The following is a 72,089-nucleotide window of genomic DNA, read 5'->3' as shown; positions in this document are numbered from 1 at the left end:
AAGAGTAGTCAATACTGGTGAAGAAACATCTGCAATTTAACATTTTTATTGATACATAGCTCATTTAGATTATACTTCCTGCTGTAATTTACCCTTCTCAGTTTTCTGAGGGCATGGATAGCATCAGTCTAAGGTATATATTGTTAGATCAAAAATAGGAAATCAAATGGCAGTACTTGTGAGAATGTGCTAAACAGTCTCAGACCAGGTAAACAGAAGGACTATGGTTGCTTAAAATAAATCCCAAATTCACTAATTCTCTGGAATCTCAGTTAGATTTTTTTTTTTTTTTACCAATAAAGCTGATCTCTTAAGGTGGTTTTCTGTTTATTAGAAATTCCCTTGATGTTCCTACAAAGGTCAGACAAGTACATCTATTTCTAGACCACTTAACAGACTGTATCACCTTAAATACTCCCACACTACAGACCATCATATAACGCTCACTTGCGTTATGATGATATTTTTATCATTTTGCTTCTCAGACCCTTGATAGTTATCCATAGCAGTTTAATTTCAAATAATTCTTTTATAATTCCCATGGTTACAAGCTTTTTGCATTTTGCATTTTCTTTGACTGTTGAGTCCATGGTTTCTATGGTATCTTCGGCATCTGAGATTCTTTCTTCTATCTCTTGTATTCTGTTGTTGATATTTGCATCTGTGGCCCCTGATTTCTTCCCAAGGTTTTCTATCTTCAAAGTTGTCTCCTTTGTGATTTCTTAACTGTTTCTATTTCTGTTTTTAGATACTGGATGGTTTTGCTCAGCTCCTTCACTTGCTTGTTTGTGTTTTCCTGTAATTCTTTAAGAGATGTTTGTGTTTCCTCTTTCATGACCTCAGCCTGTTGACCAACATTCTCCTGTATTTCTTTAAGTGATTTTTGTATTTCCTCCTTACTGGCTTCTATCTTTTGACCTGTATTCTCCTGAATTTCTTTTGATGATTTGTGTGTTTCCCTTGTAAGGGCTTCTAACTTTTGATCCATTTTCTCCTGAATTTCTTTAAGAGATTTATATATGTCCTTCATGTGTTCCTGTAACAGATTCATGACCAGTGATCTTAAATCCAAATCTTGTTTTTCTGGTGTATTGGGGTTTCCAGGACTTGGGTTCAGATGCTGCCATATTGCCTTGATTTCTGTCAGCAATGTTCCGGCGTTTGCTTTTTGCCATCTAATTCTCACTGGTGTTAGTTGGTCTTGTTGTCAATGGCTGGCATTTCAACCTCCTTTGAGCATGTAAGGCTATTTCCACAACACTGGATTACTGGGTTTCCCTTGGCACAGATTGCTGATGTACTGCCCTCCTCTTGGTTGATGTTGGAGCCCTGGTGTATCCTGCCCCAAGCAATGTTATACTTGGGTTTCCTTTGTTGACCAAACGAGGTACTGCCCCGCTGCTCTGTCAGGGAGTGAAGATGGCAGCAGGGATCCCGCAGGGAATAGACCCCAAGACTGGCTGATACACAGATGAACCCGTACTCTGCCCAGGTCCAGGGCACCAGTGGCAGACACCAGCTCATTAGTCCATGTCCACAGAGGTCTTAGAGGCAGAATATCTCAGTACCTGGGGTCACCTGTACCATCCAACTGGGCACAAAGATGGCGGCTGCAGACCTCTCCACAGGGCACCAGACCTGCACCTGGCTGGCACACAGATGAACCGCTGCTCTGCCCAGGTCCTGGGCGCAGGCGGCAGCCTGCAGCTCAGCGGTCTGCATACCCAGTGGTTCTACACATGGGATATCTCAGTACCTGGGGTCACCTGTCCTGTCCTACTGGGAGCTAGAATGGTGGCTGCCGATTTCTCCACAGGGCAGAGTACCCATGCTAGCTAGTACAAAGACAAACAGATGCTCTGTCCAGGTCCTGGATGCTAGCCATTTTTACTCCATAGTGATCTGATAGGAGGCATGGGATTATTTTGATCTTCCTATATTTGTTGAGGTCTGTCTTGTGACCAATTACATGGTCGATTTTGGAGATGGTACCATGAGGTTCTGAGAAAAAGGTATATTCTTTTGCTTTAGGATGAAATGTTATATATATATATATATATATAATCTAATTGGTCCAAAGCTTCAATTAGTTTCACTGTGTCCCTGTTTAGTTTTTGTTTTCCTGATGGGTCCATTGAGGAGAGTTCAGTGTTGATGTCACCCACAATCATTGTGTTAGGTAAAATGTGTGCTTTGAGCTTTAGTAAAGTTTCTTTTACGAATGAGGGTGCCCTTGCATTTGGAGCATAGAGGATTGATAGTTCTTCTTGATGTATTTTTCCTTTGACCAGCAAGAAGTGTCCTTCTGTGTCTGTTTTAATGACTTTAGGTTGAAAGTCAATTTTGTCTGATATTAGAGTGGCTATTCTGGCTTGTTTCCTGAGACCATTTGCTTGTAAAATTGTCTTCCAGCCTTTTACTCTAAGGTAGTGTTTGTCTTTGACACTGAGGTGTTTACCCTACAGAGAGGTCAGCAGCTTCTATCTTTTTCCCCAGTCAGATGGGACAGGCATCACCGGGTACTGAGATATCCCAAGTCTAAGACCTCTGGGGACTCAGACCACTGAGCTGCTAGCATCCAGAACCTCATGGTACCATCTCCAAAATCGACCATGTAATTGGTCACAAGACAGACCTCAACAAATATAGGAAGATCAAAATAATCCCATGCCTCCTATCAGATCACTATGGAGTAAAAATGGCCTTCAATAGCAACAAAAACAACAGAAATCCCACATACACATGGAAACTGAACAATACTCTAATGAATGATAACTTGGTCAAGGAAGAAGTAAAGAAAGAAATCAAAGACTTTTTAGAATTTAATGAAAATGAAGACACAACATACCCAAATCTATGGGACAAAATGAAAGCAATGCTAAGAGGAAAATTCATAGCTTTGAGTGCCTGCAAAAAGAAATTCGAGAGAGCATACACTAGAAGATTAATGGAACAACTGAAAGCCCTGGAACAAAAAAAAGCTAATTTACCCAGGGGGAGAAGGAGACAGGAAATCATCAAACTCAAGGTTGAAAACAATCAAGTAGATATAAAGAGAACCATACAAAAAATCAACAAAACCAGGAGCTGGTTCTTTGAGAAAATCAACAAGATAAATAAACCCTTAACCAGACTAACCAAAGGGCACAAATACAGTATCCAGATTAACAAAATTAGAAATGAAAAGTGAGATATAACAACAGAAACTGAGAAAATTCAAAAAATCATCAGATCCTACTACAAAAGCCTATACTCAACACAACTGGAGAATCTGGAAGAAATTGACAGTTTCCTAGACAGATATCAAACACCAAAATTAAATCAGGATCAAATTGATAATCTAAACAGTCCCATAACCCCTAAAGAAATAAAATGGGTCATAGAAAGTCTCTCAACCAAGAAAAGCACAGGACCAGATGGATTCAGTGCAGAATTCTATCAGACCTTCAAAAAAGACCTAACACCAATACTCCTCAAACAATTCCGCAAAATAGAAACAGAAGGAAGTTTACCCAACTTGTTCTAATGAAGCAACAATTATGCTGATACCAAAACCACACAAAGATACAACAAAGAAAGAGAACTCAGGCCAATTTCCCTTATGAATATCAATGCAAAAATAGTAAATAAAATTCATGCCAACCAAATCCAAGAACACATCAAAATGATCATCAACCATGATCAAGTAGGCTTCATCCCAGGGATGCAGAGATGGTTCAATATAAGGAATTCCATCAATGCAATCCACTACATAAACATACTCAAAGGAAAAAAACCACATGATCATTTCATTAGATGCTGAAAAGGCATTTGACAAAATTCAGCATCCTTTCATGCTAAATGTCTTGGAAAGAACAGCAATTCTAGGCCCATACCTAAACATAGTCAAAGCAATATACAGCAAACCAATAGCCAAAATCAAACTAAATAGAGAGAAACTTGAAGCAATCCTACTAAAATCAGGGACTAGACAGGGTGCCCTCTTTCTCCATATCCTTTCAATATAGTACTTGTAGTTCTAGCTAGAGCAATTAGACAACATAAGGAGGTCAAAGGGATACAAATTGGAAATGAAGAAGTCAAATCATCACAATTTGCAGATAATATGATAATATACTTAAGTGATCCAAAAAACTCCACCAGATAACTCCTACAGCTGATGAACAACTTCAGCAGAGTGGCTGGTTATAAAATCAACTCAAGCAAATCAGTTGCCTTCCTCCAATCAAAGGATAAGCAGGCTGAGAAAGAAGTTAGGGAAATGACACCCTTCACAACAGCCACACACAATATAAAGAATCCTGGTGTAACTCTAACCAAACAACTAAAATATCTGTATGAGAAGAACTTCAGGATTCTGAAGAAGGAAATGGAAGAAGACCTCAGAAAATGGAAAAATCTTCCTTGCTTTTGGATTGGCAAGATTAATATAGTTAAAATGGCCATTTGCCAAAAGGAATATACAGATTCAATGCAATATCCATCAAAATCGCAAATCAGTTCTTCACAGAGTTAGAAAAAGCAATTCTCAAATTTATCTGAAATAGCAAAAAAACCAGGATAGCTAAAACTATTCTCCACAGTAAAAGAACATCTGGAGGAATCAGTATTCTAGACCTTAAGCAATACTACAGAGCAATAGTGTTAAAAACTGCATGGTATTGGCAAGGTGTCAGGCAAGTTGACCAATGGAATTGAATTGAAGACCCAGAAATGAATCCACATACACCTATGGTCACTTCATCTTCGACAAAGGAGCAGAAAAGATCCAGTGGAAAAAAGATAGCCTTTTCAACAAATGGTACTGCTTCAACTGGAGGTCAGCATGCAGAAGAATGCCAATTCATCCATTCTTAATCTCCTTGTACTAAGCTGAACTCCATGTGGATCAAGGACCTCCACATAAAACCAGACACACTAAAACTAAAAGAAAAGAAACTGGGAAAAACCCTTGAGGATATGGGCACAGAGGAAAAGTTCCTGAACAGAACACCAATAGCTTATGTTCTATGATCAAGAATTGACAAATGGGACCTCATAAAATTACAAAGTTTCTGTAAGGCAAAGGACACTGTCAAAAGGACAAAATGGCAATGAAAAAAATTGGGAAAAGATCTTCACCTACTCTACATCTGATAGAGAGCTAATATCCAATATATACAAAGAACTCAAGAAGTTAGACCCCAGGGAACCAAATAACCCTATTAAAAAATTGGGTACACTACATCAGATAGAGGGCTAATATCCAATACATACAAAGAACTCAAGAAGTTAGACCCAAGAAAACCAAATAACCCTATTAATAATGGGGTACAGAGTTAAACAAAGAATTTTCACCTGAAGAACTTCAGGTGGCTGAGAAGCATCTTAAAAAATGCTCAACTTCATTAGTCATTAAGAAAATACAAATCAAATCAACCCTGAGATTTCACCTTACACCAGTAAGAATGGCTAAGATTAAAAATTCAGGAGACAGCAGGTGTTGGCGAGGATGTGGAAAAGATGAACACTCGTCCACTGCTGGTGGGGTTGCAAATTGGTACAACTACTCTGGAAATCAGTCTGGCAGTTCCTCAGAAAACTGGGCACGTCACTTCCGAAAGATCCTGCTATACCACTCCTGGGCATATACCCAGAGGATTCCCCAGAACCTAATAAGAATACATGCTCCACTATGTTCATATCAGCCTTATTTATGATAGCCAGAAGCTGGAAAGATCCCAGGTATCCCTCAACAGAAGGATGGATGCAAAAAATGTGGTATATATACACAATGGAGTACTATTCAGCCATTAGAAACAATGAATTCATGAAATTCTTAGGCAAATGAATGGAGCTGGAGAACATCATACTAAGTCAGGTAACCCAGTCTCAAAAGATCAATCACGGTATGCACTCACTAATAAGTGGATATTAACCTCAAAACTGGAATACCCAAAACATAATACACACATCAAATGAGGTATAAGAAGAATGGAGGAGTGGCCCCTTGTTCTAGAAAGACATTGTAGCAGTATAGGGCAAGATCACAACAGGGAAGTGGGAAAGGGTGGATGGGAATAAAGGGGGAAGGAAGGAGGCTTATGGGACTTTCGAAAAGTGGGGGGCCAGAAAAGGGGAAATCATTTGAAATGTAAATAAAAAAATATATCGAATAAAAAAAAACAAAAAAAAAAACAAAAAACAAACCCAAAAATATTGGGTACAGATCTACACAAAGAATTTTCACCTGAAGAAATTTGGATGGGCGAGAAGCACCTTAGAAAATGCTCAGCATCATTAGTCATTACGGAAATGCAAATCAAAACAACCCTGAGATTTCACCTCACACCAGTCAGAATGGCTAAGGTTAAAAACTCAGGATACAGCAGGTGTTGTTGAGGATGTGGAGAAAGAGGAACACTCCTCCACTGGTGGTGGGATTGCAAGATGGTACAACCACCATGGATATCAGTCTGGTGGTTCCTCAGAAAACTTGTCATGACACTTCCGGAGGACCCTGCTATACCTCTCCTGGGCATAGAACCAGAGTATTCCCTGGCATGCAATAAGGACACATGCTCCACTATGTTCATAATAGCCTTATTTATAATAGCCAGAAGCTGGAAAGAACTTTCCTGATTTCCCTCAATGGAGGAATGGATACAGGAAATGTGGTATATTTACACAATGGAATGCTACTCAGCAATTAAAAACAATGAATTCATGAAATTTTTAGGCAAATGGTTGGAACTGGAAAATATCATCCTAAGTGAGGTAACCCAATCACAAAAAAATACACATGGAATTCAATCACTGATAAGTGGATGTTAATTAGCCCAGAAGCTCTGAATACCCAAGACACAATTAGCATATCAAATGACTCCCAGGAAGTAGTAAGGAGAGGGCCCTGGTCCAGGAAAGGCTTGATCCAGCATTTTAGAAGAGTACCAGGACAGAAAAAGGAGGGAGGTGATTGGAGAATGGGTGGAGAGAAGAAGGCTTATGGGACATGTGGGGAAGGGGGAATCTCAAAAGGGGAAAGCATTTGGAATGTAAACAAAGAATTTAGAAAATAAAAAAAATAATAATTAAAAAAAATTGAAACATCACATGCCAGGTTAAGTAACACACCAATATTAAATTGAAAGGGAGCAAGAAGCAGTATAGGAAATGGATTGAAGTGAGGAAAGAGGGGGGGAGAAATATTGAATTTATGTTTTTTAATTTCAAATATGTAAGTAACACATATAACGTAAAATAAAGCTACTGTGTTATGTTAAAAAAAAGAATTCCCATGAAGTGGTCCAATTCAGTGCTTTTACTGTGCCCTGCTTACATATATAAATTAATGTTGTCTACTTATGGCATTTGCTGGATCCCAAAGTGTGTTACCTGTAAACAGCTATTCCCTTATTTTCCTGAGTTCATCAAGTCATTTCTTTTAGAGAATCGCATATATTTTAGAAAAGGACCAACAGGCTTTCCAATGTGTGTTTTACAAACTCACAAGAGAGAAAAAATTATAGTTGTCAAAATTAAACTTCAATACAATGTATTAATATTCTCTTAATATCTGAAACATTAATCAGCAGCAGCATTAACAAAATGAGTTTATTTATTATTTTAAAAAGTAGGACAACAAATGGGGGCAATACAAAAAAAATTAAAAACTGTTCAAACAGGACATTTACACAGGACAGTGTAGATGCTGCTAACATTTTATTTTTCCCACTGGGTAATATGGAATATGGCATGGTTATCTGAATGTTTTCCAATAAAATGATATGTGAAGTGTTAAAAACACAGAATAAGTCACTGGAATACCTACATTTTTTTTCCTCCCATACTTCAGACTCCAGATATAGTATTTGAGCCAAGTACTAGAATGTCATGCAAGATCATAAAAAACCAAACACATCTTCATAATATAAAATTCAAAACTCTAATACACAACTATAGAATGTATCCAAGCAAACTTCTCTCAGATATCAACTGAAAAAATAGAATTTTTATCAGATACTTTATATGAAAAACTTGATTCTCTACAAATTACATTAATCATTCAATAAAATTGCACCTATCAAATCTGATATTGTTTAATTGAAAGTGTGTGATTCAGTTTCCTATTATCTGTACAATGTAAAGATCAGAATAGCATAATGAAGTTTCTTCCTGAGATAGGAAGTGTTATATCTTTCCTAGTATATTTACTTTTGCCCTTTTACTTCTACAATTCTCTTAATAGCTCCTTAGAGATTTGAAAATCTTGAAGGGAAATTAATAGCCCTGTGGATTGAACTTCAAAATCTCATAAATATTCACATTGTGATCCAGCTCTATATTTTACCAGTTCTGATAAAGAATACTTTTTATATGTTTCATTTTCTTCTGAATTTTATCAGCTGCATGCAAAGAGTCATGACTGACTGTTTCTATCAGTCTGAACATACAACCTGAGCTATCATCACATACCCAGCAAAAGTGCAAAAATATATGGCTCTGGCCATTCTTGTGGGGAAATAATTTACAGAAAAGTAAGTGCTAATTTATAGAGGACATTAAAAAGAAAGCAGTTTTTCATTGTTGGTACAAGAAATATAAAGAGTTGTGGTGTGGGGTAATCAGTGGTAAAAACTAGTCAATAAGCCAGTTTCATCTCAAAGAGATATAAAGTTCATTTTATTAGCTTAAATTTATTAATTTTATTTATTAGTTAATATGAGAATTCTTATATAATGTTTAGTTTTCTACTTTTGTAGATTCTAACTCCTGATAGAATCCTTCCAAACAGAACATGAAATTGTTGTCTCTTCAAACTATCTGTTAGTGATTAAAAAAAATTGAACCTAGTTATCAAAAGAAACACGAGGATGATCATGGAAAATATGAAGAACAAGTAAATGGGGCATTGTGGCACACATGTGATTACAGTATTTATCCAAAATGATATAGGAAGATATTCAGTTTCAGATAAGTCTGGAATCCTGGAAGGCATACATAGCCAGAAATGTGGGAAAATAAAAGACTAAAATTAATGATTAGAGAAAATTTCACTCAGGGCATCCAAATATTAAATAATTTATTTTCATTGAGCTAGTACATTAATATATGTCCAATTATTTCCCTATAAATCATATATGCATTATCATTATGTTAATGATATTAGAAATATATACTTAATTTTTCATTTTTCATATTTTAAGTTTTAATTTAATTACATTTCTTCATTATTTCATGAGGTTTCAACCCTCATGTAAATAAAGCCTTCTTCATGCTTCTTCAAATTAAAGACCTGTTTTTTCACTAATTGTTTTTACATGCGTGTGTATATATACACAGGCAGACAGAGACAGAGAGACAGAGATAGTGGTGTATGTGTATATATGTATATATACATATATATATGTGTGTGTGTGTGTGTGTCTGTTTATGTATGTATATGTATATATAATACTAAATATTACCTGTTCAGTAAATGTAATGTTACTTTGTTACTTGTATGTATGTTTTTAGGGTGAACTATTTTCTGTAATTTTTAACATACCATGCAATACAACAGGATTGATAACAGAATAAATAGAGATTGTCAGATTCCATCCCACGTATGTCTAAAAGTAGTTTCTTTTACCAATCCAATGCCTCTTCTGTGTAATCCCAGGCAAAACGTATATCCATTATGCTTTTCTATCTATCTCAATGGTATAACAGATCATAGAGTCATAGGTACATTTGTCCTTTCAGCTACAGTAAGAGTGGCCTTAACATGCTGTAGAAGAATTTAGCAAAGTTTATGTAGGTCTCAGTTTTATAGTCTATGAATTCAAATCATGTAGCTCTTGCTTTGATGGTGCTATCTTGTTGAATTGCAGAAATGAAAACAAATTGGAGTGAAAGACATAATTGAATCAAAGAGTAATCCATAGAGGCTGGACTCTCTTGATATCTACTAAGGATATATCTTCATTGGAAAACTTCCAAGAAGACTCATTTTTCCCTTCCTTTTCTTTCCTTTTCCTCTCTTTCTTTTACTTTAATTTCTCCATTCATCCTTATTTAAATTCTCCTTTTTCCTTTCGTTTTTCTCTTTACCCCTCTTTTCTCTACCATCTTTTCTGTTGGGATAGTATTTATGTTCTTACTTGTCCTGAATAAAGGCAGTACTTCAGATCTATATCCAAATAATTTTACCACTTAAATGATTAAAGTAACTGACAAACAGAAGACAAAGCTCCTAACCCATGAACTGTTCTTTCTGAATAAATTCATTTTTATGTAAAGCTTAATAGTTCTCATGTATAAATGATACTTATTAATTGCTAGATTACAAAAATACCGTGTAGCCTGTTACCATAATAGTGCTTAATTCAACACAATAGTCTTTTGTAGTGGTGGTGGTCATTGTCATTTTCAAGGTGTCCTAGCCCAATGGAACCGTATAATTTAACAGTTACACTGGAATTCATTTTTCTTGGTCTCTCAGAGGACCCAGAACTACAACCCATTTTATTTGCACTATTCCTGCTCATATACCTCCTCACTGTGCTTGGAAATATGCTCATCGTCTTGGCCATCAGCTCTGATTCCAAACTCCACAGCCCTATGTACTTTTTTCTCTTTAATCTTTCACTGTCCGACATGGGCTTCAGCAGCACCACCATCCCCAAAATGCTGATAAACTTGCAGACCTCTAACAAATCCATAACTTATGCAGCCTGCCTAACTCAGGTGTTTTTCTTTATCCTTTTTGGGTGTATGGACAGCCTACTACTGACTGTGATGGCCTATGACCGATGGGTAGCCATTTGTCGCCCTCTACATTACCAAGTCATTCTAAACCCTCGCATGTGTAGATGTTTGGTCACTGTTTCATTTTGTATCAGTCTCATAGATTCACAGATACACTTCTTGATGGTTTCACAACTAAAATTTTGCACTAACATGGAAATTCCTCATTTCTTCTGTGATGTTCCAGAGCTTGTAAAACTTGCCTGTTCTGATATTTCTATCAATAATTTATTCAGGTTTCTCTTAAGCATCATTTTTGCTTTTCTCCCTGTCTCAGGAATCTTTTATTCATACTATAAAATTATTTCATCCATTGTTAGAGTTTCATCATTGTTGGGGAAATATAAAGCATTCTCTACCTGTGGATCTCACCTCTCAGTTGTTTGCTTATTTTATGGAACGGGTCTTGGTGCATACCTTAGTTCATCTATTACTAGTTCAACCAGAAAAAGTATGCTTGCTTCAGTAATGTATACCATGATAGTTCCCATGATGAACCCCTTCATCTATAGCCTGAGAAACAGGGAAATAAAGAAATCCCTCCAAAAATTTATCAGTTGAGTAATATATCTTACCTACCAGCATGATCTCTTCACTTATAATTTATTATACTTATAAATTGTAGGTCACATAACTGAGAGTGATGTTATGTAAATATGTAGCAACTTAAATTTTTTGAATATAAAATTGTGAAAAATCCATGCACATATGGAGTGAATCTAGATGTCCCTTGCAGTGCTTGTCCAAGCTACATGATATAGCCTCACTTTGGCCTGCTTTCTGAACACATAACACTGAAATTTTTCACTGCATATATTTTTATATAATGTAAGGCCAAGAAATCAAGTCAGAAATACTTTGGATTGAACTGGATTTTATTCTATTGTATTGTCATGATATTATCATATGTACAAATGCAAACATGGTGGTTTAATTACAGATAGTAACAATTTTTAGTATTTTCCTAACACAGTTCATTAACATGAATATGAAATCATTGATTACTGTGCAAGAATGTTCAATTTTAAAAATTGATGTTATTTTCTTTATCAGTTTTGTTGTGTAGTTATTTGTAGTATATAATTTCTTAGAAAGGGAGACTCATTCACTTTTGAATATGTGGCCACTAATATAGTTCCATCCTGTAGAATTTATCCCAAACTCAAGAATATATATATATATATATAATGGTACTCAATAGCTAACAGAACTGAGGCATGAAGTTGAGTGAAGAACATATAATGAAGGATATATGAAGAATTTTTAGAGGTAAAATGAAAATGAGAGATTTATATGTTTATATTTCTTTGTATATATGTATGAACTCAGGTGTTAAAAAATTAAAGAACCAAAATTTTAATGTAATATTAAGGCAGAATGTGCAACAATTTATGAAATGGCATTAATTGTTTTCCTGTCATATTTTACTATGTATTTATATAACTTATACACCCCTACAGTAATGACGATTAATTTAAATTGTTGACCAAATTTAAAAATATCAAAGAAGTTACACATTCATATACATAGTAAAAATCTTTTAAAAACTTTATCTAAATAAATTAGGAAATTAGCTTTTATCTTTAATAAATGTTAAATTTTTATGCATGTTAAGGATTTATTGTTTTGTTATTGAACTGGTTTACATTATACTTGATATTGGATTGCATAATGATATTTTCATCCAAGACTGCCAGATACACAACTCTCCTTTAACTTTACTATTATTTCCCATTTTCCTAACATCTTCGCAGTACTTTTTTTTGACCTCCTATAGTACAATTTTGATTTTTACAGATAAAATGGCATTCTGCATTCTATATATTACACATTTTTATCTATTCATCTGTTGTTGCTTATTTAGATTTGTTTCATGTTTTAGGTATTAAGAACAGTCCTCAAAAGCAATTTGTGCAAAGATCTTCATGATGTTTTAGCTTGGATTCTTCTGAATAAATATCCAGGAATGATATAGTTCAGATATCTGATACATTTATTTGTTTGATAGTTTACTATACTAATTTTACACTGGCTAGAACAGTATACACTTCCACTAGGAGTATGTAGTTCAAATATAAACAAATATTTAAAGAAAGGCTTACCAACAGATTTGATCAGCTTCAAGTAAAAGTGTCTAACTTGAAAGTCAGGATAGAATAGGTCCCTGAGTAACAGGAAATGTCAAATAAAATATTTAATGAAATAAAATAAAATGAAATGAAATGAAGAATAAAGTATACCACAAGTCAGTAATACTGTAAGATTATCAAACATTTGAATAATAGTTATATAGGAAGAATAGAGTCATATCAAGATAATAGTAAGAACCTTCAACAAGTCTTAGAGTAATATAAAATGCATATCTTTACTTAATATAAGGAAAGACATGCATTTTGAGAGCTAAGATGCATGTACAATATCAAATAATAAAGAGCAGAAAAATATGACAACATAGTACATAAAAGTATGAAGTATGCAGAATGGAAAGATGTTATTATAATATGGAACAGGAAAACACTCAGTAACAGGAAGGCAAGTTCATGAGAATACTGCCTGCAGTAATAGTAAAGGCATTTCAGCATTCTCATAACAAACATCAAGGCATTTAGAAAGAAACTCTAAACATTTTCAGTAAAATCGTGAAAAAAAATTATTGTGTTCACTCTCTTCATACCTATTTGATATAGTACTTATTGTCTTAACTAGAAAAATAAGAAAACTAAAGGAGATTAAGAGATACAAACAGGAAAGTAGGAAGACAAAGTTTCTTTATTTCAAGGTGATGTATGTTTATACAAAAAGATCATAAAGGATCAACTGGAAAGTTCTGATAGCAAATATATTTAGCAAATCATCAGGATACAAAATTAAAGCAACAAAACTATTAGTCTTCCTATTTACAAAAAAACAAACACAAGAAGAAATAAAGACTACTATTCTGAGTACCCTTTAAAAACTCTTTGAATACATTTAACCAAGGATATCTAAATATTATACAATGAAAAGTTAAAAACACTGTAAATGAAATTGGATAGGATACTAAAAATTCAAAAAACCTTTCATTCTCATAGAATATTAATATTCTGAATTTGGCCGTCTTAACAAAATCTACAGATTCAATTCAAATATTATTAAAATTCCATGGTATTTCTTTTTTTTTTTTTTAATTTTTTTTGGCGGAAGTGGATTTTCTTTTTTCTTTTTTTTTTGCTTTTTTTGTTTTGTTATTTGAATGTTTGAAATGATTTATTTATTTTTTTATTTTTTTTTATTTCATTCCATATATTTTTTATTTACATTTCAAATGATTTCCCTTTTTCTGGTCCCCCATGCCACGAAAGTCACATAAGCCCCCTTCCCTCCCCCTATTCTCCCACCCACCCCTTCCCACTTCCCTGTTCTGGTTTTGCCTTATACTGCTACACTGAGTCTGTCCAGATCCAGAGGCCACTCCTCTGTTCTTCTTGCACCTCATTTGATGTGTGGATTATGTTTTGGGTATTCCAATTTTCCAGGCTAATATCCACTTATTAGTGAGCACATACCATGATTGATATTTTGAAACTGGGTTAACTCACTTAGTATGATGGTCTCCAACTCCATCCATTTGCCTAAGAATTTCATGAATTCATTGTTTCTAATGGCTGTACTCCATTGTGTATATATACCACATTTTTTTTGCATCCATTCTTCTGTTGAGGGATCCCTGGGTTCTTTCCAGCTTCTGGCTATTATAAATAGGGCTGCTATGAACAAAGTGGAGCATATATCCTTATTACATGCTGGGGAATCCTCTGGGTATATGCCCAGGAGTGGTGTAGGAGGATCTTTCGGAAGTGAGGTGCCCAGTTTTCTGAGGAACCTCCAGACTGATTTCCAGAGTGCTTGTACCAATTTGCAACCCCAACAGCAGTGGAGGAGTGTTCCTCTTTCTCCACATCCTTGCCAACACCTGCTGTCTCCTGAGTTTTTAATCTTGGCCATTCTGACTGGTGTAAGGTGAAATCTCAGGTTATTTTGACTTGCATTTTCCTTATGACTAATGAAGCTGAGCATTTTTTAAGATATTTCTCCGCCATCCAAAGTTCATCAGGTGAGAATTCTTTGTTTAACTCTGTACTCCATTTTAAATAGGGTTATTCGGTTTTCTGGGGTAGAACTTCTTGAGTTCTTTGTATATATTGGATATTAGCCCTCTATCTGATGTAGTATTTGGTGAAGATCTTTTCCCAATTTGTTGGCTGTCTATTTGTCCTTTTGATGATGTCCTTTGCTTTACAGAAACTTTGTAATTTTATGAGGTCCCATTTGTCAATTCTTGATCTTAGGGCATATGCTATAGGTGTTCTGTTCAGGAACTTTCCCCCTGTACTGATGTCCTCAAGGGTCTTCCCCAGTTTCTTTTCTATTAGCTTCAGAGTGTCTGGCTTTATGTGGAGGTCCTTGATCCATTTGGAGTTGAGCTTAGTACAAGGAGACAAGGAAGGATCAATTTACATTCTCCTGCATGCTGACCTCCAGTTGAACCAGCACCATTTGTTGAAAAGGCTATCTTTTTTCCATTGGATGTTTTCAGCCCCTTTGTCCAGGATCAAGTGGCCATAGGTGTATGGGTTCATTTCTGGATCTTCAATCCTGTTTCATTGATCCGCCTGCCTGTCACTGTACTAATACCATGCAGTTTTTAACACTATTGCTCGGTAGTATTGCTTGAGGTCAGGGATACTGATTCCCCCAGAATTTCTTTTGTTGTTGAGAATAGTTTTAGCTATCCTGGGTTTTTTGTTATTCCAGATGAATTTGAGAATTGCTTTTTGTTGCTGTTGTTTTGAGACAGAGTTTCTCTGTATAGCCCTGGCCGTCCTGAAACTCACTCTGTAGACCAGGCTGGCCTTGAACTCAGAAATCCACCTGCCACTGCCTCCCAAGTGCTGGCATTAAAGGTGTGTGCCACCACTGACCGTAGTCCATGGTAGTTCTTTACAGAAACTGTATTGTTTAGGCATAGAGAGAAAGAAAGAAGATAACCTTATCTTATTCATAATTTCGGGGAGTGCTATGAGTTTCTCTCACTTTAGGTTGATATGGGCTATGCCTTTATTATGAAGAAGAATGATCTTTGTATTCTTAGACTTTCCAGGTCTTTGATCATGAAGGGATGTTTAATTTTGTCAAAGAATTTTGGCATTTAATGGAATTATCTTGAGATTTGTCATTTGGTTTGTTAATGTGATAAATTAAATTTCTTTATATAAGTTGAATCATTGTTTCATGTCTGACATTAAGTCTACATGCTCCTACATGGTCCACTATGTTCTCAGCAGCCTTATTTATAAGAACCAAAAGCTGGAGAAAACACAGATGTCCCTCAACAGAGGAAGGGATACAGAAAGAGTGGTATATATACACAATAGAGTACTATTCAGCTATTAAAAACAATGAATTTATGAAATTCTTAGGCAAACGGATGGAACTAGAAAGTGTCATCATGAGTGAGGCAACCCAATCACAAAAGAACACACATGGTATGCGCTCACTAATAAGCAGATATTAGCCCAAAAGCTCAAAATAAACAAGTTACAATTCACCTGGCACAGGAAGCTCAAAAAGAAGGAGGACTTAAGTGAGGGTGCTCCAGTTTCTCTAAGAAAGGGAACAAAATACTCACAGAAGCAATAAGGGAGACAATGTGTGGAGCAGAGACTGAGTAAAGGCTACCCAGAGACTGCCCTACCTGGGGATTCATTCTATAAACAGTCAACAAACCCCAACACTACTATGAACAACAAGAAGTGTATACCAAAAGAAGCATGCCATGCTTGTTTTCGGAGGGGCCCTGCCAGAGCCTTACAAATACAGAGGCAGATGTTTGCAACCAACTATTGGACTGGGCATGGGGTCCCCAATGGAGGATCAGGAGGTTGGTCTGGAGGAGCTAAAGGGGTTTACAGCCCCATGGGAAGAACAAAGATTTCAGCCACACAGATGTCCCAAGGCTCCCAGGGACTGAACCATCAACTAAGGGGCACACATGGTTCCAGCCAAAAATGTGGCAGAGGAATGCCTTGTTAAGCATTAGTGTGAGGAGTGGTCCTTGGTCAGGTAAGGGCTCAACAGAGGCCCCAACAAAGGGAAACAGAGGGGAGAGAGGTGGAAGTGTGTCGGGTGGAAGGGTAAAAAGTGTGGGGGCAGGGGGAGGGAAGAGGGGCTGGGGGGTCTTTGGGGAGGGGCGAAATCGGGAAAGGTTTTACCATTAGCAATGTAAATGAAGATAATATTCAATAAAAAAGAAAAGAAAAGAATAAATGATGGATAATATATGTTCTTTGATTTAGTTGAGAAGTATTATTGAGAGTCTTTGCAACTATGTTTATAAAATTTGCTTTTTAGTTAAATATTTCCTTAATTATTTTTGCATCATAGTAATAGTGACTACCACCTTAAAAAAATAGAGAATATAAGACAATCTTGGATCTCAAGCACCCCCTCTCTAAGATGATCTTAATATTTTGATCAGCGATTTAAACTGCCTCTATTGCTAAGTATGAGAATGTGTATGTGTATAGCTCATTAAGAATTACTTGTTTTATTTTTGTTACTGTACCAGGTTCAACTCTGTCATTTAGAACATATGTGCATCTCATAATTTGTCTTTATATCTAGGGATTTTCTCGAATGCTTGAGCTTATGTTATTACAAGCTGAACAGTTTTACACGTGACATTTCTTAATAAATCTCTGATTGCATCTTAATTTACCATGCTTTGAAGAATAGGAAGTCATCCTAGATAATCAGCTTTAATTTCACATTGCATATCTCACAAGTACAATTTTGCAATGGGCCACATTTATAAGCTAGTGTTTAATAGAGAGAATAATGAATGGTATTAATAGGAGGTGATAAAATTGAAATTAGGAGATATTATGTTAAATATATTGTATACATGTAATCATTATACATTCTGAACAGTTAATAAATATCAATTAGAAAGCAAAGATGATATCTTTCTTTTTAGGGTGTCCAATACAAAATATACACAAATTTATAAATATTGGAAAAAATATTGGAGAAGAACCTAAAGAAATTTCTAATATCCTCAGTCATCAGAGAAATGCAAATCAAACAACTCTGAGATTCTACCTCACACCAATTAGAATGGCTAAGATTGAAAACTCAGATGACAGCAGATGCTGGTGAGAATGTGGACAAAGAAAGACACTTCTCCATTGCTGGGGGGAATTACAAGATGGGAAACCATTTTGGAAATCAATCTGGCATTTATAAAGAAGACTGAAAATAGTTGCACCTGAAGACTCAGCTATAGCACTCATGGTCATATAGCCAAAAATACTCCAACATACAAGGACACATGCTCCAGTACGTTTAAAGCAGACTTGTTTATAATAGCCAGAAGCTGGAAAAAACTCAGATGTCCCTCAATGAAGGAATGGATATAGAAACTGTGGTGCATTTATACAAGTAGTACTACTCAGCTATTAAAAAAAAAATGTCTTCATGTACTTCTTAGGCAAAGAGATGAAACTAGAAAATATTCTCAGTGAGGTAACCAAGTCACAAAAGAACACAAATGCTATACACTCAATGTTAAGTGGATATTAGTGGAAAAAACAGGGAATACCAATAATAAAACTCACAGATCATATGAAGTTCAAGAAGAAGAAAGATCAAACTATGGATGCTTCAGTTCTATGAAGAAGGGAGGGACAAAATAATCACAGGAGGTAGAGGGAAAAAGGAGGAAAAGAGAAAAGAGACAAGATTAGGTGTGGAAGGAAATGAGTGAGAAATACAGAGGTCAGGAAATTGAAAGGATGTATGTAGCTGTGGTGCTGGAGAACTGGGAATAGCCACAAGAAAGTCCCAGATGTTAGGGAGATGAGAGGGTCACAGGACCCAACAGGGATGAAATTAGCTGTAATACACAAAAAAGGGGGGAATAGAACCCATAGAAACCATAGGCGTAACGCTCAGTTGAGTAATGGGACCACCTACACATCTCAAAAATTTTACCCAGAATTGCTCCTGTCTAAAGGATATGCAGTGACAAAGAGCAGAGCAGAGACTGAAGGAAAAGCTATCCAGAGATTGTTCCACCTAGGGATCCATCCCATCTGTAGACATTAAAACAGGATACTATTGCTGGTGCTAATAAGTGGTTGCTGATAGGTGGCTGCTATAACTGTCCCCTAAGAGACTTTAGCAGTGCCTAATCAATACAGATGAGGATGATTACAGTCAACCATTGGACTGAGCATGTGAACCCAAATGGAAGAGTTAGGGCAAGCACTGAAGGAGCTGAAGGGGATTGCAACCCCATAGGAAGAACAGCAATACCAGCTAATTGGACACTCCCAAATCTCCCAGGGACTAAAGCACTAACCAAAGATTACACATAGAGGGACCCATGGCTCTAGCTGCATATGTTGCAGAGTATCGCCTTATCACACATCAATGGGAGGGGAGGCTCTTGGGCCTGTGAAAGCTGGTGCCCCAGTGTAAGAGTATGCTAAGGCAGTAAGGCAGAAGTGGGTATGTGGGCGGGGGATCACCCTCATAGAGGAAGTGTAAGAGTGTTTGAGATGGTCTTTGGGGTAGGGATAACAAGGAAGGGAGACAGTATTTGAAATGTAAATAAATATAATAACCAACAGTATAAAACCTCTACAATTTACTCAAAAAATGAGGAATGATGTAACATTTGTAATCTCATTTTCACATTTGCACATGTCTACTCAATGGATATAAGGACAATATATCAAGATTTTTGTATATTTCATTTTTGTGACAGAATTATTTTAATTGCATGTGGATTTAAGTTTCTTACAAGAAGTATAAATAATTTTGATATATCAAAGTCAAAAACTAAGAGGCACATGAGTGAAATATATTTGATACAGCATGGATAAAGTACACCATAATTAGGTCATGTGAATTTATAAACAGATTAAAAACACAAAAATGAAATGTATTTACTTACATATGGATCTTAAATAATATATCTCATTTAAAGTAACCATCAAACTAAATGGAATGTTGTTAACTACATGTCAGTCACAAAAGAACAGATTTCTGCTAAACACCAAATAACTCCAAGAGGACTCTTCTATAATACATGCAGTCTTAAGAATGAAGAACTCTTCAAAACAGAAAACTGTCACAGTATTGAAAACACTTGAAAAGGCATATCTGATAAACATCAAATACATAATGAATGTCTTCATAGCAAAGAGAGTTACAATCTGTATGATTGGTAAAATGTCTGGGGAAAAATGACTGGAGATCAGATAATGGCTAAAGGAGTTGAGATTCTGTAGTGACACAGCCTTCTGAGCCAATGCAAATTTCTAATAAGCACACTAATGAAATGCTCAAAATATTTTTTGAATTTCAGTTAGGAAACTAATTACAAAACTATTATGTGGAAATTCCCTTTGCTAATGCCTATTATCATTGCATAAGGTAATACAATAAAAAAAGAATAATTGTAAGGCTCAGAGTCTAGCATAATCTCAGATAGTTCATTGAGAAATTATAAAACTAAAAAACCTTGACTGCACTAGTACTTTATATTTAGCTAGGTTTCCACATATGGAAATCATTTCTTTTTGTCAAGCAAGTCTTATGTTCAAAGTGTGAAATGTGTGAATTCAATTGTATCTGGGCCCCCTTTGTACTCTGAATGCTGTCATGCATGCTGGTCATGATGACTCTCATAGGAGGCATAACTAGAAAGAATTGTTGTTTGCCTACCACTTTTGGAAACTATCATAATGCCCTTGGGCTCCGTGGAATTGGAGAAGAATCTCCAAAAACTAATTTACTATACTGGTATAACACCTAACAATAATTTATTAATATTTCTTCTTACACCTACATGTAAATATATTATTCACTCCTCATCAAGAAAACGTCCTTTTGTAACTTACAGAGACCAATACCGGAAACAATAACCAAACAAATATCAGATGTAAAACCCAGTCACAATATATACACCTACAAAATCTAAGGTTTTGCAAACCTAAGGTTCAGGAAACATTTTGGAAGCAGAGAAGGATTATGAGAGCCAAAGTCTCAGAAATTTTGATAATGTACTTCCTAGTAATATTAGAATTTACTCACATTAAATCACTTCAACATGACTACCGAAATAGGAGACGAACAAGGATGACAGGAATAAATATACCAAACTACAAAGAGTTTCCTACAATTACAGACAATTGAGAAAATCTGTGAGCCCAAAGAGTCACTACTGTCAAACATCCAGCCCTGAAGAAACGTAAATATATATACAAGTAACTTATGAGCAACATTATACAGGCCAAATTTATTATAATATTTAAAAATGCTTATATATATGAAATGTATATAAATATATATGTAGGAAGGTGAGTGTGGTGGGAATTTGTAAAAAAAAATATCCAAAATATACTCCTTCAGCATATGTATTTAAGTACATTCAATTCAACAAATATATTCACATTATAATAACAATTAAATATGAAAGAATACATGAATTTTAAGGACCAGAAGAGAGTTATGTGAGAGGTCTCAGAGTGGGAAAGAAAGGGGAGAAATATAATAAAAGCATATACTCTCAAAATGAAAAATGAAAATAATTCTGTTTTCATGATGAAATCATATATGTTAATTGATGAGGATAAATGTTGTTGACAATATAGATATTCATATTTTTCTCTTACTTTCATAGGGAAAACAAGAATATTTTCAAATTAAGGTAAAGAATATTTCCCTTCTGGGTATAAGCCCAATAGTGGTAATTCCACAATGATTTCCAGAGTAGTTGCACCATTTTGTAATCCCAGCAGCAATGGACAGATGGTTCTTTTTCTCCACAACCTGGAAAACATGTGCTGTCACCTGAGGTTTTGATCTTATCCATTCTGATTACTGTAAAGTAGAATCTCAGATTTGTTTGAGTCTCCCAGAGCACTAAGGACTTTAAACATTTCTTTGAGTGTTTCTAAGCCATGTGAAATTCCTCTGTTATTAATTCTCTGTTTATATCTATACCCCACTTTTGGATTCAGATTTTTGGACTTTTGATAGCTATTTTCTTGTTTTATTCACATATTTTAACCTTTAGCCCTCTATTGGATGTGGGGTTAGTTAAGATATTTTTTTCCAAATCTACAGGTTGCCTATACATCCTATTGACTATGTCCTTTGCCTTACAGACTCTTTCCAGTTTCATGAGGTCCCATTGATTAATTCTGGTTCTTAGACCCTGAGCCATTGGAAGTTTTCTCTTATGCCAATGATTTGAGGATCTTTCACACTTTCTCTATTATTATATTCAGTGTGTCTTTTTTATTAGATATATTCTTCATTTACATTTCAAATGATTTCCCCTTTCTTGGTTACCCCCAAAGTCCCATAAGCCATCTCCCCTCCCCCAGTTCCACAATCAACCCCCTCCTGCTTCCCTGTCCTGGTATTCCCCTACACTGCTGCATCCTTTCCAGGACCAGTGTCCTCTTCTCCTTTTGATGACCAACAAGAACAGCTTTTGCTGCCTTTGCATTTGAAGCCATGGGAATTACCATGTGTACTATCTGGTTGATGTTTTTGCCCCTGGGATCTCTTGGAGTACTGGATGGCTCATATTGGTGTTCCTCCTATGTCACTGCAAACCCCTTCAGCTCCTTGGGTTCTTTCTCAGGCTCCCCCATTGGGAACCCTGTTCTCAGTTGAATGGCTCGCTGAGAGTGAACCCTCTGTAATTTTCATGCACTAGCACACCCAGGTGACAGCTATATCCGTCCAGTCAGCAAGTACTTCTGGGCATCGATCATAGTATCTGAGTTTTGTAACTGTATATGGGATGGATCATTAGGTGAAGCAGTCTCTGAATGGTCTCTACCTCAGTCTCTGCTTCACATTTTGACTCTGTATCTCCTTCTGTGGGCATTTTGTTCCACCTTCTAAGAAGGAACAATGTATCTATACTTTGTTCTTCCTTCTTTTTGCACATCATTTCACATATGAATTATGTGTTGGGTATCCCAAACTTCTGTTTGTTCACTCATCAGTGAGTGCATACCATGTGTGTCTTTTGAGATTCCGTTAACTCACATAGGATGATATTTTCCTGTTCCACCCATTTGCCTAATAATTTCATGAATTCATTGTTTTTAATATGAGTAAATATACCACTGAGTAAATATATTCCATTGGGTAAATATACCGCATTTTCTGTATCCATTCATCCTTGAGAGACATCTGGGTTCTTTCCAGCTTCTGCCTGTTATAAATAGGGATGCTATGAACATAGTGGAACATGTGTCCCTTTACATGCTTGGGAATCTTCTGGGTAAATGTCCAGAAGTGGAATAACAGGGTCCTCCATTAGTATCATGCCCAGTTTTCTGAGGAACCACAAGACTGTTTTACAGAGTGGTTGTACCAGCTTGCAATCCCAGCAATATTGAAGGAGTGCTCTTTCTCCATATCCTTGCCAGCACCTACTGTCTCCTGAGTTTTTATTCTTAGCCATTCTAACTGCTGTAAGGTGAAATCTCAAGGTTGTTTCGATTTGCATTTTCCTGATGAATTAGGATGTTAAACATTTCTTTAGGTTCTTCTTAGTCATTTGATATTCCTCAGGAGAAAATTCTTTGTTTAGCTCTTTACCCCAATTTTTAATAGGGCTATTTGGCTCTCTGGTATTCTTGTAGAGTTCTTTGTATATGTTGGATATTAACCCTCTGTCAGATGGAGGGTTGGTAAAGATCTTTCCCCAAATTGTTGGCTGCTGTTTTGCCCTATTGACAGTGTCCTTTGCCTTACAGAAACTTTGTAATTTTATAAGGTCCTTTTGCCAATTCTTGATCTTAAAGCATATTGGTGCTCTGTTCAGGACATTTCCCCTGTGCCCCTGTGCTCAAGGCTCTTCCCCATCTTCTTTTCCATTAGTTTCAGTGTGTCTGGTTTTATGTAGAGGTCCTTGAGCCTCTTGATCTTGAAATTAGTACAAGGAGATAAGAATGGATTGATTTGCATTCTACTCTCCAGTTGAACCAGTACCATTTGTTGAAAAGGCTATCTTTTTTCCACTGGATGGTTTTAGCTCCTTTGTCAAAGATCAAACGACCATAGGTATGTCAGTCAATTTCTGGGTCTTGAATTCTATTCCATTGATCTACCTGTCTGTCAATATACCAATACTATGTACTTTTTAACACTATTGCTCTGTAGTACTGCTTGACGTCCAGGATACTTATTCTCCTAGAAGTTCTTTTACTGATGAGAAGTTTTTGGTCATCTAGTTTGTTTGTTATTCCAGATGAATTTGAGAATTGCTTTTACTAACTCTATGAAGAACTGAATTCGGATTTTGATGGGGATTGCACTGAATCTGTATATTGCTTTTGGCTGTCTGTTTTTATTGAGGTCCTTGATCCACTTGGACTTGACCTTTGTGGAAGATGACAAATCTAGGTCTATTTTCATTTTCCTACATACAGACAGCCAGTTAGAACAGCACCACTTATTAAAGATGCTTTCTTTTTTTCCATTGTACATTTTTGGCTTTATTGTAAACTCAAGTGTCTGTAAGTGAGTGTTTTAGTTTCTGGTTTGTCAATTTTATTCTGTTTATAAACATTTCTGTTTCTGTACCAATACCATGCATTTTTATCACTATTGCTTTGTGTTATAGCTTAAGGTCAGAGATGGTGATTCCCCCAGAACTTGTTTTATCATTATGAATTGTTTTCTTCTCCTGGGCATATATCCAGAGATGCCCTATCATGTCGAAGAGCATGTGTTTCTCTATGTTCATAGCAGCCATATGTGTGATAACCAGAAGCTAGAAACAACCCAGATATCCCACAACAGAAAAATGGTTGCAGAAAATGTGGTTCATTTACAAAAATGGTATACTACTCAGCTATTAAGAATAAGGACCTCATGAATTTTGCAGGCAAATGGATGGAAATAGGAAATATCATCCTGAGTGAGGTGACTTATACCCAAAAGTATATGCATGGTTTACACTCACTAATAAGTGTATATTAGTCAAAAAAAGTATAGAATGTCCAGGATACAATCAGCAGAACTCACAAATATTAACTAGAAAAAGGATCAAAGTGATGATGCCTCAATCCCACTTGATAGGAAAAGAAGGCAAGCACAGAAGGGCAGAGGAAGAGATTTGGGTGGGAAAGAAAATGGGAGAAAGAGGGTAACATGATCAGATATTGGGTGGAGAGAACAGGACTCAAACCTTGAGGGCCTGCAGAAAGAATTGAAACAGGGCTTCTGGAGGTAGGAGTGGAGGACCCTGGGAAGTGAAAGACTCTGAGGACGAAAAGGGGGGTGGGGCTAGACAAAATGTCCTATAATGCAGACTTGGAACTTGTAGAGTCCAGCTTGAATAGAAAGACAGGGCATCAAGAAGAGGGATGTAGTTGCCATCCCACAGTCAAACACTCTGCCCCAGAACTGTTTCTGTCTGAAAGAACTGCAAGAACTAAAATGGTGTGCTGACAAATAGGGGCCTATCATGAGTGCCCTCCTAGAAGCTCCACAAGCAACTGTGAGAGTCTGATGCAGGTATTTACACCCAACAAATGGACTGAAGCTGGTAATCCCTGTGGTTGAATTAGGGAAAGCTAGAAGAAGCTGAAGAGGACAACCCTATAGGAAGACCAGCAGTCTTTACTAAAATGTATGCCCAAGTTCTCTCAGACACTAAGCCACCAACAGGCACACACACCAGCTGATATGAAGCTTACAACACATATACAGCAGAGGACTGTGGGATGTGGACTCAGACAGATAATATGCACCTAACCCTCAAGTGAATCAAGGCCTCAGGGGGTATGGAGGTATACTCAGGTGGAGGTAGAGAGCTGAGGGCATCTGCTTAGAGACAGAATAGGGGTGAGGTATGAGATGTGGAACGGTGAGAGTGTAGATTAGGAAGGGGATAAATCTGGACTGTAAAAAAAGATTAAAGAATAAATTTAAAAGAATTATTTCCTTTCCACAAATGATTTAAGATAAAATCCTATAGATTTAGGAGCCATAACTTATATCAATTTAAAATACCAAAAAATTCAATAACAACCATGAAGAGGTTAAACATAATGCATAGAAAATTAAAATGTTTTTAAGTACATAAATTCAAAATTACATATACTTTAGGAAGAGAGTAAATTAGGCATGTGATGTATGACAAAAGGACACAGGAGAGTTATGTTCATACATTTTTGCTTTCAGGTCTCAGTATGAATTTTATTCTGATATTTTTGGTTTACAAGGGACAAGAGGCAACTCTGATGAAAAATTCACCAAGGGCACCCTCGACCTCCTTGTTTCTCATGCTATACAAAGATGAAGCTACTCAGCATGGGGCAGACCAACGCATACATTAATGAAGCAATTCTTCTTTATCAAGAGTAAACCAGAGAAGAAGTGAAGTTCACTTTAAGTCCTGACCCACAGTACAAAGACACTACACAGAAATGAGATTCCCAGATAGAAGAAGATTTTTGCTAAAATATGAGACCTTTTTAATAAGGATAAGGTAATCTGTGAGTAAGACATAGGATCCCTGTCATAGGAATCACATTTAGTATGCCAGTCATCACTTTCATAAATAATTACTGTTGTTATTATAAGAGTTGGATAGGGTGAGAACTTGATCAAGTTCACAAAAGAAAGGTAGTACATCAGTTCCTCCATTCATTAATCAATAGAACATTAATGAGGGAGAACAAGAACGTGATTACCCAAAGCACCAAGAGCAGAAGGGCACACAACTGAGGGTGCATGATAACAGTGTCGTTAAGGGGATAAGAGAAGTCTCCAAAGTGATCATAGGCCAGTAAAGTGAACAAAGGTTTTTCCATTTCAATAAAAGAATTAAAACACATGCCGGTGTAAGGTATTCTATGTAGGAGATATCTTTCTCCTGTGACTGTATATTCTATATAATTTTTGTTACTGTTGATGAGATGAAACAAATATCAATAAAGAACAGATAGAAGCGAAATAAGTACATGAGTTCTGGAGATATGAGTCACAGCTGACAGCCAGGATGATGAGCTAGCTGGTTCTCCAGCACCATGACCAGATACATGGACAGGAACAATCTAAGAAGAATCTATTTTATTTCAGGATCATCTGTGAAACCCAAGAAGAGAAATTCTGATATCAGTGTGTAGTTCTGGGTTTCCATTTAATTGTTTATTGGATATTTTCTTTATTTACATTTCAAATGTTATCCCCTTTCCCAGTTTTCCCACAACCCCCCTATAGCCTTCCCTTACCCCTGCTTCTATGAGGGTGTTCCCCCACCAACCCACTCATACCTACCTCTCTACCCTCACATTCCCCTATGCTGGGGAATCAAGTCTTCACAGAACCAAAGGCCTCTTCTCCCATTGATGCCCAAGAAAGCCACCCTCTGCCACATATGCAGCTGGACCCATGAGTCCCTCCATGTGTATCCTTTGGTTGGTGGTTTAGTCCCTGTTAGCTCTGGGGGGTGGGGTCTGGTTGGTTGATATTGTTCTTCCTATGGGGTTGGAAATCCCTTCAGTTCCTTCAGTCTTTTTTTAAACTCCTCCATTGGGGAACTCGTGCTCAGTCCAATGGTTTTCTGTGAGCATCCACCTCTGTATTTGTCAGGTTCTGTCAGAGCCTCACAGGAGACAGATCCTGTCAGCATGCATTTCTTGGCATCTGCAACAGTGTCTGGATTTGGTTACTAGATAAGGGATGAATCCCCAGGTGGGGTAGTCTCTAGATGGCCCTTCCTTCAATCTCTGCTCCATATTTTGTCTCTGTATTTGTTTCTGTGAAAATTTTGCTACCCCCTTCTAAGAAAGACTGAAGCACACACACTTTGATCTTACCTCTCCTTGAGCTTCAAATAGTCTATGACTTGTACCTTCGGTATTCTGAGCTTTTTGGCTAATATCCATTCATAAGCAAGTAACATGGGTACTCTTTTGTGATGGGATTACCAAAGACAGGATGATATTTTCTAGTTCCATCCATTTGCCTAAGAATTACACAAATTTATTGCTTTTTAATAGCTGAGTAGTATTCAGTTATGTAAATGTACCACATTTTCTGTATCCATTCCTTTGTTGAAGGACATCTAGGTTCTTTCCAGCTTCTAGCTATTATAAATAAGGTTGCTGTGAAAATGGTGGAGCATGTGCCTAGAAATAAAGTAAATGTGATTTAAAATAGTAACCAGTGCCATGTCACAAAATAATCACAACATATCTTTTCTTTTGAAAACTTGTGTCATTTATTTAATGAAGTGATATATCTAGAAGATATTGTAATTAAATGGACCTAACAGATACTAATATTATAATTTACCCAAACTCAAAAAATATACCTTCCTCTCAAAACCTCATAGAATATTGTTCAAATTTGAACATGTACTCATTCTCAACAAGTACAATAAAATTGAAGTTAGCCCCTGTATCTTATTAAACCACCAAAGATTAACTTTGGATTTCAACAACAGAAAAAAGAGAAAACTGGTAAACTCATGAAAATTGAACAACATTCTACATATTAACAATGTTGTCAAGAAAGAAATCGAAAAAGTAAAGGCTTTCTAGAATTAAATGAAAACAAATATGTAAAATATCTAAACTCATAAAACACGATGAAAGAAGCACTAAAAGCAAAGCACTGAGTACCTTTGTAAAGAAATTACTGCAAATTCAAAGTTGTGATATAATTCCATATCTAAAAGCTCCAGAACAAAAAGAAGCAACACAGAGAAGACAAGTAGAGAGTAGGTCATAAGCTCAAGGCTGAAATCAATAGACATAAAGAAAACAAAATAGTCGATGAAAGAAAATATTAGTTACTTCTTTTAACAGGCTGGGGAGTAGAATTTTTTCAATTGATTTTGCACTTTTAAGAACATCATCAATAGGACAAAAAGGCAGCAAACAGAATGGCAAAATATATTCACCAACCCATCATCTGGCATTGGACGAATATCCAAAATGTAAAAAGAAAAAGAAATCAAATCAAATAACCCAATTAAAAAGTGGAACAGAGCTAAACAGAATTCTCAAAGAGCTATCTCAAATGGCAAAGGAGCTCTTAAAAATGTTCAATATTCTTACTTATTAGGGAAATCAAAATAAAAATGACTCTGAAATTCCATTTTACACTCATGAGAATGAATAATATCAAAAACTAGGTGACAGCACATGCTGGTGTGGATGTGGAACAAAGGGAACACTTTTCCCACTGATTGGGGTACAGACAGGTACAATTGCTGTAGCAATCAAATTGGTGGTTTCTTAGAAAAGTGCAAATGTTTCTAACACAAGATTCAGCTATGCCATTCCTTGGCTAGTCCAAACCTCCTCCCTACCACAGGGACACTTGCTCAAATATTTTTATATCAGTTAGATTTATTATAGCCAGAAAATTGAAACGTACTATATGTGCCTAAGCAGAAAAGTGTATAAAGAAAATGACATGTATATACACAGTGATATATTACTTAGCTATTAAAAACAAAAACATCATGGAATGTGTAGGCAAGTGAATGGAACTTAAGAATGTCATGATGAATAAGGAGATGCAGACTCAGAATTATACATATGGTATGTATTCACTTATAATTATAGATTAGACATAAAGAACAGGATAGCCATGCTACAATTCAGAGTGCAAACACAACTGGACAATAAGGAAGGACCAAAGGAAGATGTGTGAGTTTCATTCAAAACAGAAAAAATTAGTCAAGATAGGTAGAAAGAAAGAGAGTACTGTGTGGGAGAATGGGTGAGGAGAATGGCTATCTTCTGTAAGGGCTGTAGGAGAGAACTTAGTGTCAGAATGGAAATCAGTGGGTTCTGTCTCTTGGACTTACTAGAAAGCTGGGATAGGAGGGGCTACTAGGAATCTGTAGGATTGGCCCTATCTGAAATTCTTACTAGTAGTGAATACTGAGACAGAACTGGCCACCTCCTGTAGTCAGGTAGGATTTCCAGTAGCAGGACAGGGAGAAAAATCCACTTACAAAAACTTCAACTCAAATTGTGCTCTTCCTGAAGTTACACAGAGAAAATCTGGTGCAGAGACTGTGAGAAAGGCCAACCAATAACAGGCCCACAATGAAACCCATTCTAAGGGAAAGTGACAACCCTGAACACCATTGATGATACTCTACTATGCATGCAAATAGAAAGATTGAATAACTGTTTCCTACCCATCCATCATTAGATGGAAACAGATGGAGAAGTCCATAACCAAACATCAGATGGAACTCAAGAAATTTTGAGGAAGAGAAGAGGGCAGGATTGAGCAAGCAGGATGGGTCAAAGACACTACAATGTTTGTTTCATTATGATTTCCAAAAATATTGAGCAAGGAATATAGACTATTGGGTGAAAATAACACTACTGAGACTTATTACGTGGCATTCAATCCATGGGATATATATTGTGAGACAAGAGAATAAACTTAGTAGCTTGTTTTATGATCAGAACATGTTTGAATGAAATTTGACCATAAAAGCAAACTAAGAAGTAAACAAAATAGACACACAGACACTTTAAACTTCAGTAAAGTAAGTTAATAAATAGTTAAATAGATAAATATTCAAAATACCAGGGACCATTTGTATATTCGAGACTTAATATTCTAAAGACTTCTAGAACTTTGATTCTTTACTCATAATAAGGTTGAATGGATTATTCATCACCTTAATTCCAGGTCGCCAAAAACTGCACTGTTCTTTGTCAATATCCCCAGGCACTTCTCATTCAGCCACCTAGCCTAAACCTTTCTGTCGCAGTGACTGGACTTTGTTTCCTTTCCCAAAGCTTCTCATTCCAATACACACTTGTTATTTTGGCTATTTGCTCAGTGCAAGTCTTGCTCTTGGCCTCTCTTTTCTCATCTATTTCTTGGGTCCCTCTCTTTGTCCCTCTTGCTGTTACTTCCTCTCCATCCCTAATACCTACACCATCTTCTAAGGGTCTGCTTCAGACTTGACCATTCCAGATGCCTGTAGCTGAATTCTTTCTGATATCTAAAATAAAATAATTGTCTTCAAACCTAGAAAAGAGTGGACATGTCTTATTGCCATCTATCTGTTGCTTTAAACATGAGAGAGGCATATATGAACTCCCTTTGAAAGTATTCATTTTTTTTTGTGATGGTTAACTACTGTTGCAATCAAATAGCAAGTCTGTGAAAACAGGTTCCCTAAGTCACAAAATGAAAAGTTCTACCATAGTTCATAGTATATATCCTGATGCCCTTTGAAGACTAAGAGACAGTAGAAATTCTCAATTATGTGTTAAGTTCAAATTACTTTGCTTAAGAGATATTCCTTAGACTTAGCATTCTATATCATCATCCTTAATTTTCTTTCAGATCCTGGACCCAGATTACACATTGGACAATTGAAACTAAAACTCTGGTGACTTAGGCCTTTGAAATTATACAACAAAGATATTACAATTTTTTAGAATGATATTAACTACCTTTGTTCATTTTTAATTAGGTATTACCTTGGTCATTATGCCCACCTGGAAGAACTATGAATTTTGTGTCAAGTTTAATGGAAGTCCAGGACTTAATGATGATTTTCACATTCTGTTGAACACTTTGTTCTTTAGAGATATGTTCACTTCTAAAGAAACAGGCTCAATTGGAGGCTTAGATTTTCAAAATCGACAGTAATAAGGGTTTTCAAATGCTTCAATACCCCTTCTAGCTCACCATCCAAAAGTAGAGGAGAAAATATGGTAAGTAATACATGAAGAAGTGTACCTATTTAGAAGTAATTCTTCAGTGAGATTCCAAAGTCTGTTGTCCGGATACCAGCAATCCAATTCAGTAGTATTAGGAGCAGTAATACCTTGAGATGTTCTCAGTCATGCCTCTCTCAAATTCATGAAGATCAGGAATACACAAAATGAATGAAGTATCGCACACTATGAAAGTGTGGCACTATCACTGTCTAGTGATTCCTATTTATACTCTTTCCAAACATCCCTTCTGTCCTCACAGGTCTATTCTCAGTAAAATACCATGTGCGTCTGTGTCACATGATACAACCAGAAACTTCCACTTCATATCCCCCTTTTTGTTTCAAAATTGTCTTTTCCCTAACATTAACAATCTACATATAAGAAAATTAATTATAAAAAACCATAAAACTAGAATTTACACAATGATTTGCATAAACAGATTGTGTTTATAGTCTAACAAAGCAATCATAAATTTTGACTAATATACAATAATTTAAACAAAACAAGTTTAAATTCTTATTAGTATGCTCTAACTCAAACAAAACATCCTTAAATTTCTATCAATACACAATAAGTCAAATAAATCAACCTTAAACTTCTATCAATATAGAATAAAAACAAACCCACCTTAAATTGCTTTCTGCATGCAATAAAAACAAAACAATCTTAAATTTCTATCAATATATATAAATTTAAACAGGAAACGCTACATGAGAACAACTATACCATATCAGTCAAACAAATTTATTCATCCCAATTTAAGGTATTAGGATTAAATTATTCTTATAGTTGCTTTTTGCTGAATTGGGGTGAAAAATTACTATTTTGGCTCAAAGAAAATTTTTTTAATCTGAAAACAATACACAAAAAACAAAAAAACAAAAAACCTAGCTGTAGCATTTATTGTCCAATCTGTTTTTATTAAGTCTATGTTTTGACAGTCCAATCTATATATTGTTGTCCACTATCTGTGTTGCTTGCCAAGTCCAGTAATATTGTCCAGTCTGTGTGGTTGATCCTTTGGGCTAGACTTTTTGAAGCTGATAAGCATTCTTATTTTGGAGAAATCAGTAACAGAAACAGATATCAGTTTGTGAAAGTGGATTACAAAGGTTTATTTGCTCTGGGAAGGCATTCAAGTTTCAGTGGATACAAAGTTTTCCCTGGTCAAATCTGGTCTTTATATGTTTTGTTGGTAACAATACTTTCTCATTCCCTGGAGATATGTGAGCATAACCACATCCCCATCTTAAAAGTACTGCAGATTTCCATTCTAAAGCCAACCAACACATCATTATAGTATATTGGTTAGCTCACTTCCTCAGTTTTGTTTTGTTTTTTGTTTTGTTTTCCATAACCCAGAATCTCTTAGCTGCTGGTAATCCTTTTTCAACAACATGAAGAAAAATTTTCATGGTCTTATTTACTATTCCCGTGAAGGTGTTGACTCTCCCCTTCTGTTTAATATGCATATCTTTTAAGGTATTATTGGCTATTTTTATAATTGCTTGTCCTGTGGAAATGTGTGGTATACCTTAACATGCTTTATATGTAATATGCAAATAATTGTTCCACTTTATTGGATACATATGCAAAAGCATTATTAGTTTTAATTTTTGTTGGTATCCCCATACCAACATTATTCACATTAAGAGTGTGATGACAAAGTCACACTTTTCAGAATTTAAATCAGGTGCCTATCGAAATTCTGAGTATGTATCAAGTTATGGTGTATATGCTATTGTTTTCCAAATTCTAAGAAATGGAAAACACCCAACAATCATTTGTCTTTTCTTTTGTTATCACTGAGGTTACTACCAGGAAATAAAGGAATTTAGTTGTATAGAAAACAGGACATTTAATAATAATAATAATAATTTCTTTGGCTTGTTGCAAAATGATGGGATTCGTTTCTTTAAACCTTTACCATTAACATGATGCTTTTCTTAAAATTTGAGGTTTTAACATATTTCCTGTTAGTAAATGTTCAATGCTGTCATTTCTTGAACAAACCTGTATGCGACCTAATATGAGCAGTACATAAAGGATGGTTTCTCCTTCTGATGAGCTCCTGCAATTATGTAAAAAATAAAGTTAATTCTAAGTTATCAGGTACAAACTCAGCGATCTCTATATGTAAAACTCTTTCTGTATATAAAGAATCAGTGATTATGATAAGAGATTTGGTATAATACTTAATCTAATAATACCAAAAGATTTGCAGATAATTCTGAATTTTGAACTGAGGTACATAAAGTTTATACAACTTGAAATTTTGGCTGACTTATAACCTTCCATCCTCTCATCTTGTATACATCCGTATACAATGTAGTTGTCTCTGAAATTGGTGGTCTCTTTAAGGTATGGTGAAGAACTTTTAGATTTTTTTAAGTGTACACATTTGCTTTTCAAATAATTGTTATTAATTTCACTCAAGTAGTTACTGTAAGTCCTTTGCAAAATTTCAATGATCACCCATAATGACATAATCTCATAATTTTCAAGTGGTATTAAAATTTTGGCTGGATCTATTCCTGATAATTGGTGTAATCTAATTCTACATTTTATAACTAACTCCATCATTAATTTTTTAGTGTTTCTGAGCTAAGAAAATCCATTACATAATGCTACCTTCTCTTTGCAAAGTGAGACCAGTAGAAGAATGTATTGAAGGCAAAATGACCAAAATACAAGTAAGTTTATGATCCATTCAATTCACATATGTATCTTGTAGTCTTTGTTCTTCAAGAATAACTCTTTGTTTCAAATGTTAGCCATCTTGGACTGTTTAAATTTGATTCTCCTTGAAATGTTTGTAACAAATTACTTAATTCATATGTACTTAATTCAATTATAAGCCTTAGCCAGTTCATCCTTCCCATTATTTTTTAAAAATCATTTTGAGTTTGCAATTGCTTCCTATGTAACTGTAGCTTTTTTATCAAATTATCTGCTGACCTGATTTTATAATCAAAATAAGTAAGTGAATCGCCTCTTTGTATTTTTCTGGCGCAATCTATAACCCCAGACATGGCAGAAAATTTTTGTGCTTCGTTAAACATATTCTAAAAACCATCTTTCTCAGAATGAGCTAACAGAATGCCATCTATATAATGATCAATGATAGATTGAATGAATTACTTGTGAATTATTTCTAGCTGTTATTGTACAAAACACTGACAAAAAGTTGGACTATTTAACATTCTCTGTGGAAGTGCCTTACAGTGGTATTTCTTGGGTAAATGACTATTATTCACAGTAGGCACTGACAAAGAAAACCTTTTCCTATCCTGTCCATATTAAGGTACTTTATGAAAGCAAACTTTCAAGTCAAGTATGATCAATTGCATTCACCTTAGTAACAATGATGGTAAAGGAAGTCCAGGCTGCAAGGACACATTTATTTAATTCACTTATTATCTGCTGTTAAATGTCTTGTCATACTCCATTTTCCTTGTTTCTTTTTATAAAACAATTACAGGGGAATTCTATGGACTGGTAGACTTTTTATATGTTGACCTCCAGCTACTTTCTTTACTAGTTGTTCAAGATCCTGAAATTTTTCTGTTGTTGTGGGCCACTGCTCTTGCCATGCAGACTGGTTTGACAACCATTTAGGAGAAAGACTGTTGGTATGTTAGCATGGCCCCTTTTATAATTTTGGAAATTTAATTACTGTGATCAAATATTTTCCCCATGGGCACAACTTGTGATTCTTCTCAAACACCCCATATCAATTCCTTCCCATGAATCATCTACCATGTTACACTTAATTTCATCATTTGCTATCCCTGGAATTACAGAAATAAGATTTTTTACTGTATCATTGTAAAATATCCCTTTCCCATAAATTTATGGATGTGTCAGCCACATAGGACTTCAACTTCCCTCATGTGGTCCTACACAGTTACTCCATCAGACATTTTTTCTTATTACTGATAATTTACCAATTTCAATACACTATTCATAAAAATTTTGAAGAAGCAAATGTTTATTCTAAGACTTTTTGAAAAGTAAACTATCATCAGATTGTTTATCTACCTAACCTTTTATGTAAACACCACTCATTTTCACCTTTAATTTGTGTCTGTTATCATTAACCACTGAGAGAACACACATGCTAATACTCCTTTCTTATTTTCTACAGTGACCTTGCCTTTCCCACTGTTCTTGAGAATAAAGGAACATCTATAAAAGTGGATATATTATAATATTCAACTTCTGGAGATAGAGTTAGAAGTGAAACTGTAGGCATATCCAAAGCTGTACTCTGTTCTGTATCATGTGTATAATCAGAAATACAGATTTTGATTTTCTTATCTGCTTGCTACATTCTGGCTGACCAAAATAAGATGGCTTATATTGTGTACTGTGGAATCTCAAGCTGACAGACCTTAGTTTCCTGATGGCAAGAGATTACTTTGTATGTCATTACTGGCAGTCCTTTGATTAATATTTACTCTTTCCATAGCAGATAAATACCGTTACATTCAGCATTTTCAAAAGGTAATATTTCTATCAATTACTGTCTTGTTTTAGGGTCTATTGTGGTGATATTTACAACTGAACTCAATCTGTGTTAGAAACTGGTGAAGGATTCTCCAGTTTCTAACATAAGTAATGTAGTTTTTCCCTGATTTCTCAGCCAGAGCGTAGGCTCATAAAGCCATAACACAACATTGTTTAATTCTGTTATCATCAGATTAGATATGTTCTTGTACATCAACATAAGGCCCTTTACCAAGCAGTTTTTCTTTAGTCATGTTTATTCACCTAGCTATATTCCATTGATCAATATTTCATTGTTCTGTGCCTCCATCACATTAATCATTGTAATTGTTTTCCATTTATAGAAGAGCTGATGCTAATCTCTATCAGTCTTTGGGGATAATCCTATTGTATGCATCCATAGTATTTAGCATTTATTTAACAAATGAATCTTGCAAACCAGAATATCATAGCCTGTGTAAATTGATCTATCTAGCACTTTCATCAGACACCATGTCAATTCACTACAAGCATGACCACCATAATTCTCAGACATATTGTACCTAAAGACAGGAAAGGCTGAAGATACCTCTATAGGCCCAAGCAAATGTTCTGGCAGTGGACTTGGCTGAATATTATCCTGTTGTCCATGTATTGTCTCCTGTTCTTCTGAGCCCCTAGTTCTATGAAGGTGACCGGGAGCTTGAGAGATAAAATTGTGCATCAGGGGGAAGGAGACCATCTTTTTTTTTCTCCTCCCTCCTTGCCAAATTTATTGAAGTATATTTGACAGCTTAATATCATGTATTCTTTTTTTTATTTATTTATTTTTTTTATTCGATATATTTTTATTTACATTTCAAATGATTTCCCCTTTTCTAGCCCCCCCACTCCCCGAAAGTCCCGTAAGCCCCCTTCTCTCCCCCTGACCTCCCACCCACCCCTTCCCACTTCCCCGTTCTGGTTTTGCTGAATACTGCTTCACTGAGTCTTTCCAGAGCAAGGGGCCACTCTTCCTTTCTTCTTGTACCTCATTTGATGTGTAGATTATGTTTTGGGTATTCCAGTTTTCTAGGTTAATATACACTTATTAGTGAGTGCATACCATGATTCACCTTTTGAGTCAGGGTTACCTCACTTAGTATGATGTTCTCTAGCTCCATCCATTTGCCTAAGAATTTCATGAATTCATTGTTTCTAATGGCTGAATAGTACTCCATTGTGTAGATATACCACATTTTTTGCATCCACTCTTCTGTTGAGGGATACCTGGGTTCTTTCCAGCATCTGGCAATTATAAATAGGGCTGCTATGAACATAGTAGAGCATGTATCCTTATTACATGGTGGGGAATCCTCTGGGTATATGCCCAGGAGTGGTATAGCAGGATCTTCTGGAAGTGAGGTGCCCAGTTTTCAGAAGAACCGCCAGACTGATTTCCAGAGTGGGTGTACCAATTTGCAACCCCACCAGCAGTGGAGGAGTGTTCCTCTTTCTCCACACCCTCTTCAACACCTGCTGTCTCCTGAATTTTTAATCTTAGCCATTCTGACTGGTGTAAGGTGAAATCTTAGGGTTGTTTTGATTTGCATTTCCCTAATGACTAATGAAGTTGAGCATTTTTTAAGATGTTTCTCCGCCATCCGAAGTTCTTCAGGTGAGAATTCTTTGTTTAACTCTGTACCCCATTTTTTAATAGGGTTGTTTGGTTTTCTGGAGTCTAACTTCTTGAATTCTTTATATATATTGGATATTAGCCCTCTATCTGATGTAGGATTGGTGAAGATATTTTCCCAATTTGTTGGTTGCCAATTTGTCCTTTTGATGGTGTCCTTTGCCTTACAGAAACTTTGTAATTTTATGAGGTCCCATTTGTCAATTCTTGCTCTTAGAGCATATGCTATTGGTGTTCTGTTCAGAAACTTTCTCCCTGTACCGATGTCCTCAAGGGTCTTCCCCAGTTTCTTTTCTATTAGCTTCAGAGTGTCTGGCTTTATGTGGAGACCCTTGATCCATTTGGAGTTAAGCTTAGTACAAGGTGACAAGGATGGATCAATTCGCATTCTCCTGCATGCTGACCTCCAGTTGAACCAGCACCATTTGTTGAAAAGGCTATCTTTTTTCCATTGGATGTTTTCAGCCTCTTTGTCGAGGATCAAGTGGCCATAGGTGTGTGGGTTCATTTCTGGATCTTCAATCCTGTTCCATTGATCCTCCTGCCTGTCACTGTACCAATACCATGCAGTTTTTAACACTATTGCTCTGTAGTATTGCTTGAGGTCAGGGATACTGATTCCCCCAGACTTTCTTTTGTTGCTGAGAATAGTTTTAGCTATCCTGGGTTTTTTGTTATTCCAGATGAATTTGATAATTGCTCTTTCTAACTCTGTGAAGAATTGAGTTGGGATTTTGATGGGTATTGCATTGAATCTGTATATTGCTTTTGGCAAACTGGCCATTTTAACTATATTGAGTTCTAGCTTCCATATTCATAGCTGAGTTCAATTTCCAGCAACCACCATATAGTGCTCACAACCATCTGTAATGCGGATCTGATGCCCTCCTCTCATGTGTCTGAAGACACCGACTGTACTCACATACATAAAATAAATAAATAAATCTTTTAAAAAAAATAGTGAATTGTTCTGAAGACCTATCTGGGTTGCTATGTGCATCAGTGCTCACTGTAGACTAAATGCACTGCAGTAGTTTCTGTATATTTGCTCTCCTTTCAAATCTGGGATAAGATGAGATAAACCTGGTTTCCAGTAGATACACATATAAAATAGAGCTGGTGGACTGTAGAATTACTTACCAGTGCTACCATCTCCTTTAATTTTCTTCTGTGCTTGTCAGTATTACACCCATAAAACATTCCCTGCCTGCTTAAGAGCCTTTTTTATAATACATATTTTTATTTTCTGTATTCTTTGTTTACATTCCAAATGATTTCCCCTTTCCCAGTTCCCCCCTCCCCTATGTCCCATAAACCTTCTTCTCTCTACCCATTGCCAATCACCTCTCTCCTTTTTCTCTGTCCTGATAACTCCCCTCCATGCTAGATCAAGCCTTTCCAGGATCAGGACCCTCTCCTTCCTCATGGGAATCATTTCTTATGCTAATTGTGTCTTGGGTATTCAGAGCTTCTGGGCTAATTAATATCCACTTATCAGAGATTGTATTTCATGTGTATTCTTTTGTGATTGGGTTACCTCACTTAGGTTGATATTTTTCAGAACCAACCATTTGCCTAAAAAATTCATGAATTCATTGTTTTTAATTGCTAAGTAGTATTCCATTGTGAAAATATACCACATTTTCTGTATCCATTCCTCCTTTGATGGACATCTGGGTTCTTTCCAGCTTCTGGCTATTATAAATATGGCTGCTATGAACATAATGGAGCATGTGTCTTTATTGCATGCCGGGGAATCCTTTGGGTATATGTCCAGGAGAGGTATAGCAGGGTCCTCCGGAAGTGTCATGTCCAGTTTTCTGAGGAACCACCATACTGATTTCCAAAGTTGCTGTACCATCTTACAACCCCACCAGCAGTGTAAGAGTGTTACTCTTTCTCCACATCCTCGCCAACACCTGCTGTCTCCTCAGTTTTTAACCTTAGCCATTCTGACTGTTGTGAGGTGAAATCTCAGGGTTGTTCTGATTTGCATTTCCCTATTGACTAATGATGTTGAGCATTTCTTAAGGTGCTTCTCCGACATCCAAATTTCTTCAGGTGAAAATTCTTTGTTTAGATCTGTACCCCATTTTTAATAGGGTTATTTGGTTCCCTGGGGTCTAACTTCTCAAGTTCTTGGTATATATTAGGTATTAGCCCTCTATCAGATGTAGGGTTGGTGAAAATCTTTTCCCAATTTGTTGGTTGCTGTTTTGTCCTTTTGAAAGTGTCCTTTGCCTTACAGAAACTTTGTAGTTTTATGAGGTCCCATTTGTCAATTCTTGATCTTAAAGTATAAGCTATACTCTTATATTGATTACAGAATAAGGCCAAAATCTGGCTCTCATACACAAAGAGTGTTTTTCAACCAGGTTATAATTTTCCTACCCTCAACTCCAGACCAGTAATGTCAGTTACATTCACATTCACATCTAATGTGTTTGGTAAGAACTGAAAGAGCTCTGTGGCTGGAGAGATATCTCAACAGTTAAGAACAATGGCTGCTCTTCCAGAGGTCTTGAGTTCAATTCCCAGAAAACATATGGTGGCTCACAACCAGCTGTAATGGGATCCATCATCATTTGTGTCTGAAGACAGCTACAGTGTACTCAGTCTAATAAAATAAATATACCTTTAAAAAGTAAAGAAGTATATGAGATCATTTTACTAAAATAGAGTCAAAATAGAACAAAACAAAAAAGTTCAAGAAGCACTATAATATTCCAGAAACTAGAGAGTGACTTTATTGGTATGGGAATCAGATTAAAATGTGATTGCTGCTCTAATTGTTATCTAAAAATGTGCATTTTGCACATTTAGTTTGCAGCTGACTAGCTAGGTTCTATCACTATTGCTGTGTAATATAGCTTGACGTCTGAGACACTGATTTCCCCAGAAGTCCTTTTATTGTTAAGAATAGTTTTTGATATCCTGAGGTTTTTGCTATTCCAAATTAGTGTGAAAATTGCTCTTTCTAATTCTAGGAAGAATTGAGTTGAAATTTGGTGGGAATTGCATTGAATCTGTAGATTGCTTTTAGCAAGGTGGCCATTTTTACTATATTAATCCTTTTAATCCATGAGCATGTGAGATCTTCCACCTTCTGAGATCTTTGATTTCTTCCATCAGAAACTTGAAGTTCTTGTTGGACTGATCTTTTACTTGCTTTGTTAGAGTCACACCAAGATATTTTATATTGTTTGTAACTATTGAGAAGGGTAACATTTCCCTAATTTCTTTCTCAACCCTTTTAATCTTTGAGAATAGGAAGGCTACTGATTTGTTTGGGTTAAGTATACATCCAGCCACTTTGTTGAAGTTGTTTATCAGCTATAGGAGTTCTCTGGTAGAATTTTATGCTCAATTAAGTATACTATCATATCATCTACAAACAGTGATGTTTTGACCTTTTCCTTTCCAATTTGTATCCATTTGACCTTATTTCATTGTCTAATTGCTCTTGGTAGGACTTCGAGTACTATACTGAACAGGTAGGGAGAGAGTAGGCAGCCTTGTCTAGTTCTCGATTTTAGTGAGATCGCTTCACATTTCTCTTCATTTAGTTTGATGCTGGCTATTTGTTTGCAGTATTCTGCTTTCACTATATTTTGGTATGGTCCTTGAACTCTTGATCTTCCCAAAACTTTTAACATGAAGGGATGCTAAATTTTGTCAAATGCATTTTTAGTATCTAATCAAATGGTCATGTTGTTTCTTTTCTTTGAGTTTGTATATGTAGTAGCTTATACTGATGGATTTCCATATATTGAACCATCTCTGCATCCCTAGGATGAAGCCTACTTGATCAAGGTAAATGATAGTTTTGATGTGTTCTTGCATTCAGTTTGCAAGAATTTTATTGAGTATTTTTGTATTGCTATTCATAACGGAAATTGATGTGAAGTTCTATTTCTTTGTTGGGTATTTCTGTGGTTTAGGTACAAGCATAACCTAGTGGCTTTATAGAACAAATTGGGTACTGTTTCTTCCAGTTTTATCTTGTGGAATAGTTTGAAGAGTATTGGTATTAAGTTTTCTTTGAAGGTCTGCTAGAATTCTATATTAAACCCATCTGGTCCTGGGATTTTTTTTTGGGGGGGGAAGACTTTTAATGAGTGCCTCTATTTTTTAGGAATTATGGAACAGGTTAGATGGTTTATCTGATCCTAATTTTACGTTGGCATCTGGTATCTGTCTAGAAAATTGTCTATTTCATTCAGATTTCCAGTTTTGTTGGATCTAGGCTCTTGTAACAATATCTGATGATTTTCTTGTTGATAGTTTTATATAATACATTTTTGTTTCTACTTGGTTGATTTCAGCCCTGAGTTTGGTTATTGCCTGCTGTCTACTCCTCTTGGGTCTATTTGCTTCCTTTTTCTTCTAGAGCTTACAAGGGTACTTTTAAGATTCTAGCATATGCTCTCTCCAGTTTCTTTTTGGAGGCACTCAGAGGTATGAGTTTTCCTCTTAGCACCACTTTCAATTATGTCCCATAAGTTTGAGTATGTTGTCTTTATTGTCATGAAAATCTAATGAGTTTTTAATTTCCTTCTTTACTTCTTCCTTGACCAAGTTATCGAGTAGAGCTTTGTTCAGCTTACATGTATATGTGGGTTTTCTGTTGTTTTTGTTGATATTGAAGAGAAGCCTTGGTCTGTAGTGATCTGATCATGTGAAATAAATGGGATTATTTCAATCTTCTTGTATCTGTTGAGGCCTGTTTTGTGACAGATTATATGGTCAAGTTAGGAGAAGGTACAATGTGGTGCTGAGAAGAAGGTATATTCCTTTCTTTTAGGATGAAATGTTCTGTAGATATCTTTTAAATTTATTTGGTTCATAACTTCTGTTAGTTTCACTGTGTCTCTGTTAATTTGTATTTCTATGATCTGTCCATTGATGAGAGTAGAGTGTTGAAATCCCTCACTATTGTTGTATGAGGTGGAATGTGTACATTGAGTTTTAGTAAACTTTCTTTTATGAATGTGGGCACCTTTGCATTTGGAGCATAGTTGTTTAGAATTGAGACGTCTTCTTGGTAGGTTTTTCCTTTAACCCATATGACCTTTATACTTTCTGATAATTTTTCATTAAAAGTTGATTTTATTTGATATTGGAATGGCTACTCCCGCTTCTTTCTTGAGATAATTTGCTTGGAAAATTTATTTTGCCATTTATTCTGAGTTAGCATCTGTCTTTTACACTGAGATGCCTTTCCTGTATGCAGCAAAATCCTGGGTCATGTTTACATATCCAGTCTTGTTAGTCTATGTCTTTTTATTGGGGAATTGAGTCCATTGATGTTAAGCGATATTAAGGAATAGTGTGTTGCTTCCTGTTATTTTTGATGTTATTTTTATGTTTGTGTGGCTATCTTCTTTTGGGTTTGTTGAAAGATGATTTCTTTCTTCCTTTTTCTAGGGTGTAGTTTCACTCTTTTATTGATTTTTTTCATCTTATCTTTTGTAGGGCTGTATTTGTAAAAAAAAAAAAAAAAGATACTGTATAAATTTTGTTTTGTCATGGAATATCTTGGCTTCTCCATTTATTGTAAATGAAATTTTTACTGGGTATAGCAGCCTGGGCTGTCATGTGTGTTCTCTTAGGGTCTGTATGACATCTGCCCAGTATCTTCTAGCTTTCATAGTCTTTGGTGAGAAGTCTGATATAATTTGGATAGGTCTGCTTTTATATGTTACTTGACCATTTTCTCTTACTGCTTTTAATATTCTTTCTTTGTTTCATGCATTTTGTGTTTTGACAATTATGTGATAGGAGGAATTTGTTTCCTGGTACAATCTATTTGGAGTTCTTGTATGTTTATGGGCATCTCTTTCTTTAAGACTGGGAAGGTTTGTCTATAATTTTGTTGAAGATATTTACTGGCCCTTTAAGTTGGGAATCTTCACTCTCGTCTATACCTCTTATACTTAGGTTTGGTCTTCTCATTGTGTCCTGGATTTCCCAGATGTTTCAGGTTAGAAGCAGTTGGCATTTGCACTTTCTTTGACTGTTATGTCAATGTTTTCTGTAGTATCTTCTGCACTTGAGGTTATCTCTTCTATCTCTTCTATTCTGCTGATTATGTTTGTATGTATGACTCCTGATCTCTTTCCTGGGTTTTCTATTTCCAGAGTTGGCTCTCTGTAATTTCTTTATTGTTTCTATTTCCATTTTTAGATCTTGGATGGTTTTGTTCAATTCCTTCACCTGTTTGGTTGTGTTTTCCTGTAATTCATTAAGTGATTTTAATGTTTCCTCTTTAAGGGCTTCTAGCTCTTCACCTGTCTTCTCCTGTATTTCTTTAAGGGAGCTATTTATGTCCTTCTTAAAGTCTTCTCTCATCATCATGAAATGTGACTTTAAATCAGAGTCGTGCTTTCCTGGTGTGTTGGGGTTTTCAAGGCTCACTGTGATGGGAGAGCTGTGTTTGGCTAATGCCAAAAAACCTTGGTTTCTCTTGCTTATGTTCTTACCCTTGCCTCTCAACATATGTGTTAGTTGGTCTTGCTATCTCTGAGTGTGGCTTGTCCCTCCAGCAAGTGTGTGTGTCAGTACTTCTGGTAGACCAGTTCTCTCCAGGAGGAATTTGGGTAGGGAGAGCTATGGCACACAGTCATCTCAGGGGTGCAGACAGAAACCAGAAGGATACTGTCTCTGGCTGTTCCTTAGTTCCTGTGTCCTGATGCTTCTGGGCAGGTCCCTCTTGGGCAAGAAATTTGAGCAGAATTGTTTGTCTTACCAGTGCTTATAGGTGTGTCTGAACTCCTGGGAGACCAGCTCTCTCCCAGAGGTATTTGTGTATGGAGCACTGTAGCATAGGATCTGCTCCAGGCACAGACAGAAACCTGAAGGGTATAACCACTTCTTATAAGTCCTATGTTTCTCAAGGCTGGCTACTGCAAGACATCTGTACACACTAAAGTACTAATCCCAGGGCATTGTTATTGTATTAGTTCTTATAATCTCTAATTAGCATTTGTTCACTAAGCTTTCTATGGTCCTTACTTTTCCCTTGGAGTTCAGTTTACAATTCTAATGGCAAGATGGGCAAATAAAGCCATATGAATTCTGAAATACAACAAAAGGGAAGGTTGCTCAGCTGTTTAAAGCAACTAGCTGCTCTTCTACAGGACTTGGATTCACTTTCCAGGGCCCACAGAGTGGCTCACAAGGACCTGTTACTGCAGTCATAGGGATTCTGACCCCCTCTTCTGGCCTCTGCAGGCACTGCATGTGCATGGCACACAGACCTACAAGTAGGTAAAGCACCTGTACACATTCGAATATATAAACTTTCTAAAATGTAATGAAAGCAAAACTATTTCATCCTCTTGATCTTGGTCTTAAATTTCTATAAGTCACTGGGGCTGTCATTCTTGTCAGTGCCAGGGTCCACTCTGCCTCTTTTCTGTTCCCACTGTTCACCATCAGTACTTACCATGATGTCACCAACAGCATGCTCTGATGGCATGGTTATGGGGCTGGAATCTCAGTAATTTTGAGGCATTAGTTAACTCAGATCTCCATGCATCTTTCTCGTTTTTAAAGCAGGATGCAGTAGTTTGGATATTCAGTGTCTCCCAAAACCCCATGTATGAGAGGGCTGGTCATCTGTTGGCAATACTGGAAGGTGGTTGTACTTTTCCAATTCTCTGACAAATTACCCAAATGAAGCAATTTAAGGAAGCATTTATTTTGGCTCCTGCTTTGAGGATATAATCTATCAATTAGGAGAAATGGTGATGGAAAAAATGGCTCCAGTAGTGGCAGCAGAAGTGTGAAGCACTTGGACATATCACCTTCACAGTCAGGAATGAACACTGCTGCCCAGTTAGTTTTCCCTTTTTTCTGTTCGAGAGCCCCACTCCCTAGGGGTGGATGTCATCTATATTTGTGGTAATCTTCTCTACCTGTTCAACTTCTCTGGAAACATCCTCACAGTTACACCTATATCTCAAACATTTACCCATATCTATATCCCATGTCTATATCATTCTATATCCTACCAAGTTGACAATGAACATTTCCCAGTCCATGGTTGAAATATTAAGAAGCAGCTGAACAGGCCTTTAGGTCAGTCAAGGTGTACTCTTAGAGACTCTGGGACTCTGGTTTTTTTGTCTTCTTTTTCATTTTCTGGCCATCAGGTAAATAATTTTGCTCTGTTATGCACTTCCAACATAATCCCCAGCCTTGCTATATGCCCATTGCAATGCAGCAACTAGTTATGCACTAGAGCCTTCAAACCATGACCCAAATGATTCATTTCTTTTAAAAAGGTTGATAATCTAAATCAGTTGTTCTCACCCTTCCTAATTCTGCAGCCTTTTAATACAGTTTCTCATGTTGTGGTGATCCTCCAACCATAAAATTATTTTCACTGCTAATTCATATTTTTGCTAGTTATAAGTCATAATGTAAATATGGGTCTCAACTCACAAGTTCAAAACCACTGATCTAAGTTCTCTTGTTATTGCGATGAAAGCTAACACAGAAGATTTAAACTACGGGGCTGGAGAGATGGCTCAGCAGTTAAGAGCACTGACTGCTTTTCCAGAGGTCCTGAGTTCAGTTTCCAGCAACCACACAGTGGCTCACAAGCATCTATAATAAGATCTAGTGCCCTTTTCTGGCATGTCTGTAGATAGCTACAGTTTGTTGTGTTTATTAATTTACCTATTTATTTATGATGAAACAAATAAGCCATTTTAAGAAAAAGATTAAAAAGACATACACAAATCATTTTGAGGATGACATCTAATAACCTTAAAATCCTAATTCTGTGGCTGTGGTTATAGCTCAGTAAAGCATTTGCTTTGCAATCCAGGGACCTGAGATTGATTCATTCCCAGAACCACATAAAAATGATGTTCATTGTGGCACATGCTTATAGTTTCAGAGCTGGGAGCTGGAAACTCCTTGTGCTCAGCCAGTCTTGACTCATTTGTGAGCTCCAGATAGTTACAGACCCTATGTCAAAGGAAAGAAATGGAGTTCTTGGGGACAACACTTCATCATCCACATACATGTGCATACATGAGCAGGTATATTTTAAAAGAACCAAATGCACACCACAGACTTGAAATGTAGCCCAGAGGCACAGTACTTGAAACAGACTTTTACAGTATGTAATTCTACTCCCTACCTTCTTTCTATAGCAAACATTTGATGTGCTGCTCCTCATAATCTCTTACCCAAATGACTTTTATTCATTTATTATCATTACTGTATGCATCTGCGCATGATGTGTGTGTGAACATGCAGGCCCCATGCATGTATGGTGATCAGAGAGCAGCTCTGTGAAGGTTATTCTCCCCTTCAATCTCTACATGGGTTTCAGGATTTGAATTGAGATCACCCCATTCTCATGGCAAGCACCATTATTCAGTGAGCCATCTCACTAGCCCCATTTGCACTAATTCTTAAATTCTGTCTGGTCACAATTTATGGAAACTTCATATTGATTGCTTTGGGAAGGTCAAAGACTTTGGTATGTTTCTCCTTACATTTATTTTTACTTATAAGTATACGCTATATGTGAGCCAGTAGCTATGAGAGGAGGATTGCTCCAGTAGAGTTGAAATTGTGACATGCACTGGGAGTGACATTGTGGGATCAGCTGCTAATGACAGTGCCCTTTCTCCAGCCTGGCTTTAAGGTAACAATATCAAGTTTGAAACACACTGCCTATATCAAAACTCAATTAATATTTATTGGAATAATTATAACAATAAAGATCTTATCTGAAAGTTTACTATAGGAAATGAACTCTTGAAGGATATTTAATTGCAGTACTTACCATCCTCTGGTTATTATTAAGTGATTTCAAATACTTGGTAGCAAATTGCTTGACTATCTTAAGTTTGAGAACAAAGCATTCCCTCAGGTCATTTTTCTGGATGTTTCTCATTTTTCATTGGGAGGGAACCTGGGTTAGAGACAGGGTTTCTCCATGTAGCCCTGGCTGTTATAGAATTTGTTCTCTTGACTAGGCTGGCCTCAAGCTCAGAGATCTCCCTATTTGTGCCTCCCAAGTGCTCAAATGCTAGGATTAAAATCATATGCCACCATGGCCAGGCATGATTTATTTTTTATTTTTATTTTTATTTGAAACAGTTACTCTGTGTAATAACTCTTGCTGTCTGCCTATAAATTTAATTTTATTATTATTATTGTGTGCTGTTGTCCATAGTGTACAGCTTGAAATTGATTAAATAAGTTGATACTCCAAACACTGCATATCATGCTGGCTATAAAAATGTCATCTCTATGAAGTTCAAGAAAAAAGTAGACCAAAGTAGTCTTCTTCGCTGGGGCATCAAAATACCCATGGCTCACAACCAATCAATGGACTGAGCATAGGGTTCCCAATGGAGGAGCAAGAGAATGGACCCAAGTAGCTGAAGAGGTTTACAGTCCCATAGGAACAACAATAATATGTACCAACCACTACCCACAGAGCTCCCCAGTAACTAAACCACCAACTCCTGTGATCACTGTTTCTAAGGGCTTATCAGGATGATCAAAATATCTGAGCCTACTTTGTCCTAGCCCAAAGTCATATTCCTGCCTGAAGCCTACTTTTGTTCCAATTTAAGATTAAGATTCTTACCTAAGCTTACTTCCTTGTCATGCCCTAATTTCAGATTCCTGGCTGAACTTATTTCTTTGTCATGGCCTAATGTCATTCCTGCCTGAAGCCCATTTCTTTGTCCTTGGCCAATGTCAGATTCCTCTCAAGAGCCCCACAAAGGATCCCCCACAATATCCTTATTTACTTAAGTCCTTTAAAAAGCAAAGTGAAAAATATTTACATTTAGGGTGTACATAAGCAATTTTGTGAAAGAATAAATATATAAGACTAGTAAGTTTTTTCACCTATGAGAAATTTCATCTTTACTATTACCTTTTGCTGAAATCTACTCCAGTTTTTTTCTGAAAGCCTTCACACTCATTTAAAAATTACTGACACCTACTTCACCACAGGCTTTGCTCTAAGCCAAATAAAGAGCAATGCACAAAACCAGAGGTGCTCCTCACATATTGTAAACTGACAGCTAATGCATACACTATTTTTTTATTCGATATATTTTTTATTTGCATTTCAAATGATTTCCCCTTTCCTAGCCCCCCCCCACTCCCAGAAAGTCCCGTAAGCCCCCTTCTCTGAGAAAAAATACTAGGAAATAGACCCAGGTTGCCAAATGTTAAAATATCCAAATGTAGTATATGTATCCGTAGATTCGCTCATACATACAAATTATTGAGGCATTACTTTGAATTTTATGTTTGACATTTGAAATATTCTCTTAAGATTTTTTCTGCAGCTATTTTAGTAGAGGGAAACTTTAAAATACCAAATATATTTGTGTGACCTTAGGCCAATTGGTGGCTTTTGACCCGCTCTTTGAAACAGAATGTTTAACTTCTGAGGATATTGACAGCATATTTGTCCCTCAAGTGTGGTTGCAGGGAGGGTTGGGGTCAGGTGGGACCTGGCTGGGCACCCAAGCAAGCATTGGATAGCATGCACTCCACAGTGTGGCCCTCTGTAGATCAGCAGCACCTTAGAATGCATGAAGGATAAATGCAGGGCTGTTCGGTTTCACCTGAATAGTTCTGCCCCCCAAGGTCCCTTCATAGGTGCCCCTGCCACAGGGGTTAGAGTTAGGGTGATGTCAAGGCCACTCCTAGCAGCCAACTATCTGTGCCAACCAACTAGGCTGGAAGCTGGAGGTGACCTCACCTCCAACTGCTGTTCTTCCTTTGAAATCTGGTGCCACTCTCACGCCAAGTCAAGCTGAGTGGGCTCCCAGACTCAGAAGGGACAGGTGGTGCAGAGACTATGGGAGCGGGCATAGAACCGTACTTGCATGCAACAGGCGCACACCATGCCTGGGACTGCCCTGGAGGAAAAGACCACGAAGCATGCCAACAGGCGATGCTCCAGGAAAGGCCCACGTGTTCTTCCGTCAAATCGGTGCTAGAGGGAAGGGCAGCTTCGATTTTGCTCAACCGAAGGTCTAATGGGAGCTGCTGCGTAGAAAGCTAGGCATTCCTTCTTTTCCATAGATGAGTGGTTTAAGTGCCCGGATGAGCAAATGAAATGTGGGCATACAGAGTGAATTTAGAGGCTCCGGTTCGGAGCAGTGTAAACTTCCTCGAGGAAATGCGCAGCAGCAAAAGAGATTTCAGGATTAGAGCCTAGGCCCCGGGGAGATTGTGACTGGGCAGCCTGGTTGAAGGCTGCTTACTTTCTGGTTCCTTGGTCCCACCTTGTGACACTGCAGGATTTGAAGAAAAATATGCTAGACCTTTTGTGCTGTTCAGAAGGTACTGGTGACACCCAGGAGACATCCAACTATATGCACATGAATCCTTTCACCTAAACAATTGTGACATCATTGTTTGTGTGGTCAAATCAGTTGCAAAAAGATGCCAAGGTAAGGGCGATATAGCTTAGTTTTCTAATTGAAGTATTAGAGCAATAGGATGTGGTGTGTGATGCTTGAAATTTGTTTCTTTTCATTAGATGGAGGGCAGCCCAAAACATCCAAGAGAATTTGTAACAGAAAGTAACTTGATTAAAACCTGACTCTTTTAAAAGGTGAAACCTAGATTTATATTTTTGTCAGCATACATTTTTTACTGTTGTAAAATAGAATCAGCTTCCCGTAAATGTATTTTGAAATAGTGCTGGCAAACCAAAGCCAGCCAACTACCCTTGCCTTTTTAATTTGGAATGACTGTAGTGAATGCTTAGTGTATAAATTAAAGTTGTGGGGCATACCTGGTCTGAACAGTGATGAACTATATCCCAAAGTTGATGACCTAAAGACAAGTACGGATTCTGAGAGACCATGGTGCTTAAGTGAAGTAGTCTTGTTTAGTCTTTTTATGCAGTTCATATTAATAGTGTGTCATTGTACTTCTTTCTTTCTGCCAGCAGGGAATGACCACCCATTATGCCCGTGGCCTGTAAAGATCCTACATCAGGAGTGCATGTGAGTGTTGCTCTGATTTTGCTTTCTGCTGAACTTTCTTTTGATTTTAAAGATATATTTATTATTATATATAAGTACACTGGGGCTGTCTTCAGATGCACTGGAAGAGGGCATCAGATCTGTTTAAGGATGGCTGTGAGTCACCATGTGGTTGCTGGTGTTTGAACTCAGGACCTTTGGAAGAGCAGTTGGTGCTCTTCCCCGCTGAGCCATCTTTCCAGCCCTATGCTGAACTTAATGAAGTTGGTCTATTCTACGATGATCTTATCCCGAACCTGAATTCCTGTTGAAAAACCACAACTATGGATCTGGCTTCTGAGAATGGACCATTACAAAGGACTGTTGTATTCTGTTTTAATTTTGGCAGTAATGTAATGCCTGTGTTTCTTTGTTTTTATGGTTTTTTTTTTTATTTTATTTTTAGGGCCAGTGACACAAGACTTGAGAATGAAAACTAGATGTGGTAAACATCCAGAAAAGGCAGAGACAAGAAGAAAATGCACAGTATTAGTACTGGGATGTTTGAGATGGGGTCTCCATGGCCCTGGCTGTTCCTGTTAATCAGTCTAGTGTTCAGAACAGCATCTGGTATGGCCTGCAGAGTTGATTCTTGTACACTTTTTTGTGGGCTGTATGGAAACGGATTGTTTTGCCAAGCCATTGAGGGTGCTCTGTTCTGTGAAGGTTGTGGTGAACTGACACAGCTGTACAGACTGAGCAGAGTGAATGCAATCATGACCTTAAAGCAGCAGGTCACCATTTCAGTGACTGTAAACTTGATCGTGAGCTATTTCCTTAGGCATCCCACAGTGGATACTTGGGAGTGCTGCAATAAACATCCAGTTGCAAATATTTCTTCAATTCAGTTTGTGTCAGAAGATTAGCCAGAGTGCCCTGGTACATGTTCCACGTCCATGGTTATTGAGTTTTCACAGTTAGGGTGCTAAATGCACTAATGTCAGTGTCCTAACTAGCATGACTGTGCACATGATCAGGTTTCCCTGTAACATTGTCAAACAACGACTTGATCACATTTGTTCAGCCCTCCCTACCCGTTTCTTAATTTTGACCCAGGGTTTCTCTTTGACTTCTTTGTCTTTTTTCCACCTGCCTCTGCTTCCCAAGTGGTAAGACTAAATGGGCTTTACTTTCTAAATTCTTAACTTCTGCATACTTCCATTTTCCTTTGTTGTAATTTACAGGAGTTTAACTTGCTTTTTTTGGCATCAGTGTCTCAAAATTGTCCTGATACTCAACTATAGAGATGGCCTCAGTTTAGATTAAAGAAAAAGCCACCATGCCTTAGAATACTGTAAAATTGCCCGACTTCAATTTTTTGCTAGCCTGTATAATGTAGTGTCACAGGTTATGGATAAATTGTTCTGGTATGCTTTTGATTTGTGGTAACACTTTTCAAGACAGTTTTCTCAGGATCCCTGGCTATCTGAACTCTGTACTAGGGTGATCTTGAACTCGATCCTCCTGCCTCCCAAATGCTTGGATTAAAAGCATGTCACTCTACCCCTCTACCTAATTTATCATTAAATTCAAGGTCTTTTCTTTTTTATTATTATTCTTTCTTTCTTTCTTTCTTTTTATTTTTTTAAATTTTTTCTTTATTGATATATTTTTTATTTACATTTCAAATGATATCCCTTTTCTGGGTCCCCACTCTCCTCAAGTCCCATAAGCCCTCTTCCCTCACCCTGTTCCCCATCTACCACTTCCTACTTTCCTGTTCTGGTATTCCCCTATACTGTTGCACTGAGTCTTTCCAGAACCAGGGGCCACTCATCCATTCTTTTTGGACCTTATTTAATATGTGGATTATGTCTTGGGTATTCAAAGTTTCTAGGCTAATCTCCACTTATCAGTGAGTACATACCATGATTGATCTTTTGAGACTGTGCTACCTCACTTAGTATGATGTTCTCCAGCTCCATCCATTTGTCTAAGAATTTCATGAATTCATTGTTTCTAATGGCAGAATAGTACTCCATTGTGTAAATATACCACATTTTTTGTATCCATTTCTTCCTTGAGGGACACCTGGGTTCTTTCCAGCTTCTGGCTACTACAAATAGGGCTGCTACGAACATAGTGGAGCATGTGTCCTTATTGCATGCTGAAGAATCCTCTGGGTATATGCCCAGGAGTGGTATAGTAGGGTCCTCAGGAAGTGTCATGCCCAGTTTTCTGAGGAACCGCCAGACTGATTTCCAAAGTGGTTGCACCATCTTGCAATCCCACCAGTAGTGGAGGAGTGTTCCTCTTTCTCCACATCCTCGCCAACACCTGCTGTCTCCTGAGTTTTTGACCTTAGCCATTCTGACTGGTGTGAGGTGAAATCTCAGGGTTCTTTAGATTTGCATATCCCTAATGATTAATGATGTTGAATATTTCTTAAGGTGTTTCTCAGACCTCTGAAGTTCTTCATGGGAAAATTCTTTGTTTAGCTTCATACCCCACTTTTTAATGGGGTTATTTGGTTCTCTGGGTTCTACCTTCTTGAGTTCTTTGTATATATTAGATATTATCACTCTGTCAGATTTAGGGTTGGTGAAGATGCTTTCCCAATCTGGTGGTTGACAGTTTGTCCTTTTGACAGTGTCCTTTGCCTTATAGAAACTTTGTAGTTTTATGAGGTCCCATTTGTCAATTCTTGATCTTAGAGCATAAGCTATTGGTGTTCTATTCAGGAACTTTTCCCCTGTGCCCATGTCCTCAAGTGTCTTCCCCAGTTTCTTTTCTGTTAGTTTCAGTGTGTCAGGTTTTATGTGGAGGTCCTTGATCCATTTGGAGTTGAGTTTAGTACAAGGAGATAAGAATGGATTGATTTGCATTCTTCTGCATGCTGACCTCCAATTGAACCAGCACCATTTGTTGAAAAGACTATCTTTTGTCCACTGGATGCTTTCAGCTCCTTTGTCAAAGATCAAGTGACCATAGGTGTGTTGGTTCATTTCTGGGTCTTCAATCCTATTCCATTGATCCGCTTACCTGATATTGAACCAATACCTTATAGTTTTTTTCACTATTGCTCTGTAGTACTTTTATTGGTTTTTTTTTTTAAGACAGGCTTTCTCTGTGTTGCCCTGGATGTCCTGTATCTCACTCTTTAGACCAGGATGGCCTCGAACTCAGAAATCTGCCTGCCTCTGCCTCATAAGTGCTGGGATTAAAGGAATGCACCACCATTGCCCAGCAATTCAAGGTCTTAAAATAAGTTTTCACACTAAGGAGGAGGAATCTAGCTTGAGTTTGTTTTTTTCCCTATACATGTTAATTTTTCCTGGTACCATTGGTGAAAACATGGTACATTTGAAAAATGAGTAGGCTGTCAATACACAGTTCTTTAGGGGTTCTCTACTTTGGGTGCAATTGAATGTCTAGTCAGGTAGCTTATTTTTTAGGATGTTAGAATTCCATTTAATACTGTGCTTTTTTTTATTTTGCCTTGTTCCTATGTTCTGCTTTGCTGTATCCCATGTTATTTGTTGTGTCTCCTTTTATTTAGTTGAAGAAATATGAATTTCCCTTTTGGTTTCATCCTTGGTTATTTGGCTATTCAAGAGTAACTGAATTTCCATGTAAAGTGAAGACTAAGGTAGGAATATCACTTGAGCCCAGTCAAAGGTTCTTTAATTGATAAATCTCATAGTCCCTGAACACATCTTTGGTTTCAGAAGTAGGTAGACCTTGGATTTCCAAGACCAGTCTACTGGGCAGGTTTCAGGACAGGGCTACACAGAGAAACACATGTTGGGTTATGAAGAGGAGATGAAAGGCTTGTTGACCTTTAATCAAGCTAGCTGACATATGTAAAAGGGAGCCAGGGTTGTGAACCAAAATTGTTTTAACACTTAGACAACTTCGTTTTCTTATCTCTTATGTTTGCTTGTTTTTGTATTGGTTTGTTTTGTTTTAAGACAAGAGTTCTCTGTGTATCCTTGTCTGTGCAAGAACTCTGTAGAGCAAGCTGCCCTTGAACTCAGATCTCCCTCCTCCCAAATGCTGGGGTTAAAAGCATGTGTCACCACAGCTCAGCCCTCTAATTTTCACTCTAATTTAAGGCCTTAATGCTTAACCATTTATTCTACAGTTTTCACATTTAGTGGGAGGAATCAAGTTTGTTTTTCCTCCTATAGATGTTGTTTTCCTGCTATTATTGATGAGGTGGAATTAATTTCTTTACAGGAAATCTTTTATTTTTCCTTTTTTTTATTCGATATATTTTTTATTTACATTTCAAATGATTTCCCCTTTTCTGGCTCCCCACTCCCTGAAAGTTCCATCAGCCCCCTTCCCTTCCCCTGTTTTCCCACTCAACCCTTCCCACTTCCCTGTTCTGGTTTTGCCCTATACTGCTTCACTGAGTCTTTCCAGAGCAAGGGGCCTCTCCTCTGTTCTTCTTTTACCTCATTTGATGTGTGGATTATGTTTTGGGTATTCCAGTTTTCTAGGCTAATTCCAACTTATTAGTGAGTGCATACAATGATTCATCTCTTGAGTCTGGGTTACCTCACATAATATGATGTTCTCCAGCTCCATTTATTTGTCTAAGAATTTCATGAATTCCTTGTTTCTAATGGCTGAATAGTACTCCATTGTGTATATATACCACATTTTTTGCATCCGTTCTTTTGTTGAGGGATACCTGGGTTCTTTCCAGCTTCTGGCAATTATAAATAGGGCTGCTATGAACATAGTGGAACATGTATCCTTATTACATGCTGAGGAATGTTCTGGGTATATTCCCAGGAGTGGTATAGCAGGATCTTCTGGAAGTGAGGTGCCCAGTTTTCTGAGGAACTGCCAGACTGATTTCCAGAGTGATTGTACCAATTTGCAACCTCACCAGCAGTGGAGGAGTATTCCTCTTTCTCCACATCCTTGCCAACATCTGCTGTCTACTGAATTTTTAATCTTAGCCATTCTGACTGGTGTGCGGTGAAATCTCAGGGTTGTTTTGATTTGCATTTCCCTAATGACTAATGAAGTTGAGCATTTTTTAAGATGCTTCTCAGCCATCCCAAGTTCTTCAGGTGAAAATTCTTTGTTTAGTCCTGTACCCCATTTTTAATAGGGTTATTTGGTTTTCTGGGGTCTAACTTCTTGAGTTCTTTGTATATATTAGATATTAGCCCTCTATCTGATGTAGGGTTGGTGAAAATCTTTTCCCAATTTGTTGGTTGCCTATTTGTCCTTTTGATGGTGTCCTTTGCCTTACAGAAACTGTTAATTTATGAGGTCCCATTTGTCAATTCTTGATTTTAGAGCTTAAACTATTGGTGTTCTGTTCAGGAACTTTCCCCCTGTATCTATGTCCTCAAGGGTCTTCCCCAGTTTCTTTTCTATTAGCTTCAGAGTGTCTGGCTTTATGTGGAGGTCTTTGAACCATTTGGAGTTCAGCTTAGTGCAAGGAGATAAGAATGGATCAATTCGCATTCTTCTGCATGCTGACCTCCAGTTGAACCAGCACCATTTGTTGAAAGGCTATCTTTTTTCCATTGGATGTTTTCAGCTCCTTTGTTGAGGATCAAGTGGCCATAGGTGTGTGGATTCATTTTTGGATCTTCAATCCTATTCCATTGATCTACCTGCCTGTCACTGTACCAATACCATGCAGTTTTTTGACACTATTGCTCAGTAGTATTGCTTGAGGTCAGGGATACTGATTCCCCCAGAATTTCTTTTGTTGTTGAGAATAGTTTTAGCTATCCTGAGTTCTTTGGTATCCAGATGAACTTGAGAATTGCTCTTTCTAACTTTATAAAGAAATGAGTTGGGATTTTGATGGGGATTGTGTTGAATCTTTATATTGTTTTTGGCAAAATGGCCATTTTAAATATATTAATCCTGCCAATCCATGAGCATGGGAGATTTTTCCATTTTTTGATGTCTTCTTCCATTTCCTTCTTCAGAGTCTTGAAGCTCTTGTCATACAGATCTTTCACTTGTTTGGTAAGAGTCACACCAAGGTACTTTATAATGTTTGTGGCTATTGTGAAAGGTGTCATTTCCCTAATTTCTTTCTCAGCCTGCTTATCCTTTGAGTATAGGAAGGCTACTGATTTGTTTGAGTTGATTTTATAACCTGCCACTTTGCTGAAGTTTTTTTATCAGCTGTAGGAGTTCTCTAGAGGAGTTTTTTGGGTCACTTAGGTAGACTATCATGTCATCTGTAAATAGTGATAGTTTGACTTCTTCCTTTCCAATTTGTATCCCTTTGACCTCCTTATGTTGTCTAATTGTCCGAGCTAGTACCTCAGGTACAATATTGAAAAGATAAGAGAAAGAGAGCAGCCTTGTCTAGTCCCTGATTTTAGTGGGATTGCTTCATGTTTCTCTCCATTTAGTTTGATGTTGGCTACTGGTTTGCTGTATTTTGCTTTTACTATGTTTAGGTATGGGCCTTGAGTTCCTGTTCTTTCTAAGACTTTAATCATGAAAGGATGCTGAATTTTGTCAAATGTTTTTTCAGTGTTTCTAAGTGTATGTTGATTTCTGTGAGCTCTAGTACTGCTTTTGCTGTATCACATGTTATTTGTTGTCTCCTTTTTATTTATTTGAAGAAATATGAATACCCCTTTTGATTTCATCCTTGATTCATAGGTGATTTAAAAGTAACTGAGGGCTGGCCCAGTTACTGAGGGCTCAGTAGGTTAAGAGCACTGACTGCTCTTCCAGAGTTCCTGAGTTCAAATCCCAGCAACATTATAGTGGTTTAAATCCATCTTTAATGGAATCTGATACCCTCTTCTGGTGTGTCTGAAGATAATTACAGTGTACTCATATGCAGAAAATGAATAACTAAATTTTTGAAAAATGAGAAGTAATTTAATTTCCACGGAAAATGGAATACAACTCAGAAGTCTAAAGCAGGAAGATCACTTAAGCACAGTCAAAGGTTCATTAATTGGTAAATATCATAGACCCAGAACAGGGTCAGATGATGTAAATTGTTTCAAAAACAAAACTGGTGTGGCACACACCTTTAGCCTTAGCAGAGGCAGATCGATCTCTGAGTTCTAAGGCCAGTCTACAGAGCAAGCTTCAGGACAGAACTATACAAAGAAACAGATTAGAAGGGTTGTCTAAGAAATTTAAGTTTTCTTGACCTTTTATTCAAGCTGGCAACAGTTAAAAGCAAGGCAGTGTTGTGAAATGGTTCGAGTTTTAAACCTCTGACCTCTTTCTGCAGTTCCTTCTACTTATTTCCTTGCCTTCTGATGGGTGTTTTAATATATTTACTTGATATAGTCCAAGTTATTATGTAATTTATTATTAAAGAGTACTAGTCTGCTAAGGAGCCCAGAGATAAACCATGTCTCTATTCTCTTCATAAATGTAGGTACAGGATGCCAAGTAAAACCAAAAGCAACCTTATAGAAATAGAAAGCACGAGTGAAGATTTTCTATGTTGGTTGATTACTTTGGAAGAGCACCTTACTGTTTATTCCTGGAGCTCGCTCAGACCAAGCTGGCCTTAGGAATTTATGGCAATCCTGCCTCCCAACTGTAGATGACAGGTAGGTTTCATCATGCCAGCCAGAGAATCCTTCCTATTACAGGATTAAACAGATGGAGTCCAAACCAGTTGAACTTCTGGAAACATACAGCAAGGCTTAAGGGACTGCATGAATAAAGCATGGTATGGTTTTAGATGTATTTGTGATACAACGGGATCTTGGTATTAATGGGATGGGAAAAAATGGAATGCAAGATAAGGCTGAATGCTAAGTATATTGTAGTTTCTGAGGAGACGGATTCAAATTGTAATGTGTTTACAGTAAGAAACTGATGAGAATTTGATGTGTTCATTGTGCATTGAAGGAGGAACATGGTCAGTTTTTATAGGGTGGGGATTAGGGCTGTTATGTGTATGTTTGCAATTGCCCTTTTAGGCCAGAAGGGGGTGTCAGATATGATGCTAGAGTTCAGCTGCTGTGAGGCAGCTGGATCCTGAAAGCAGTTAAGCACATTTAACCACAAGAGACAAGTCCATACAGGACATTAAGTGGGAAGTAAAATTAGTTTCCATTAAATTTTCTAACTCAAACCTTTTAATACACACTGGATGCCGCTTTTGACTAAGCCTCCTAATTTTCAGTTCCTGACTAAATAATTCTTTTTGTTAATAAAGAACTTATACTAGTTATCATCCCTGACCTCTAGCTGGTTAAGGAACTTACCTGAGAGCTCAATAGAGACTTGAGTCTTAAAAAAATTGGGGTGGGGTTCTGGGGCTGGACAGATGGCTGCATTCAAAGAATCTGGGTGTTGACAGTGCATGCCTTTAATCCAGGCACTCCTGGTTCCAGACTGACACAGTCCCTCGCCCTAACACCACTCACCTCATCTGAAAGGGTAAAGATTCCCCCATAGTCAGTATCCCAGAAATGGCTCAGTAGTTAATAGCACTGGATGTTCCTCAAGAGGTCATCAGTTCATATCCCATCAACCACATAGAGGCTCATAGCCATCTATAATCAGATCTGATGCCCTTTTCTGGCATGCAGGTGCACATGCTGATAGAGAAATATATTTATTTCTGTTTGAGTCAGGGTCTCACTATGTAGCTCTGGTTGCCCTGGGACATAAGTTTGTAGGCCAGGCTGTCCTTGAACCACAGATCACCCTGCCTATGACTCCAGACTGCTGAGGATAAAGGTAAGTGCCTCCACACCCAGCTTGGAAGAAGGATTCCTAATTGAGAAAACACCTATATAGGATTGGTCTATCCTATTGGCAAGTCTAGGGCGCTTTCTTAATTAATGGCTGCTCAGCACCACTCCTGGGGAGGTGCACCTGAGTGGTTTAAGGAATCAAGCTGATCTGGGTGCTGGGGGCAGGCAGTTCTCTGTGAGCTGAAGACAACCAGAGCAACACAGAGAAACCCTTTCTTAGGCAAAAAGAAAACCAAGGAAGCCAGTGGGTGCCATTTGGTGCCATTCCTCTATGGCTTCTGCTTCAACTTCTTCCTTGAGTTCTACCCTGACTTTCCTGAGTGATGGAGTGTGGACTGAGTCCTGTGAGCTAAAAGAAACCCTTGCCTCACCAAGTTACTTTTGGTAATAGTGTTTATTACTGTTATGGAAACCTTAACAGAGACAAGAGCCACTAGCTAAAAAATAACTTTCTCATTAGGAAATAGTTTTTAAAAGAGTTATTTGAAAAATATTCACATTAAGACTGTACATTCTGGGTCTAGCAAGATGGCTCAGTGGGTAAAAACACTTGCCACCAAGCCTGAGGACATGATTCCCTAACCCAAGATGCCTTCTGATCTCCATATTCCCAGCATGGTATCTGCATGTGCACACAAATAAATATAAAAGTACAAAATGAAAGACTCTTTGGGGACTAGAGGAAGCAGCCCCCTGTGTCTCAAGCTGAGCAATAGAACTTCTAAAAAAATCAAAGACTTAAGTGTAAGACTTTCAAATATGAAGCTAAACTAAAAAGATGCTACTTATCGTTGGATGCAGCAGGAAATAGTGTTCCTAAAAGCTTATAAAAAATGAAGGTCTGGAATTGGACAGATGACTCTGCTTTAGAGTATTACTGTTCTTGAGGACCTGAGTTCAAACCTCAACACCTATCTAGTCAGACAGGTCACAACTACGTGTTACTCCAACTCAAAGGGGGAGTCCCACACCTCTGACTTCTGTGGATGCCTGCACTCAAACAGTGCACAGGTGCACAGACATACATAAAAACAAAATCTTAAATACAAATTGAAGCCCAGACTAGATAACTGTACCTGCTCGAAAATAAGAAACATCAACTGGTAAAGGGCCTTGCTGTCAAGCCTGACTAAATTCCCCACAAACCATACTGTAAAGGAGAAACCAACCTGTTCTTTGGCCTCCATGTGCATAACATGGCACAACTCAATAGACACACAAAACAAAAATATGATAGAGAACAAAGAAGGTTCATTTAAAGAGAAGGAAAGATAGAAGAGAGACATCAGTGGGAGAGTAAGCCCCTAGCCTCTCAGACTTGTGCCCTCAAAGATTCCCTCCTTCTCAGAGGAAAAGTGGCAGGGGATGGAGAAAGGATTTTGGATAGGGTGACCAGGAGGGGAGTAGTGAGTGGGATGTAAAGTGAATAATTTTTTTAAAAATTAAATTTAAGAAAAACTGTTGTACAGACCCAAACAGAAGTCTCAACAGATGAATCTTAAATGGCTGAGAAGTTCTTAAAGAAATGTACATTTTTACTTATCAGATAAGGACAAATAAAAATAACTCAGATTTCATCCTACACTCATCAAAATGGCTGAGAAAAAATTTCAAGTTTCGGTTCATCCTGGCAAAGATGTGGAGCAAAGGAAACACTCCTCCATTGCTGTTGGGAGTGCAAACTTGTACAGCCTCTTTGGAAATCAATTTGGTAGTTTCTCAGAAAACTATAAATAGACCTATCTCATGGCCCAGGTATACCACTCCTGGGTATATACCCATAAGATGCTCTATCATACCATAAGGACATGTGCTCAACTAAGTTTTTAGTAGCTTTATTCATAATAATCAGAAACTGGAAACAACCGGAAAATGGATAAAGAAAATGTGGTACCTTTACATAATGGAATATTACTCAAATATTAAAAACAATGACACCATTAAATTTGTAGATAAATAGATGAATCTAGAAAAGATCATTTTGAGAGAAGTAACTCAGACCCATAAAGACAAACATGGTATACTCAATTACAGGTGGATATAAACCACAAAGTAGAGGAATAACCACTCTAACAGACATAATAAAGCTAAGTATCGAGGAAGCCTGTGAGAAACACTTCTGGAGTTAACTTTACTTATGATTAATCATGAATGAGTTTGCCTACATCTGTCTTTGTTTTTAATTAAGATGTGTTAATGTGTACAAGTTCCTCTGCTTATGCATATGTCCTTGAGAGACTGTCCTAGTCTGATAGAAACAGCCGAAGTCAAACATAGATACAGTGTACCATAAATTTACCACATAAGGATTTATGGTCACCCTTTATCTTCCTAGAATTGGTCATGCTTTGTGTTGCTTGCCTTTAAAAGGCACTGAGAAAACACACTTGCTGCTGGCATGGTATTCACCAACAGCCCTCCCATACCTGTTTCTGGCATCTTCTTTCTGCCTTTTCTGTAATCATCCTCATTCCCCCAGTGGTGGCTCCCACACGGACTGATGGGCTGGCTCTTGCCAAGGCCCAAGGAGTGATACTTGAATTGCACTGAGACCGGGAATTAAAATAGACATAGAGGTGGTCAGAGGGAGGAATTGGGTTGGGGAGGGTTTGGGGAAGGGAACAGGAGAGATCAATTATGAGGATGACCGAGCAAAACAAATCTGGGGGAAGGGATTGGAAACAGGTGCCAGGAGGCAGGAGCATCTCTGGGAAGAGGGAGAAACCTAGGACAGTGGAAACTCCAGGAATCTCTGAAGGTAACCCTACCTAACACTCCTAGCAATGGAGGATATAGAGCCTAGAAAGGCCACCTTCTTTTACCAGAAAAGACTTACGGTGGAGGATGAGAGCGCCAAGACAGCCATACAAACTTCAACCCAAAATTTGTCCTTCCTACAGGATGTTCAAGAGAAAGATGAAGCAGAAATTGAGGGAGGGGCCCACCAATGACTGACCCAACTTGAGACTCATGACATGAAAGAAAGCCCACCCTGACACTATTAATGATATTCTGCCATTCTTGCAGATTGGAGCCTAGCATAACTGTCATCTGGAAACAGATGCAGAGACCCACAGTCAAACATTAGGTAGACCTGGAGGAATCCTGTAGAAGACAGGGAGGAAGGATTGAAGGAGCCAAGAAATCAAGGACACTGCAAGAAAACCTACAGAATCACTGAACATAACCTCCAAACAGAGAACATGAATGGGCTGGACTTAGGCCCTCTGCACATACATAACAGATATGCAGCTTGGTGTTCATGTGGGACCATGTAGGAGAATGCAATGTCAGTGAACTTGTTGCCTGTCCTGAGCTACCTGTCTCTTAATTGAGCTGCATTGTCCAGCCACAATAGAAGATATTCTTAGTCTTACTGCAATGTGATACGCAAATGAAGGTTAATATCCGTGGGAAGCTTCTTCTTTTCTGAGAAGGGGATGAGGGATTGTAGGAGGGGAAGTGAAGAGAGACTGGGAGGATAAGAGGGAGGGAAAGCTGCAAGTGATATGTAAAGTTAATTAATTAATGGGAAAAACCACTCATGGTATTGACATCAAAACAGACTGATCAGTGGAATCAAATCAAAGACACAGGCATAAATCCACATACCCATGGAATTCTGATTTTTAATATAGAAGGCAGAAATTCATATTGGTGAAAAGAAAACACTTTCAACAAATAGTGCTGATCTATTTGGTTGCAAATTGATGCATATCTATAACCCTATTTAAAACTCAAACCAAGTGGATTGAAGACCTCAATATAAAACAAGATACACTGCACCTGATAGAAGAGAAAGTGGGGGAAATGCTTGAACTCATTGGCACAGAAGACAACTTTTTGAACATACCACCAGTAAAGCAGGCACTAAACACAGTGATTAATAAATGCGCCCTCATGAAAATGAAAAGCTTGTGTGTAGAACAGTACATCATCAATAGGATAAAATGGCAGCCTTCAGAATAGGAAAAGATTTTCACCAACTCAACATTCAGTAAAAGGCTAATATCTAAAATAGTTGAAAAACTCAAGTCATCAATAAACTAAATAATCCAATTATAAAACAGAATACACAAATAGCTAGAGAATTCTCAATGTTGGAATTAAAAATGGCTGAGAAACATTTAAATGTTCAACATCCTCAGCCATCAGGGGAATGGAATGCAAATCAAAACGCCTTTGAGATTCCATCCTATATGTGTCAATGGTTAAGATCAATAATATCAGCCAGGTGGTGGTGGCTTATGCCTTTAATCCCAGCACTTTGGAGGCAGAGGAAGGTGTATTTCTGAGTTTGAGGCCAGCCTGGTCTAAAGAGTGAGTTCCAGGACAGCCAGGGCTACACAAAGAAACCCTGTATCAAAAACACCAAAATAAATAAATAAATAAATAAATAAATAAATAAATAAATAAATAACATCAGTGACAGCTCATGCTGGTGAGTAGGGGAACAATCCTCTATCTCTGGCAGCTGTAAAAACTTGTACAAGCGTTATGGAAATCAATTTAGTTCCTCGGGAAACTGGGAACTGATCTCTTAAGACCTAGTTATACCACTAATGGGCATGTACCCAAACGGTGCACTATACTACCACAGAAACACGTTCTCAGGTATGTTCAGTGTCTTTATTCATAATAGCCCAAAACTGGAAACAACATTAAATCTCCCTCCAATGAAGAATGGATGAATTAAATGTGGTACTTTTATTCCCATGCAAAATATTGTTTTTATGAATTATTAAAAAAATAAACACTTCCAATAAGTACTACTTATAAGATACACTGATGTCCTTTTTAAGAATGTTTTAGTTATTAGTTATTTTTTAGTTATTTAGTTATTAGTGGAAACTTGTGCATATGAATGTGGGTGCCAGGGAAGGCCACACTAGGGTGCATCCCCTCTTGTGAAGGAGCTGGTTTTGAGCCACCCAACAAGAATCAGAAGTTGAGTCTTCCTCAGTCCCTTGATACCCTATTTTTGAATGTGACAACATAATAGCTTTCTGCCCAAACTTTGTTGATATGACCATGTTTAGGCATTGAGTATAATGGCCATTTTGTAAGATCAAATAATTATAACTTCACTAATGCTCACAGTACTCAGAATCTAGTCCTTATCTAATCACAAACTTAGCATAGCATTCTTTCATCACCAAAGATATTTTATTCAAATTTCTAACACAAATGAGTTATTTTGCTTGTGACTTACATAACTAAGTCCCAACTGAAAACAGATAGCTTCTAGTTTTTTGTTTCTTTGCTTGTTTTTTGTTTGTTTGTTTGTTTGTTTTTGTTTAGTTTTGTTTTTGACTCAGGGTTTCTCTGTGTAAAAGAGCCCTGGGTGTCTTATAATTATTCTGTAGACCAGGTTGGCCTTGAACTCAGAGATCCACCTGCCTCTGCCTCGAGTGCTGTGGTTAAAGGGGTGCCCCACCATGCCTGCTGCCTTTCCAATCTTTAAGTGTCTACAAGCCAGGCCCTTCATGACCTTTGCTCTGCAATTACCTTGATTCTTTTCTCCCTTGGCCTTCAGTCTTTTTCTTTGCCTCTCGTTCATCCACACTGGGTACTAGCTATGAGGGTCTAGAGTCTTTCTGTTTCTGTTAATTGCAGTTTCCATTTCTTGTCATCCTTTTCATCATCCTCATCCCACTGTACTTTCTACTGGCAATGTTCAGGTACCACCACAGTTTCTATTTCAACGATGTTCATTAAAGCATCATCATCAACTCTGAGAATACTTTTAAGTCTCTTGAGCTCCCTTGGCGAATTCTTTTTTCTCCTCTCAGCAAGCATCTTCCTTTTCCACTTATTCCACAAGCCTTTGGCCATGCTTTACTTGAGAAACACCACTGTTCACCACAGGTAGGATGCCAACTGGAAGCACAGATGCTTTCGGCCCTAAATGTGGTACCTTTACACTACGGAATATTACACAGCAATTTTAAAAAATGACATTGTGAATATTTGCAGGAAAGTAGATAGGATTAGAAAAAAACACCTCAGTGAGGTAACACAGACCCAGAAAGACTAGCATGGTATACACTCACTTATAGGTGGATTACTATTAAGTAAATGATAATCATGATATAGTCCACCAACCCAGAGAGGCTAATTAACAAGGAGGGCTCTACAAGGGACAAATGTATATCACTGACAAAGGGAAGTAGAATACATTTGAGGGTAGACTAGGGCAGGTAGGAATGGGAACGGGAGGGATCAAGTTCTCAAGGAGGGCGAGAGGGAGAGTATGGGAGAGACAACTGGAAATGGTTGACTTTTGGAGCTGATGTAGAAATCTAATGAAATGGAAAATCCCTGGAATGTACAAAGGTGACCCTAAAGACCACTCTCAGTAATAGAGGATATAGAGCCTGGACCAACCATATTCTATAACCAGGCAACTTACAGTGGTGGGATTGCAACATGAACCCAGCTATAGTCCTTAGACCTACAATCTATCCTGACTGAAAGATGTTCTGGGGCAATATAGAACTCGTAGGAATGGCCAACTAATGACTACTCTAATATGAAGCCCACAACAAACAAGGGAGCCATATCTGACACTGTCTGGATAATCAATACTGGAGTCTGCATAGCCAAGGACCTAGGGTAGAAAAAATAAGTCAATAAAACGATTCCTAGTGGCATTCTGCTATACCCATAGATTGGGGCCTAGTTCAATAATCATCAGAGACTTTCCCTAAAAGCTGATGAGAGCCAATGTAAAGACTCACAGACTTACATGAGATGGAAAGAAAGCCCAAATTGGAGTACTCCATTAGGTCTCTCCCCTCAGAGCTCAAGGAATCCCATGTAAGAGGGGGAGGAAGAATCATAAGAACCAGAGGAGTCAAGGACAGTAGGATAATACAGCCCACAGAACCAACTAAACAGAGACCCTTGTGGTGTATAGAGCCTGAAGCAGCAATCTTGGAGTATTGGTCTGTGCTTAGGTCCTCTGCATGCTATGTTTTTTAACTTGAGGCTTTGAGGTTTTGTTCATAATAGTGAAGTAGAGAGGTCTGGCTCTTTTGTCTGCTCTTGAGACCCATTTCTTCCTACAGGGCTGCCTTGCCCATCCTTGGACTGGGAAAAATGGAAGAAAGAGAGGCTATGGTCTGGAAATATTGTATTTAAATTTGTGTTTTACCTTATTAGATATGAATTCAAAAGACCACAACAATAGTTAAATAAGAAAGGATCTATACTCTATAATGCTGCAAATGTTGCCAAGATGAAGGCCATTTGCCCATCCCAAAGTGCATTTGAGGAACTTAGAATAGGAGATAAGACACTGAGTTGCTGTGACAGTTCTACTGTGAGCTCTCTTTTATTAATTTAAGTCGATTTCATAGATTTCATAGATTTCATAGATTGAATATTTATACATGAACACTCCTTCAACTCCCTCTTCCTTGGTGTTCCTATTTTGAAGCAGATGTTCTGGTGCTCTGGCTCTTATGATGTATCTGCCTCTTCTGCAAGGATTTTTGAGAGTTAGATATGAGGTGTTGCAGTGTAGATGTATCAAAAGTGATGTTTTATGACTGGAATGAAAACTTTCAGGAAATTGGGGCATTTAGAGATTCTCCAGAATTGTGTACATGATATAAATGCAACCTCAACATTTGCTTTCTGTTTTTCTAATAGAAATGACTGCACTAGAAACACAAAACACCTCATAATCCCCTTTGAACTTAATGTTTCTATGTTTTGAGATCTTATTGAACTGCATGATTGTTGATTATTCTGCTCAAAATAACTTGTGCTGACCAAGCAGTCATCAGGTGTCATTTCTTATGTATACTGTGTTTTTAATCAGTCTGGTCTTTTCTAAAATAATATTTGCAATATGATTCCTAAAGGGACACCGTAAGTTCTTAGGTCTCTGTATAGTTCTCGGTGTAACATTTTGGTCAGAGCCTAGGCATCACACAAGTAAAACTATATGTGAACAAAGAAGTGGTCAGTGCAGTAAAATCTTATCTATATGTTGGGATATTAATAAGTATAATTTAAGTTATGCCTTTAGGAACAGCATGAGAAAAACAGAGCAAACCATACCAGCTAACCAAAAGGAAGGCAAATATTTGAGAATTCAATTATGAAAATCTAGGATGGTAAAAGAAAGTGGCCTTGGATGGACATTACAATCTACTTCTCTCAGTGTACTCAGGTGCACAGGACACTCTTGCAAACCACCAATAGAGGTTTCCAGAAGAGGATTCAAGCTTTTTACTATCATAAACATTTGTGTTCTCTCAGAGACTGGAAGAATATTCACTATTTAAAGCTGTTTTATGTTGGGGACAATTAATTAATATTTTTCAACTGTGTCCCCAACCAAAAAAAAAAAAAAGCAGCTATAGAATAATGGAAGTGAAAGAAGAGGGGGAAACTCACTTTCATTTTTTTCCAGAAAAATAATCCCTTCTCTCTGAATGATGAGAACATGTTTTTTTTTTCAATCACAGATGGTAAATAATTATATTTCTTAGCCAGGCAGTGGTGGTACATGCCTTTAGTTCCAGCACTTGGGAGGCAGAGGCAGGTGGATTTCTATGTTTGAGGCCATCCTGGTCTACAGAGGGAGTTCCAGAACAGCCAGAGCTACACAGAAAAGCCCCGCCTCGATAAAAACAAAATATATTTATATATGTGTTTATATCAAATAGGGATGCAAACTTTTATTGATGAACAAATCTGCCTACAATACATCTTCATGCCTCTGCTTGACACAACTAAGTTATTATCACACAGATACATAATATTTTAATATTGCTGGAATCCCAGTTTTTATCCTGAGCACACTTAAAGTTCTAGTTTCATAGTAGATCCAAGATTCTAATTAGTAATTCTCAAAAATATGTACAAACAAAAAGATAAAATGCAATAGCCACTGTGAAATAAGTGTTCTTGGAGGAACATGTGGACCAAGGATAAGAAGCAAGCAGTCACCCATCTTTTACATTTAATATCATTGTAATATTTGTTTTAGTTGGGGTTTTACTGCTGTCAAAAGACCCCATGTCCAAGGCAAGTATTAAAAAGGACAATATTTAATTGGGGCTGGCTTACAGGTTCAGAGGTTCAGTCCATTATCATCAAAATGGGAGCATGGCAACGTCTAGACAAGCATGGTGCAGGCAGAGCTGAAGGAGTCTACATCTTCATCTGAAGGCTGCTAGTTGAAGACTGCCTTTCATGCAGCTGGGTTGAGGTTGTTAAAGCCCATACCCACAGTGACACACCCACTCCAACATGGTCACACCTTCTAATAGTGCCACTCCCTGGGACAAGCATATACAAACCATCACAATATTTAATCACAATAGAGAACACATTATAATAGAAAAGCATTAGCATACTGGATACAGCTTCCTATGATCATATGTTGACAGTAGAGAAGAAAGTCCTGACAGTGCAATGGAAAGTTCCAGGACAGTAGCTGTATATGAGGGAACTGTTAGCTACATCCAGGAAACTCATACATCCACCCTCACAATCAAAGAACACAGCAACATAGCCAGCTGACTTCTCTATATAGTGGTGAAAAGTTGAGCAGGTGGTACAAAGACTGTAATGATCACCCTCCTTCAAATACACAATAAGAAATGTTCCTTCAGATCCAACCTCATAGTTTCGCTTTTTTAACCAGACATTGTTAGAAAGCCCTACAGCCCATTGCTCACAGAATTTTAAATCCAGCTCCCTGTAATGTTTTCTAGTGGTAAAGCTCTCAGGCCTCCAGGAAGCATGATAGGATCCAGCTAAATACAGAAATGAATTTTCTGTAGTAAGTTCTGTAAGTGAATCTTCTGACATAAAATAAAGGCTTGGGTTGTATTTGACTTTTTTGTTTGTTTGTTTTGTTTTGTTTTGTTTTGTTTTTGAGACAGGGTTTCTCTGTATAGCCCTGGCTGTCCTGGAACTCACTCTGTAGACCAGGCTGGCCTCGAACTCAGAAATCTGCCTGCCTATGCCTCCCAAGTGCTAGGATTAAACAAGTGTGTCACCACCGCCCGGATGGGTTGTATTTGAATATGATTACATTTTGTAAGAGAATTTTCACTGTGGGAAGAGACAACATTTTAGTTAAAACAAATATTTACATTTCTTAGGGGAGAGAGGTTCTTACAGATATCCTGGGTTTTTAAAGTGGAAAGGCTAAGACTGGAAGGGTAGATACATATAGAGTCATATTGTCTTGTAGCAGTTGTAGACAAATCCTTCTTTCTGTTTATTGTGGCTTTGGCCTGAACTTGAAAAAGGAGGCCATCTAGACTGACTTTAGAGGCTCAGGGTGAAGCCTCTCTAAAGGAGATTACCTAAATACTACTCCCGTTACTGTGTCTGGTGAGATGTAGGTGATTCATGGTGCTCCTCTTCATTCTGTCATGATTGAATGATGATTTTGGCTTCTCAGTTACCCCCGACCCAGTAAGTACAGAACTCCCAGACTCCACAATTTGAAGTTAAGAGAAAATATACCTTTTTCTTGACTTTGATAATCAACTCTGAGAACTAAGTGGAGATTGTGAAATTAGTGGTTAAGGTAACATTGAAACTTTGATTTGGACCTTAAGTCCTAAATATGCAGCAGTGAAAGCAGCTGCTGAATGCATGGAGATGAGGAGCTATGTTTGTCTGACAGCTTCAAGCTGACATGCCAATGGTGGGGAAATATAAACAATTCACATCCTTAGAAATATCAAGTGTTTCTCCTTCCGTTTTCCTCCTCCCATACATGCAACAACTTTCTTTGCATCAGCATCTTATGAGCAATGGCAAACGTAGAAGAGAAATTGATTTACAACTTCTATTTATGGACATTACTATAAAGTTGAGAAGGGAGGGAGAGAGGCTGCTCAGAGTGCTAGGAAATAGAAGCCTGTGGTAGATGTGGAAACACACAAGAGTTATTGATTCAAAGCCAGGTGACCTGTCTTAAAGCTACCACCAAGTGCACTAGAGGCTACAGGCCCTACCAACTGTTTCCATTCAGTGACAGCAAGGCAGGACTGTGAAGCCATACTCCCATACAAGCCAATGTCCTCAGAAGGAAACTTTCAGCAACATGTAGATTATATTAACCTGCTTCCTGAGCCCTCCAAGTCCACTCTCCATGCTCCTCTTTCTCCCTCACAAGGGTCTGTCCTGAGTTACTCTCTTGCAGCCTGCCAGTTTCTTCTGGCTCCCTCCCTCCTTCCGCTCACAGCACTTTCCTCAGCTTATCTCCTCACATCAACTTAACACAGAATTTTCTTTATGGAATATCCATACAGAACAGACAGCTCATGGTTCTAGAGCCACCACAGTTTTCTAATGTTTTATTGTGCAAAAGTTCTCTATGACTGTTTCTGTTAGCTCACAGATCCCAAGGCCAAATCTCCTTTCTGGCCTCTAATGGTATTTGAGCATCCTAAGAACCACCACAATGAATGGAGGATTGCTTCCTCTTCTCTCACAGTCCTATGATGATCAGAATTTCTGAAAAAGTAATCAAATAATGTGACTTAAGAATTTCACCAGTCTTCTGTGGTCATGGTAAGTTTTCCATATCTTCTTCTTTCTCCACCTGTTATTGCCTTAAGTCTGGACCCAAAATATAGCTGATCTTTGTTGAATGTTTGGAATACACTAAAGGCAAAACTAGGTCAAACTATATTTTGATTTTATATTTCTGAAATATTTGTCCAAAAAGAGCTACTTTTTAATTTTTTTTAAAAAAAAGTGGCTTAATTTATTTTGGAGAGTTTCCAAATAATTACATTTTAAGGCTAGATGAAAGAGAAAAAGAAAAAAATCCTATACACATAGTACCATTAAAAAAGGAAGTTTATATATCACTAAAGTTCAAAAGGTCTAGGGCAGCATAGTACCCAGAGGGCAATGTGGATAAGAAGCAAGTAGCTGACCAGGAAACATGTCTGAAGACATGGAAAAAATCACTCAATATGAATACAGTCTGTGGCCATGAATCTTCATTCCTGGCTAAGTTGATATGTAGCATATTGTATAAAATAGAACCTACATCAATACATTCTGAGTGGGTCCATCATAATATGTGGAACTGAAAACCATATGTTTATTATATCACTTTATAATTTCACACCAAAGAACAATGTACCAGGACTGTGTTTTGTACTAGATAGATAGATAGATGATAGATAGATAGATAGATAGATAGATAGATAGATAGATAGATGATAGATAGATAGATAGATAGACCACCAACACCAACACCAACAAAAAAATCTTCCAAATAGATTTCAGTCCAGAAAAACCTATAGCATATTATACATAGTCCAAGGATTTGCTGAATGAAAAAATTAGAATAGGTCACTCTAGAATATTCAAATGTAGAGATACTTCCTGAACAGACTATGATGGTCCTAGACTGAGACCATGCAACAGTTCTGAAGCTCTGAGTTGTGTCCACTGTGAAGTAAGTGGAGCAGGCTGTTCGAGGAGACAGAGGTGGTAGAGGAAAAACTGCCAATGTTTCTATATTTTAAAAGACATTTGGCCTAAGGTCTGGGATTTATCATAGCATGCTTGCCAATGCTATGCAACACAAATAAAGAATTAAAGCGACTGTGTCATGACCAAGTCTTTATTTGTGATTATTTTATCCAGATGCTTCCATTGA

General features: G+C 37.4%; 1 protein-coding gene, 1 non-coding gene and 1 pseudogene across 2 annotated transcripts; 2 read left to right on the top strand and 1 right to left on the bottom strand.

Annotated features, from left to right (window-relative positions):
• The first annotated feature begins 10,401 nt into the window (after nucleotides 1-10,401).
• LOC127689405 (olfactory receptor 7E24-like) lies at nucleotides 10,402-11,328 on the top strand. The gene has a single exon (XM_052189045.1). The coding sequence runs from the start codon at nucleotides 10,408-10,410 to the stop codon at nucleotides 11,326-11,328; it is 921 nt and encodes a 306-aa protein (XP_052045005.1). The 5' UTR covers nucleotides 10,402-10,407.
• A 14,737-nt stretch (nucleotides 11,329-26,065) lies between these two features.
• LOC127689819 (olfactory receptor 867-like) lies at nucleotides 26,066-26,992 on the bottom strand (annotated as a pseudogene).
• Nucleotides 26,993-50,991: 23,999 nt separating this feature from the next.
• Nucleotides 50,992-51,063, top strand: LOC127690286 (small nucleolar RNA SNORD50). The gene has a single exon (XR_007979015.1). It is a non-coding gene; the product is annotated as a small nucleolar RNA SNORD50 (small nucleolar RNA).
• Nucleotides 51,064-72,089: the final 21,026 nt, after the last annotated feature.

The sequence above is a fragment of the Apodemus sylvaticus genome, chromosome 7 (assembly GCF_947179515.1).
Source record: "Apodemus sylvaticus chromosome 7, mApoSyl1.1, whole genome shotgun sequence".
NCBI classification, from domain to species: Eukaryota; Metazoa; Chordata; class Mammalia; order Rodentia; family Muridae; genus Apodemus; species Apodemus sylvaticus.
The sequence above is the reverse complement of the archived record's forward strand: the minus strand, read 5'-3'. Positions and strand labels throughout refer to the sequence as shown.

Bases quoted from the DNA above. Each gene is read 5' to 3' on its own strand.
- LOC127689405 (XM_052189045.1), top strand. From the start codon at position 10,408: ATGGAACCGTATAATTTAACAGTTACACTGGAATTCATTTTTCTTGGT.